Raw genomic sequence first — 70,365 nt, 5'->3', positions numbered from 1 at the left:
CTCAGAGGTCATGCTCCCTACTGAGTTACAACATCAGAGTACACGAGTACAGAAGTACTCCTACGAGGATCAGGAGGAACAGCGAAACGTCGACGTGAACCTACTCGAGGAACATCGAGAACGGGTCGCCGTCAGAGCAGCTAGCTACGAACAGGCCCTTTGCCGATATCACGAGAAGCGCATTCGAGCACGCATACTTCCGATCGGCGACTACGTCCTCCGACGAGTTCAAAGCCAAGCAGGGCGAAACAAACTCTCGCCCAAATGGAAAGAACCGTACACAATCACACAAGTCTTGCGGCCAGGCGCATTCAAGATTGCAGACGGCGATGGTTGCGAGTTAGCAAATTCTTGGAACATTGACCAATTGCGTAAATTCTATGTATAAGTCAATAGTGTCCATACTTGTAATACATCTTACAACTTCAATAAAGTCTGTTTTAAGGTACAGATTTCAACCACAGTGTCCCTTCCCGATGATCCCTTACCCAGACGACACCTAGCATTGAAACCTATCCTCATGTCCCTTTACGCCGTCTTGAAAAGGCCTCCGAGGAACCTAAGGGAACTTCGGCTGAGGACGCCCAAAGCTGATAAGGCCTTGTCGGATCCTTGAAAGACGAAAGACCATGTAAGATCTGGTCGTGTAAGAGTACTCGCTATGCATATTAACCAAGCCGTGTAATCGGAAATGGATTTTTCCAACTTCACAACTGGGGGCTAGGATCAGTGCTTATTCAACTAAGACAAGTCGAAGGTCCAAGAGCCTTATCTTCCGAGAAGAGTTCTCCGACAACAAGGCTGGGGGCTAGGGAGAGTGTATAACTCAAGTGACTGATCGAAGTCGCGAAGTGAGAAGACACTCGTGCACACCGTATCCAGAGTAAGAAAGCTTAGTTAGATAGATTTCCTTTCTATTTCACAAGTATTTCTTACAGATCGCATAGAATTCCAAAATATGTTACATTTTTCTTAAGATGTTTGTCACAGATATACAAGCACTACCAGGAAGGCCAACGCCAATCCATTGATTGGAAGATTTTCTCCGCTAGTGGAGCCATCGACTTCGCTAGGTTGTCTATCTCCGCGGGACTCCTCCGGGAACGTGAAAATCCTTCGTGGAGGAACTCGAGGTGCAACTGCGGACGATGATCTCGTATACACGCCAGCACGTGCCTTCCGGCGTATCGGCTCGATCGACGACACTCCTGCTTCAGGGCCTCGTCGATACGCCTGCCGATGCCTTCAAGCTGAGCACAAGCCCTGTTCAGCCACGAGATGTAGCCAGCCGCTGACTCCTCAGGATCCCCACGAGGTACTCGGAGCTCCCTGCAGACAACGGCCATGGTTGTGCAACAACTCCTGAGGTACGAGTTGAACCAAACCTCATGACCTCGGAGCGCCTCCACGGCCCGGTCCCTCTTCACTTCCAATATAGTCCTCTCAAGCTCGGCGACCTTGAACTTCGTCCTCCAGTACTGGATGTGACGGTCGCGATCAGCAAGCGCACTCTCGAGGTCTGCTCGACATGCAAACACCTAAGTCAAGCTAATCAAGACAGAAGAGACAAAGGAAATGGAAATGACAAGAACCAACCTAAAGGAGTCGTCACCACATCCGTCTCCTCGGGCAGATCCTGGTCTACGCCGTCCTGCGGCACATACGGCTCAAGCTCAAGTGCCGGAACAACTACAGGCAACTCAAGCTGCCCGCGCTGCTGGACATCCTCGACATCGACATCTCTACAAACAACAAACAAAGTACCCGGAATCAAAACGCCGAAGAAAACTAAGGTGATGATTGCATACACAAAGGTAGTCGGAACCAACGAAAGTTTTACAAAACACGATTGTTTAAGGGGTACAGACAAGCGGCGGCCCTACTCTTCAAAAAGTGGGAGAACGGACTCTCCCAGATCGCCAACTTCTTCCCTCACATCCTTACGCGCGTCGCTAGCCGCCCCCTGATCCAAGATCTTCTAGAGATCGAGTTCAGGGTGCGCCAACCTCACGCACGCAAGGACGTGGCACGCCCCGGTGTATATCCCGTTGGACGTCTCCTCTCCGATCCTGGCCGCATGCTTGGAGGGAATCGTCTCCATCGCCGTTGCCAGCTCCGCGAGCGAAGTCGTCAACGAGAACTCGTCGGGATTCGCCGGGATGGTGGTCGTGATACCGCACTCCCCGGCGAGCTGGTGAAGACCAGTGTAGGTGACCCGCAGCGAGCCACGGATTTCCGACAAGTTGTTCTCGAGCTCCGACATACGGTGCTCAAGCCCCTGCTGTTGTCGCTCGTTGCCGGCCACCAACTCCCTCATCTTTTCGAGGTCCTCGTGAACCTCCGCCAGATCTTGCGTCAGCCTGGCGGCGCGCTCATTCGCCGACGCCGCCGCCGCCGCCCTCGCCTCCGCGATCTCGCGACTAATGCCGCGAGCACCAGCCTCGAGGATGCACCCCATCTCGACCTGGAGCTCCTCCCAAGTGAGGACGGCAGCCGGCGGGCCTCGACCAGCCGCGAGATCATTGGCCAGGCCGCTGGGCGTCACCTCGCGGCTCCTAGGCACGACCACAACCTCGGTCGAGGACACTGCAGGAGATGTGCTGGAGTTTGCTCCAGACCCATCTTGCGCCGCCTTCGCCTGTGTCGCCCTACGAAAGACGGCCATGTCAGTCATCATAACAAGACGGCAAAATCCGATCAAGTCAAGATCCTCAAATTTCGTCCACTTACTTCTCGCCGAGTGTCACCAGCCTCTGCCGTCGTGGAGGCAGGGGAGATGCATCCGAGGCCTAAGTAAACCAAGTACGACATGAGGGCGACATTCTCCGACTATGTTAATCTATGACCAAGAAAGCTTACTGATGGAGTGGGCATCTTCCGGCGGTTACCGAGCACGGAGGAAAACTTCCTCCCCTTCTTCGGAACCTGGCCGCCGCTGGTCGTAGCAACGGCAGCGGCAATGGCCGCGTCGGACGCCTCCCGGGCAACGCCCTCCTGAAAGGAGGCCGCCATCTGGTGGTCCACAAGTGGCCCGATGACGTCAGTCAGGGGGAGAGCTTGCACAACATGAAGTCACGATGCGATCTATGAATTAAAAGGTAAAGGACCATCGACTACACTCACATTGATCGCGGCTTCACGCTTAGCCGCCTCAATCTCGCAAAGAGGGGTGGGGACGTTGCTCGCCATCGTGGGACCGCTAATCATCACCTGGGCAACACGGTGCTCCACAATTGCGCTGTTCAGACCTGCAGATCAAGAACCAAATTTTGACAAGCCAGGAGGAATGCGCATGAAAGGAGAGAAACCCAAAATACAAGAAAAATACCCCGAGTAGAAACCCGGGTCGCGTCCTCTGGCCCAGAGTAGTCAAAGGCTGGATGGGCTCGAGCTTGGAGCGGCTGGATCCGTCCACCAATGAAGTCGGCAGCGACTTCATACCCCGACAACCCTCATACTCGGAGGTCATCAATGATATCGATGAAAGATTGGAGGGATGGGGTCAAGGCGGGTTTGGCGGTCCAAGACGAAATCTTGTTTGGTTGCTCCTCAGGAACAATGAAGACTGGATCCGAATCTTCTATCTGAAGATAGAACCACCTCCCCCGCCATTTGCTACGAGATAAGGGGCACTGGAAAGGGATATATCACGACTTCAGGCCATCCCGAAGTCGGAAACCGACACACCCAGATACCTTTTTAGGTTCCATCCAGCGCAACTCGTAGTAAAAGCGGAAGAGGTCAAGAAACGGCTCTACCCCAATGTAGGCCTCACAGAGATGAGAAAAAATGCTAAGGAAGGCTATGGAGTTGGGGTTCGGATGAAGCAGAGAAAGACCGTAGAAGTTCAAGACGAGAAGGAAAAACTCGGAAGGCGGAGGAAAAAAACCATAGAGAATGTAGTCCTCAACCGCAACCATGCGGCATAGGACGGGTTCAGGTTCAGTACCTCCCGGTTCCCTCTCCATGGTCCCGCGACCGGGGAGAGCGCCCTCTTCTTGCAATTTCTTCAAGGACGCGCTGCTGGAGGTGGATTTGTCGAGGTCCATCGCCGTCGGAGATCGCCGGAGAAGAAGCTGAGGCGGGCGAACTTAGGGTTTGTGTGGAAGCGGAGAAGACGAAGAGCATTTGGAGGCAAGAAAGTTCTCGCAATAGCCGGACTCCAAAATGGATTCCCAAAACTCTCTTAAATATGCGCACTACCGACGATGCGAATTCCAAGGAAAGGAGAGAGATGGCCGCCGGAAATTTCTGGGTCCGTTGCGCGAGGCGGTTTCTTGGACTTCAATTTAAATTCACTCATAACCGTTGGACTTCGCATGGTGTTGTCGATCACTCTTTGTCTCTACGGTCCCCACACCGAGATCGATCAGTCGAGAACGACAACAACTCCGACATCAGAAGTCGCGATTGGTTACACGAGTTCATTTAAGTAGAAGTCGGGGGCTACTGTTAAGGTTACGGATAAGGTATACCCTCTACCCTTGGATGTATGCTATACTGCAATAAGGTATATCGGTGCATATACGGATATTCTCTGAGCATGCTAAGGAAATCCATCACGAAGTTTACCAATGGGAAGGTTCCTACCTGTATAGGACTGGGTCATTACTATATCGTGCAGGGTCCGATGTCTCCGAGTCCTACTTGGAGACCGCCTGACCTGCAATATAAAAGGGATCCCCCGGGGGACCTAAGACATCGAATCTCAGAGCCTACACAACGACCACAGCCTACGAAGCCGGAGACTACAGGAGCCAAGTCGCCGGGTGATCTAGTCGAATCAACTCGACTACGATCTCGTCGGTACCATCGAGTTCTACTATTCCCTTTATAATCTGTGGTTCTTTCCATATAATCTCACATCAACTGGATTAGGGCTATTACCTGCTAAGGGGCCTGAACCAGTATAATCTTTGTCTCTTGTTTCCTTGATGCCGTACTACGTAGATCCTCGTACCAGCGTACCCCAATACCCTCTATATCCGGTTTACGGGTACCCACCGTCGACAACACCGTTGACTTTTTGACTAATGACTTTTTGACCAATGTTTGATTATTCGTTTTATTAAAAAAATTATGTTATTATCGTTTATTTTGTTGTGACTTGATTTATCATCAAATATTCTTTAACCATGACATAAATATTTTTATATTTGCAAAAAATTGAATAAGACAGATAGTCAAACATTATTAAAAAAATAGAGTCATACATTAAAATATGGAGGGAGTAATCATTATATGGGTTTGTGCACAAACATTATTAAAAAAATAGAGACATACATTAAAATATGGAGGGAGTAATCATTATATGGGTTTGTGCACCTATTTACAACGATATAGTCATATCAATCCGTTGCAGTCGAGTATATACCTAATTGAATTTAAATTTTAGGTCTTCTAATCGGGGAGGCCTGAGAGGCAGTGGTTTATCCTGTGGCAGAAATTCAAATTTTACGGTTGTTTTTTTTACTACGAGCACGCCTTATAACATATAACCCCTAGTAGAGAAAATTGGATGGAGTAGCAGCATTTATTTATTTATTCTATATCAGATTCTACGTTCTAAATGAGCACGATATTAAGAGGTCAGTTTTTCAGTACATATCCACCTCCTCTCCAAGACTCCAACACACAGCACCGCTTCAGAAAGCAACAGCCTAATTTGCCAGTGATACCACGTGCTGCATAAGAATATGTTTAATTTTGCGTAAAAAAAGAATATGTTTAATTTTGACGCTGACAGGCAGTTGCGTGTCAGTATGCAGAAACGTGCCAAGTCAATTTCTGCCCTCTTGATCCTGCGTTAATTTGATCTATATCATTATAAAATATTATAACTTTTGAGGTTTTAAAATCTATTACGTGCAGTTTTGCACTATTCACGTTTAACGTTTGACCATTCGTCTTATTTAAAAAATTTTTATGATTAGTATTTTTATTGCTATTAGATGACAAAACACGAATAATACTTTATGTGTGACTAAATATTTTTAAATTTTTCACAAATTTTCCAAATAAGACGGATGGTCAAACGTTGGGCACGAATATCCACGGCTGCACTTATTTTGGGACGGATGAGTACTATTTATATAACTGAAACCATACCATCATAAGAAGCACAAAATTTGATCCATACCACACTGTATGCCTGAAACAAGTTTCAAATAATTTTTAGGCAATATTTTCGTATGTACTAAAATGTCCCTGCCCCCATCTCTGAGCTGTCCTCGCCATTACCAGTGTCCAAGCAAATCAAGTGAGTTGTCAGCCTTGGGACGAGGACATCACGAGGATGGTGGCAGCCAAATGCGATGCGAGAATGAAGACTGATTCTAGCAACGCAAGGAGAATGAGCAGAGGATGTCGGCTACGCGAGGGCAAGTGGAGGATGGTAAGACGCGATGCAAGGACGACGGCCAAACAACAGCAATGCCGCTAGGGCTCGAATCTTGTTCCGGCGCTAGGGTTCGGCCCTAGCAAATCCGGCGGCCCTCTCTCTCACTCTCTCTAAATCTGGGTGAAGCCACTCCAGTAGAAACGGCCTTGGTGTATCCACTCTAGTAGAAACGGCCTTGGTGTATCCCTGGCGGGCAGGCTTAGGCGTAGTTGTGCACAACTGGTGGTAGAGCTCTGTCACGGTTGACTCGACAGTTCTACGCTGATGGTTGAGGCAACAACTAGTCTTCGTTTGTTACGGCGCCGAAACTAGCGAAGCAGGAGGATCCGTGGGTGGTGATCGATGCAGCTATCCCGAAGGTGGTAGCGGCGACCGACAAGGAAAGGGCCACCATCCCTACCAATTCTGCGTTCTACCTTACCTTCGTTGACCCTTGGTTTGACTCCCTCCTCACCATGTGCATGTCTTGGTCCCCAGTCGCTGTCATCTTTCCGCCATCACCGCCGGTCAGTGTTTCCACTAGCGCTATCCATGTGGGTCATCCACTAAAGCAAAGAGATAGGGGCATTAGATTTGTTGTGATGGCATGATTTTAATTACATGAATAATAATAGTAGAATTTAAAATTGTGAAATTTACAGTGACATGAATTCAATTAACCCTTAATTCTTCCCATAGCAGCAACATTTGTTGTAGCCATCAAAGGAATAAGTTCACTTTAGGTCCCTCGTCTTGGTGGCGAGTTTGAATTACATCCTCGAATGACAATACTAGATATAACGCATCTCTCAACTTATAAAATTGATGTACTCGAGGTCCCAGGCAGTATAGTGCCTGATTTTGCCGCCCCACCCCACAATTTGAGCATCTCCTTCCCGTCCCCCAACATCCTCTTATCGGCGGCGAGGAAAGCCAAATCAAGATAGGGAGAACCAAGCAAATATTAGGTTTTTTTTTTCTCGTACCGCCCAGATCTCGTACCACAAAAATTGAACCTGCATAGGAGCAAGAAATCAAGAGAGGAAGATAGATCGGGGCGAGTAGGCCGCCCTATATAGCTCAAAGACATAGGATTTTACTCCCTCCATCCCTAAATGTTTGACGCCGTTGACTTTTTTAAACATATTTAGCCGTTCGTCTTATTCAAAAAAATTTAAGTAATTATTAAAAATTTTTTCTATCATTTGATTCATTGTTAAATATATTTTTATGTATACATATAGTTTTACATATTTCACAAAAGTTTTTGAATAAAATAAATGGTCAAACATGTTTAAAAAAGTTAACGGCGTCAAATATTTAGAGAAGGAGGGAGTATTTGTGCTTGCTTAGCGGCGAAGGATGTAGATGGGAAGCACATGGAAGAAGAGGTGGTCAACGACGAGGTAGGGGAGGAGAAGTGTCAGCTCTGGTGGGCAGCGCAAGTTATCCGAAACCACTGTCCAAATCATCTTGAGATCTTATTTGCACTTGTTCAAAGAGTTGAGAGAAACGCCATATCTAATGTTGCAATTCAGGGACGTATATCAGATTCGGCAACAAATTAAGGGACCTAAAGTGAACTTAATTCATGGCTTAACTCCATCCTGTGCAGTCACGCGCTCGCGTGTGCGGCATCAAGAAAGCCCATGCCGCCGCCTGCCTCTATGAAAACTCAAAAGCGCGGCGTTTTAGGCCTCCTCCTCGACTGCTGTGCTCGGCGAGAAACGAGCACTACCGGTGGTCGCCTGGTCGGTCGGTCGGTGGCGTTGCCTGCGCCGTTGACCGGTTGCTTCTGCCTGCCTGCGCGCTGGCGCCTGGACGCTGGCTGGAGCAGCGGCCACGACCGGACGAGACATGCGAAGCACGCCTTTTTCCCGGCGCCGATGTTTATCGAACGCAAAGGCCAGGGTCTCCACGCACTCAACGGTTGCGAAAGCTGGTGTTGTGTTTGTCTTCCTTCATTTCGTCGTCTTCTTGTCCCATATGCTGCTGTATTGTTGTACGTATGCGCGGTACAGTACGTGCTTGTCTTGTATCGTGTTTGTCTCTCTGTTTCTGACGGTGTCATGGTAGGCGCTAGGCAGACAGGACGACACCCAAGATACATGCAGGATCCCTCCCTCGTGTTCATGCTACTGAAATCTGTTTGTCACAATTATAGCTTCAGCTTCAGACTCTGGTTTCAGACTCTATCTAAAAATAAAACAGAGCAGACTAAAGTGCTATTAAAATAAACTGAATCAAGTGAGCGAGCTTGAGGCTGCTCCGCCACCCCCGTACCAGACATAAATCTTCAAGTTAAATTTAGAGTGGGCAGGGCCGGCCCTGGGGCGGTGCGGGCAGTACGATCGCACTGGGCCTTAAAAAAAGGGGCCTCCAAAATATATATACCCTGATAGACTACTTTGTGCATCAAGAAGATATAGATGAGATTATTATCGACACTATCATCACTAATTTTGAATCTAGAACTGTTAGAAGAAATTGTTTTAAATGATCTAGAGCAATTTCTTTTTGGTATTTTAAACTTATTAGTGTGAAATTCGTTAATGACAATGAGTTTTTAAATATTATCTTGTATTTTTATGGTGAATGGGGGCCTTCATTTTTTGTTCCGCAATGGGCCACCAAAAAGTCAGGGCCGGCCCTGAGAGTGTGTTTAGTTCACGCTAAAATTGGAAGTTTGGTTAAAATTGAAACGATGTGACGGAAAAGTTGGAAGTTTGTGTAGGAAAGTTTTGATGTGATGGAAAAGTTGGAAGTTTGAAGAAAAAGTTTGAAACTAAACTCGGCCTTAGAAGTTAGGCTGTGTTCTGCAGCCTGTATTGGGAAGACATTTTCTGCGCACGGAAAACGGAGCGGTTCATTAGCGTGTGATTAATTAAGTATTAGCTATTTTTTTCAAAAACAGATCAATATGATTTTTTAAGCAACTTTCGTATAGCAACCTTTTAAAAAAACACACCGTTTAGCAGATTAAAAAACGTGCGCACGGAACACGAGGAATGTGAGTTGGGAAAGTTAGAGAAATAACTCAGGTCTTGTTTGTTCCATAAGTCCTAGAGCTAAAAATTAGTTCCAGGGCTAAAACATAAGTCCTCTTTAGTTCTATCATGTTTGTTTGGAGGGACTAAAAGTGACTAAAACCTCATTAAATGACCTATTTAGTAGCACTTCATCCAACACCTACATGCTTCATCCATTCAATAGTAGGTGCGCTATAGGCCTTTAGTCCGAATTAGCACTCCCCAGGGACTTATGGACCTAGGTATTTTAGGGGCTAAAAGGGACTAAAGTGGAGGGACTTATGGATTAGCCCCTCCAAACAAACAGCCCCTTAGCCTTAGAACTCTACCGAACAGACCCTAAGCTATAGTCTAATGTCTATCATAGTGTTTTACCTAGATGTCATGTAGTATCCAATGCCCATGTGGAGGAGAGAGAAACTAAGGCTCCGTTCGTTTCCTCACTTTCCCAACCTCCCTCCCTCGTTTTCCGCGCGCACCCTTTTCAAACTGCTAAACGATACGTTTTTTTTAAATAATTTCTATATAAAAGTTGCTTAAAAATTTATATTAATCCATTTTTTTAAAAAAATTAGCAAATATTTAATTAATCACATAATAATAGATGCTTTGTTTTGCGTGCCGGGAGGAAGGGTTCCCAACCCCTCCTCCCGAACACACCTAATACTAGTAGCCAACTGCACACGAGCTCTAAGAAAGTGAGATCCAATAGTAACACATAGTAAGTCATGGGATTGAGTATTGTGTATGGAAAGAGAGATTTTGTTTAAAATGTATTAGTAAAATAAGTCTATTGCTTGTTGTGTTAATAGTTAACTATTATATGCTCTATTTTTATGTACATTTTTAAAATGATATGACACGATTTATAGTCAACAGTTGCTATGCTATTAAACTTTGACGGAGCTGCTCCAAATCTTAGAGAATCCGGGACGAGTTCCCAAACAAAAAAGGTACGCCGTCGTTCGCTGTGCTCGTCGCCTCGCGCTGGTCCAGTACATTGCGGCGCTGGGCTGGCCGGCGGCGGTAGCTCGTCCTTTGTATTTTTCCCGGTGTCTCCACTCTCCGGCCATCTTCTTCTCCGTCTACTTCCTGTTCTTGTCTCGACTTAATTTGGGTAAACCTGATAATAAAGTACCCTTCGCTCTGTTTCTAGCTAGTCAAATTCGAATGAACGCTTTCAGATAGAGAATTTGCAACGGTCAGCTCCGATCCATGACAAACGAATTTCAGCTCTGTTCAATATATATTTCGCTTCCAATGATCCGATTTATTAGTCAAACTTTTTATAACTTTAACCATCAATTTTATATTGAAACGAGTTTACAAAATCTACTCCCTTTGTTAAAAATATAACCATTTCTATGATTTTTAGCAAAAACTAAGATAGAGAAAAAATGTTATCTTTTAATCGACTTAGTGGTCAAATTGAATTGTTTAAATTACCTTCCTAAGCATATCATTTTAGCTGAAAATATATAGATTCTCGTGTATTAGAATCGGTGCCTAAAAATACTTATGTACTAATATAACTTTTTAATTTATATTTTGAAATGGATGAAGCAATAAATTTATGTCATTATGTTAGTATTTTCTTAAGGCAAATCTATACATACATCTTTTTTTATGAATTAAACTAAGTATTTGGGAAATTCTTAATGGGTCAAAGATTTAAAAGTTTTACCAAATCTTATAGTAACGTCAAATATTTATGAGCGTATAGAGCTTGACACAATGCTGATTTGATTTAACACCAAAACATATGTTGCTAAAATATACTCCATCATTTTATATTATAAGATGTTTTATTAATTTTAAGTCAAACTTCTTTGACTAAATTCATAAAAAGTATATATAGCAATATCTATAACACTAAATTAGTTTTATTAAATCCACCATTTAATATATTTTATAGTATATTTGTTTTGTTTAGAAATGCTGCTAAAAGAATTATAAGCCTGATCAAACTTAAAATTTCTGACTTGAGACAAACCCAAAACATCTAGTAATAAAATACGGAACAGTGAACACTTTGTAATTTCAATAGTACCTCTAGTATTGACTTAATATAGTTGAGGAAACCTTAAAAAAATTGGCAGTGCCAAAATTTATTATAGCATAAATTGACATGTCAATAATATTTTAAAATTACTACCATATTGCGCATGTGTTGCAACAGGTCATTAATCCGTTATTAGTATCATTTTATCATTTTCTGTATATGTATATATCATCTCTTAGTTCCGACATTATTTGTTACTGATATATGAGCCATCTAATTTCAGACAATCATTTTTCCTTTCCACAAAAGTAAATAATTTGTCGTGCAATGACATGTGAGCCCTCTAGCTTCATTTTTTTCCCCTTTTCACAAAAATAAGGAATTGGCGATGAGAGTGGTGATAGATTCGCCACTCATTACCACGATTATTTACTTTTAAAAGAGTACAGACAACATATGAGATCAATTTTCAACTGGATTGTTGAACTTGCACCTACAAATTTTGGAGAAATCGACAAGATTTTACATGGAAATTAAATCTCCTATTCCGCCATAATTGACAAGAGTTCCAGTCCTGCAAAAATCTTTGTTTTGGGTTTTGAAATGTTAACAATATATACTCCGGGCCCTTGGACAGAAAATTTGCTCGATGAGTTAATAAACCACCGACCATTGCATTATTTTCAGATGAAATGGTACGGTTTGAGTCATTTTTGGCGACAAGGCCATTACTTGTACTACTATTCATTCATTCATATTCATGTGTTCCAAACATGCATGCTTTCCGTGCTCCCCAAACATCATTTTAAGATCACATACAGGCACAGTACTCTATTTCTTCGTGACCCCATTAATTCATTAAATATGTCGTGCCAGGGTCTAGAGATTAGATGACCACATAGCTAATTTGATTTCATTTTAAATTCTGTACCGGCCTGCGGTTGATTAGTAGCGTTATGGGCATGTTTAACGCAGCTCCAGCTCCAACTCTTTTAAAGCTGGAACACAATCAATAAGTTTTAACTCCATCTAAAATTAGAGTAGAGCTGAATGAAGCACTCTCGAAAAGTAAACCAGAGAGGTGGGGCTAGGTTAGACCGCTCTATAACTTTACTTCAGACCCAATTACTAGAGTTAAATTTAGAGTTAAATTTAAAAGTTGGAGTACTGCCAAACTATCGCCAAGGTTTGCTATCAGATCATCAATTGCATGTGGTGCCCATGTTCCAACAACGAACAATCATGCCAACGATTTTAATTTGCCCCCAATCAGATTAATTAACTCCTCCGTACGTATCTAGGAGTAGCTACCTATATATCTCCATCGATATATGATGTCTAGTTTATATATAGTACGTGTACACTGCATTTCGAGTTGAGAACTTACACATTAATGTGTGCTTAGACCCTGTCTAGATCCCACGCCAAAATTTTACACCCTATCACATCGAACGTTTGAACATATGCATAAAGTATTAAATATAGGCTAAAAAATAACTAATTGCATAGATTGCGACTAATTTACGAGACGAATCTTTTGAGCCTAATTGCTTCATGATTTGATAATGTGGTGCTACAGAGTAAACATTTGCTAATGACTGATTAATTAGGCTTAATAAATTCGTCTCGCGGTTTACTAATGGATTCTATAATTAGTTTTTATTAGTGCCCAAACACTCCATGCGACACCTTATATAATATCCGATGTGACACGCTAAAACTTTATACCCCTAAATCTAAACACCCCCTTACAGAAATCTGAATGATTCTACCATGCAATTATGCTTTAATTTGTTTATTTTATGGAGATATTAGAATGATTCAACGCTTTTAATTATTTTGAATGATTCTATCAGCTGCTAAGAATGATCTGTGCTGAGTTGTATCAATCTGTGCAAGGTTTAGTGCATTCTAAGCTATAGCATTGTAATGGATGAGCTTGTCTGCACTTGCTGGACAGGGTCAAGATAAGCTTGCCAATTGTATTTCGGAGGCCGGTTTTGCTCTCGAAACAGCTCTATATATTAGGCTTGGAGATATACATTAAGATTTGAGAAATCCAATCCCAAGCAAGAAAACACACACACACACAAAAAAGGCAATTAGCCTCAAACTCGGGGCTGCTGGTTAAACCGTATTGGTCAACTGCAGTAGCTAGGCAACTGGTCAGATCACAAGGTGTCCAGTACTCAGACCGTGGTATGAATTTGCGACCTTTGCGAAAAGGCTCTGACCCTTTCTAAATTTGTACCAAATCTAACAGTCAATAGTAGTCATATTTTTAAAGAACATAGCAGTAATATACTACTTTATATCAACGTAAATTTGCTCTTTACCATTACAAATTTGCTATATTGAATACCATTACTATTCAAATATTTATAGCCATGCCATTATAATACCATTTGTACGTATCATATGTTTTGAATCATTTTTTCTATTGTATTTTTGTATGGATCAAAATACCTGATTTGTACATGCATAGGATCTATGCATTAGTTCCATCTTCTTCCTCCACCCTCCTTTCTCTTCTCCCTTCCCACCTATCTCTACCTTTGACCTCTCTCCTCCTCTCCTCCACTCGTACACAGCCAAAATCACCGAGAGGGCGGATTTATCCATGGCTTCAAAGAGGAAGCCAGTGAAGATGCCGCGGTAGTCAACCTTGTCCTTGCTGCGGATGACAAGGTGCTACTTCAGGAGATTGCCATATTGAGTTTTAACAATTAAATTTTGGTTGCGCCTAATAAGCTAAGAAACAAAAACTTAAATAGTTGAATGATAAGGTAGAAAACTACTGCGTTGCCCATCCATAAATATGTTATTTTTATTTGTAATTTGCTCATATTCTAGTTAAAATAAAAATAGAAGCGTTCATCTTTCGAAGCGCGTTATATATTATACTACCTATATTTTTTAATATATAATGATGGTTAGTTCAATACAAGAAAAGAGCAGAGGGAGTATTATTTTATACTGCGTTAAACAATCGTGATAGCATGCAAATAATCTAGTGTTTTTTTCTTTTTGGATTTTTCAAGTACACATCTGGATGTAGAGGCCTGAATGTTTCTATTATAAAAAAGTGTTGATTTATTTTATTGCAAGTCAAAATATATTTTGAGACAATATAGATATAATTAACAAGTTGATATCATATTGTACTTCTACCACTACCAAGAAGTACAGCTACTGAAGTACTGTTAGTTAAGAATTAACGGCGTAGAATTCTAACACAATGCAAAAGAAATCTCAGCAACATTTTGTTGCCCTAAGAACTGGTACTACCAAGGTGCCCTCGTTCACTAGCTTTCTTAATTAGGAGTAGTAGTACCACCTAACTATATTCAGACCAAGATCTATCAGAAAACTTATTAATGAGCTTCCACTGGACCAGTTCTTGATTATCTTTTTTTTGAGTGATTTAGCAGCTGCAGCCTGAGGCCATCAATGCCTAGACGCCTTCATGATGAGGGAAATGGAGCAGAATTAAAAGATCGAGACGTGATATTGAAGAACTCATGAACTCTATCAGGGTGAGTGACAACTCAAAAATACTGCTATAATTTTGTCTCTACTCGATCTCTAGTAGCTAGCCTTTTCCTTCAACCTCCATCATATTTTCAGGTCAAGGGTAGAGCTAATGATGAATAATGTGCAAACAGTTGATCATGCTGTTTTGGTGCATGACATCTTGCATAAATTTCATAGAAAGGGAAGTGTCGGCTCTCAATTTCAAAGAAAACGTGGACCATTTCCTGCATGGAGTTACAAAATTTCAATAAATCGTTTGTTACTCAATCATTTCCCACTTTTTGAGAGACCACATGTAGGTACTATGACCATATATGATTCTTAAAATTCTCTCCCAAATATAAGCCCGGTTTAGTTTCAAACTTTGAACCCTCAAAATGTCACATCGAACTTTTCTACACACATAAACATTCAATTTTTCTGTCACATCATTCCAATTTCAATCAAACTTCCAATTTTAGCGTAGAACTAAACATACCCATAGTTGCATTGAACCAACTGTCTTATGCAACCACCCCTGCAGCATTACCTTGACCGACTCTAGGCCCAACAGAAGCAAGACCTACGACCGATCAGTAGCAATAACGGTCACAAATAAATAAGGATTTAAAATGTATGTAGCAAACACAACTATATAGTTCACACGTACTCCCTCTGTCCTAAACTTTCTTTGACAGAGGAAGTATGTAACTTCTTAAGCAGTGAGAAGCTTGACGATGAAAAGATTTAGTTGCCTTGGGTAGGGGCGGGCAGCATTAGACTGAACCGAAAAGACCGAGACCGAGAAATTCAGTTAGTAGTTCGGTCCCAGCCATCAAAAGACCAAATTTAACCGAGAAAACCGAATTGTGGCCAAATAGGCCTAGGAGGACCAATAAGCCCAGTAAAACGCTAAACCCTAGAAATCAGCCACCCCATCTCCCGCATCCTTATCCCGTCTTTAGCACCGCATCCATCCATCGTGCATTTGCGCTCAGCCTTCGTCTCCATCGCGCCGCTTCCAGGCTCCACCGTGTCGGCGCCGCCTCCGCCCTCCGCCTCCTCACGATGCGGCGCCAGCAGCAACGACCTTCATTGCGCTGAGCCGCCCTTTCGCCTGGCGTGGCGGAAGAGATCGTGCTCCTTCCGGTGACCCTGCTGTAACTCGACGCTCATGGCTAGCCGCACCACGGTGGCGAAAGAGGCTGTGCCGGAGACCTCGATGACGGAGGCCAGTCGAGGATGAAAGCGGCAGGATCCAAGTCATGGCAATATCGATTTGCTTTGATTTGCTTCCTTTTTTTTGAATCATGCTCTTGGCATCATGTACTTTTTATGCGAGTTGCTTTGATGCATTGATCTTGTATGGAGTATTTATTTTTTTGCTTTTCAAACTTTTGTTATAGTTAGTTCGGTCTATGACCGAGAACGAATTGAACTAACCGAAGACCAAAGTGCTCGTTTTTGAGTTTTCTTGAAGACCGATCGGTCTTGTGATTCTGAAGACCGAATTTTCCAAAAGATCAAGGAACTGAACCGAATTTCTCGGTTAGACGGAATGCCCACCCCTAGCCTTGGACTAGTGGTAAGAACGCATTGAGCAGCTCAATAGTGATTGCAACGAAGGGTGATGGAAATGACGAGGGTGACCTTGTGATCTTTAAGCTTTCCCCCTCCAGTCACAAATATGTGACGATTTGGAATGTGTGCGGTAAACACGGTTAAATTTTAATCATTATTCTCTTTAAATGTTTCGATCTAACTTTTGAAAGTGATATGGTTAGATTTATCTTAAAAATAATTTGAAAATATTATAACTTTCCCATAGTAGCTCTTATAAAATACTACTCCGTATATTGGTAACCATATCATGATCCACACTGTCTCATACATTTGTGTCTGGAAGGAGTAATTGTTCAGTGCAAATAGACCACACTATCTCACATTATACTTTGAGTGTTGTGGATATATATATATTTATATCTATTATAGGTGTAGGAGTAACCGCACCATTCAAATAAAGAGATAAATAAACTCAAAATTTATACAACCAATTAATCAAACAAAATCTTCTACCAGAAATATCTTCTAAGGCTGAGCTCTTTTCTCCACTTTTTCAACTCATTTATCTAGTTTTCCACGCACGCTTTTCAAACTGCTAAACAGTGTATTTTTTGAAAAAAAAATTATACAAAAGTTATTTTAAACAATCATATTAGTCCTATTTTTTTACAAAATAAATAATATTTAATTAATTACTCTCTCCATCTACTTTTTGATAGTCATATTTCTAAATCTAAAAAATTTATTTTTGATAGGCATATTTCAATCCAACAACCTATCATCTTAATGACTTTCTTGGATTTAATACGTGACTCTTTATTTTTCCACACAAGATTGGCTACATGGGCATCGAGAAATATAAATATTAATGAATCGCTTGTTTACGAGGAATGACTAGTAGCATGTTTAAATGGATAATAAGTAGAATTACTTATCGTTGGTCTATATGCTAAGATAAAATATAACTATCAAAAGTAGATGGAGAAAGTATATGTTAATGCATACATTGTTTTGCGTGTGGGAGAGAGACCTCCCAAACACTCAACCTAACCTTCGCATGGGAGTCCCCTAACCCTAAACAGTAGCCCAGGCTCAAAATCTAATACAACAACCAAAAATATATTTTACATCCTCCAGTCTAACCAAACTCAGCCCGAATTGACCGAATATTGCATACCAGCTAGAAACTGGTTGGAAATAGGGAAGAAACCATCAGTTTATACTTTAAAAAAATTTATGACAGTTGGCACATAGCTAACCACCTTCTTTAAACAAAACATCTGCTTAAGCTTGCCGTAAAAAACAATCTTTGGGCCAAGTTTAAAAAAAATTTAAACGCCTAGTCTGTGGTTTGACACATACATTGGTGTGCACTGCAAGTCTTGACTCCTGCAGCTAAGCTAAGCACCATCACTGTAAAAACAAAAAAAAAAGAAAAGAAAAAGAAAAAGTCAACATCTCCCAAGGTAAAACGCCATTAGAAAGGTTGTTGTTAAAAGAAAGGTCGCTTTATCGGTTTATCCATAAATCCAAAGAAAAACGTCGCTTTATTACCGATCTCTAAAGTCTAAAACAGGAGGTTTACATTTTTCAAGAAAAAAAAACACGAAAAAGGATTAGGGAGAGGTTGCTTATAACGATTAATAAACTGACCTCTCTTGACTGGGTCTCCGTGCTGCGCTGCCACTGCGCGTTCTTCCGTAATTCCTCCGTATTTTTTTCTTTCTCCCTCTCTCTCTCTCTTTTGTTCTCGTCTCTTCCTCCCTACGCGAGCGAGGTGGTATTATTCCTCGGCTCGAGCGGTGGTGGGGTGGTGGTGGCGCTGTAAGTTCGAGGAGTGGGAGGCCATGGCGGGGGCGGTGGTGGAGGAGGGGAGAATGCTACCCCGGTCGTAGCGTCTCCGTCCTCTCAGTCTCGGGAGGAGGAGGAGGAGGTTAGAGCGGAAGGTGAGGAGGAGAAGAAGCAGCGGCGAGGTCGAGTTCTTGGAGTTCTTGGATGCAGGTAAGCGTGGGGGAGTTGAGCTTTGCTGTTTGCTGCATCTCTCTTTTGCGGGGGACGAAGCTGGTTTTGCTCGTTTGCTGCTAATTCGTAGCGCTGCCATAAATTTGGGTAGATTTCGTGGGTGTTTTTTTTAAAAGGTGGGTAGTGAGGCTGTGATTCGCAAATTCCTCGGTTCTTGTGCCATTTCTGTTTGTATTTCGTGATTTGGTAAGGCGAGGAATCATGGATTCATGGGGGATCTTTGCGCTAGAGATGGTGAACCCTGCATGAAGTGAGCAAATTTATGGTGGTGGTAGTACGTTTTGCCACTTTGGTTAGATGGAACGGAGAAACGGTGTTGATTTCCAGGTAGAATGTGCAATCAAGCTGTTCTTGATGTACTTTTCCCCCCTTTTGTTATTGGTGTCCTCTATTCAATTTTCCTGGTGATTTTTCACTGTGCAGTAGATAAGATGCTAGTAGTTCTTGGAACAAAGTGTTAAAAATTAGGAATTGGGGGAGGTCAATTTGCTTGTGTAGAACTCAACCCCTTGGGTCAACCTCAGATTGATTGCAGCCAAGGGAGCCTGTATTATTTCTTTATAATTGCACTGTATGAATTTTGGACTGTAGTTGTCATCACAACAGAACAGTCTGTGTGCTATCTGTGTTTTTGGATGCTTTTGCTTGGGTGCCTGATTGACATGTACTCTTGTTCAGCGAAGTGGAGCGCAGGCGAGGAAGGCGTCACTCGTTGAGTCCATAGAGGCCGCGATCTCTGAGCTCATGCCGCCAGAGGCGGCAGCCGATGCCGAGCATGAGAACTTCATGGATGTAGGCAGCCACCTCTACCATGCGCCCCTGGCCACGATGGAGCTGCAGAGAGCGCAGAATTCGACGGTTAATGTGATGCACGTCATGGAGTATCTGGCTGCCAATGTCGACCTCGCTAAGGACCTCGTCATGAGGTGCAGTGCCGTTGCGCAGGAGCTCAAGAACGATGACCTCCTGGGCATGACCGAGGACCTTGACAGTGTCATCAAGAACATTGGGCATGAGCTCAGCAGGATACCTGCTTCAACATTTGGTAGCAGCAGGTTTCCAGATGGCAGAGCAGATGCAAACCTTCAGGTTGCAGGACATCGGCCGCGTTATTGTGACCAGAATTCCCGCGATGGTTACTCTGAGGCCGATATGTCGATAATCCCGGCGAACAGCAGGCCCAGGAGAAGAACATTACACAATAGTGACATGCCAAGGCTGGTGGACTTCCTGCAGGGAATGTACCATGAATCACATGATATTGGTGCACATTCATTCAATTCTCTCCCTGAAGTTGCAGAATATGTCGAGCCATTATATGATTCGTTCTTCTGTCCATTGACAAACAAGGTCATGGTTGATCCAGTGACAACAGAAAGTGGTGTGACATATGATAGGAAAGCCATTGAGGAGTACTTTGAGAAATTTGCTGATGGTTCTGAACCTGTGGTATGCCCTGTGACAAAGATGTCGATGCAAAGCAAGGCACTGAGGAGCAATGTTCCACTGAAGAGCACAATTGCAGAATGGATTATGAGAAATGAAGCCACAAGGGTCAGGATTGCACGAACCGCGCTTTCCATGGCTTCCACGGAAGCAATGTTGCTTGAGGCCATACAAGAGCTGAAGCTGCTGGCCAAGATAAGGAGAAAGAACAGGGAACAGATGCACAAAATTGGGATAACTAAGTTCCTCCCTCGTTTGTTGGAGCACAAGGATGGTCTGATACGCTGTGATTCGCTGGATCTCCTTTGCTTATTGGCTGAGGATGAAACAGGAAAGGTAAGGAAGCCTGAAACGTTTTGACCCTTATCATGTTCAATGTTTTCGCTGGTCTGGTTGTGTGAAACTTATTTAAATGCTGAAAGAATTACCCTGCGTGTTTGTTCAAAACTGAAATTCTTCTTCATGCCTTCATGACATACAGGAAGTCATAGCAAATACCAGAGCCATTACAAGGACAATAAAGCTGCTTTCTAGTAATAGTTCTGATGAAAGACATGCAGCCATCTCCTTCTTGCTAGAGCTTTCAAAATCGGAGTTATTGTTGGAAAACATCGGATCAACTGCTGGAAGCATACTGATGCTTACCACAATGAAATTCAATGATTCAGATGATCCGGTTGCTGCAGAGAAGGCTGGGGAGGTTCTCAAGAACCTGGAGAACTGCCCAAAGAACATTAAGTACATGGCTGAAAGTGGTTACCTGGACCCTCTCCAAAGACATTTAGTGGAAGGTAAAAATTTTGCCTATGCAGAAAGATACATGACTTTCTTTGATGCGTTAATTATCATATATAATATCAAATAAGGAAGTTTATATTGCCAAAAGTCAACATCGTGGACTATTAATAGATAACTTATTTATTTGCGTAAATAGTGTGCTTAACATTTGATCAATCATTTTCTGAATACATGTACTTCAGTACAGGGTGAACATTAAAAAAAAAAACAAGCAGCTATAACTAGATATAGTAATATTGCTCTGATGACTAATATGAAATACACTACTGTGAACTTAAACACCATGACGCTACCATTTGTCCATTATTACCTGACATGAAACACCATGTAAAACAGGGTCTGAAGATGTTCAAATGGAGATGGTGAGCTACCTCGGCGAGCTGGTCCAGAAGCAGGAAATGACCATCAACATTGCTGGGAGTGCTTCAGAGATCCTCATCAAGATGGTGCATAGCGGCAACACTGTGATCCGCAAGGCGGCCCTTGATGTCCTTGTCCAGATCTCCTCAGATGGCCCCAACAGCAAGACTCTCGTCGATGCCGGTGCTGTTCCGGTCATGGTGGAGGAGCTCTTCATCCGCAAGATCGACGACGAGCCTATGGGGTCCAAGACAGAGGCTGCTGCAGTGCTCGCCAACATCGTCGAGTCCGGTCTCGATCCTGACACCATCGTCGTCAACAAGGAAGGCCATGTCATCACTTCAAAGTATTCGGTGTACAACTTCACCCACATGCTCAAGTGCTCCATGCCTGATGATCTCAACCTGAGCATCATACGTGTGCTGCTCGCGCTCACTGCGCTCCCAAAGCCGCTCATGACGGTGGTGTCCGTCATGAAGGAGCAGGACAGCAGCCTGACCGTGATCGAGTTCATGGGCTCGAAGACGGAGGCGTTAGGCATCAGCGCGACGATGCTGCTCATTGCATTGTCTCCTCAGATGGGGCACACCATTGCCGAGAAGCTCTGCAAGGCGCCAGGGCAGCCGGGAAGGCTGGTGAAGAGCATCGGCCAGCCCGGGCGTGTCACCGAACGGCACGCCGTGGCGGCGACGCTGCTGGCGAGGCTGCCGTACCAGAACATCACGCTCAACCTGGCGCTGCTGGAGCAGGGAGCAGTGCCGACGTTGCTGGCCAAGATAGAGGAGATGCAGCGCGGCGAAATGCGAGTGAGCCGCCATGCCAAGACGTACATGGAGGGCCTCGTCGGCGCGCTCGTCCGGATGACGACGACGCTGTACGACCCCGACGTGCTCCTGGCGGCCATGGATCAGAACTTCACGGCGGTGCTCACCGATCTGCTCGTGCGGTCGGCGGGCAGCGACGAGGTGCAGCGGCTCGCGGCGGTCGGCCTCGAGAACCTTAGCCACCAGTCGGTGAACCTCTCGCAGCCGCCATCAGAGGAGCAGCGGCGCCCCAAGAAGAAGAACATCCTCCGGCGCCTGCGCGACGCGCACACCGGGCGGGTGCACGACAACAACCGGAAACCGCCGCCGGCGGCGCAGCAGGGACGCCTCTGCCTGGTGCACCGCGGCGTGTGCTCCCCAGCCACCACGTTCTGCCTGGTGGAGGCCGGCGCGGTGGAGGCCCTCGTCGGCGTCCTCGAGAGCAACGAGAACGGCCGCGTGGTCGACGCCGTGCTGGGCGCGCTCTGCACGCTCATGGACGACGCCGTCGACGTGGAACGCGGCGTGGCCGCGCTCGCCGAGCACGACGCGGCGCGCCACGTCCTGCACGCGCTACGGCAGCACCGCGACGTCTCCGCCGTCGGCGGTGGCGGCGGGGACACCGGCGGCGCGGTGTCGCGGCGCTGCTTCTGGGCCGTGGAGAGGTTCCTGGCGCACGGCGGCGAGCGGTGCGTGCGCGACGTGACGGCGGACCGCGCGCTGCCGAGCGCGCTCGTGAGCGCGTTCCACAAGGGTGACGCCGCGACGAAGCAGGTCGCCGAGAGCGTGCTCCGGAGCCTGCACCGGATGCCGGACTACTCCGCCACCTACGTCTCCGTCGAGTTGTAGCATATCATCTTCATCTTCATCTCCATAGTTTCTTGCCATGTTCTTGGCTGTAACTACTAGAACTACATCATATGGGCTTGGTGTATTTGGTTTGGTCTTGTAACTATACTGAACAAGTTCACAGGGGAAAGAGAAGAAGAAAAGAAAGAACACTGCAGATGCAATGTAACTAGTACATGTTGTTATAGCAGGGGAAGATTATATGCTGTCTTTGACATAGGTAGTAGTTTCTTTTTCTTCATGTATGTATAATTTGTTTCAGAAAGTGTCTTTTGTGGATTGGTGTTTTTGCTTGGAGAAAGAAATATTTGCATATAGATGCAGCGACCTCAGATTGCTTCAGAAACGTGCCATGTCATGTTTTATCAGATTCAGTGAAACAATGAGCAAGAGTTTCATGAGATTAATTTCCTTGGCTGCTTTTGCCATGACCATCAGCTTCAGATCAGATGATTATCGCTTCACAAGGTCACCAATACCAGTGTGTAGTGAATTATGTCTTAACAAGGACACAAGGTCACCAGTAACACTAGATCACAGTTCTCTTTTCTTCTCTTTCAGAATTCACAGCTTTGCTGGAATAAAAACATCTGTGCCAATATGCACCCGTTGCAAAATTCAAATGCTTGCTACATCAGGCCAAGCCCATTTATTTTTTTTTCAACAAATACAAAATCAGTGACTGCATTTCTGCCTATGTTGCTTGTCAGATGGAACATGGGCTAAGCAAGTACAACAAAGAACAATTTCTGTAGCCTCACAATGCTAGCTAGTGTATGTAATAATCCTGGGGTTGACGAGACCACAGAAAAATCACCTTCTTGCAAAATGAAGCTTCTCGCCATTTCAAGACTGTAGACTACTTCAGTGGAGAACAAATTGCTTGAGATCTCCATGTGAACATCCTTTTTTTTTATCTCCCAACTTTCTATAACAGCAAATGGAACATCCAAAGAGAGGCTTCCACAGGAGGTCAATTGCTGCTATGAACATGAGAAGAATAGCACTAACTAAGCATTTTGGATGCTTATACTTCAGTGATCAGCTGTGAGCTAGTACCATGATATCAACATGCTCATATATCACAGTTTTGCTGAAAGCCCATGGCACATATTGATCTCTTGCTTCAGTTGTGGAATCAATCTCAGGGTTGATCATTTGATCCATGATGGTCATGAGTAAAAGGCATCTCGATGACGTCCTGGAACTCTCCATTCAAATTGTTGGGCATCTGTCCAATGCACAAGTAATAAGAGGATTGCAAAATACTAAAACAGTGCTTTGGTACTCCGCTTTCCAAAAAAATGTTTATGAATATGAAAGCATATGTTTTAGATAACTGTGAAGGCAAATATGTAGTGATGAAGATACAATTAGATATATAACAAGCTGCATTTGTACATTTTTAGTTGGTTTACTAGTGAAATGGTTAGTGCTACTGAGGTTACAATGTCAGTTAGGTTAACATCAACAATGCTCTCTCCACTAAAATCAGGTTGAAGAGGGTTAATGAGTCAGAAGCTAAAGAGACTGATTGATGGACTAGGTTCAAACAGCTTGCATGGCCAAAAGAATCAGGCACGATCTGGCTAGTTATGAAAAACAGATAGTAGGAATTTTGTTTGTTGTCTAAAATGTCTCAGTTTAGTTATGTTATCTAGTTTGCTTTGCTTTTAAGACCCACGAACTTTTTGGAAAGATGGGTAGTGAAGCAAGACCCAGCAAAAGGATATAAAGGGGACTAGCTTTTCTTGGTTTAAAATATTATGTGGACATTCTTTTCAACGACTATCTGTGGAGCAGTATTCTCGAAACACCAAGCCATATAACACTAAATTAGGTCTTGGAACATCTTGCAGAAACTTGTCCTATTTTTCATGAACACAGTATTTGGTATAAAGAGCATGAAATGAAAATGGCCATTTAGCCAAATGCAAGTGATGGTACAAACCTGATGTTTAGGTTCTTTGAATGCACTGTTAGTTCCTAATGGAGCATGGATTACTCTTCCAAATGCATCAGTGGGGTTCACAATGCTGGGCATCCCAACTTGTGTATATTTTGGTGGGTGTAATCGGGGATGAACAATGTCTGGGAAGAAGCCAAAGGCAGATGATGCAGTAGTGCCTCGACATTGAAAAATCTGTGTGGATGAAACAATCATCATGAGAAAGACAAATCTAAAGGGTCAAAATCTATAAAGACCAGGTGAGAAGTATCTTACATCTTTAGATAAAATGCGTTCTATGTTGAAGTCCAGTGTTGGATTGACACTTGCTAGCTTCATCGACAAAAACTGCCCAACATGCACACATTGGGTATACCAGATTACATCGCAGCAGGACTATGCAAGTAAAACTGAAAATGGCCCTACAAGTTTTACAAACATCATACCTCAACCTGCCTCTGTAATGATTGAACATAGTTAATTATCTCATCCAGCATAACAGCCTTACCAGTTACCTAGATTACATTTCACAAGTGATGTCATAACAGTCATTCAGTATGGAGGCAGGGGACAGTTAGGAAGCACTTACTTTACTACAACCAGGAACAAGATCCTGAAGATATTTCATCCTTTCACTGATCTTCTCCCTCCTAACCTGCATCCCGAACAATAACAGTCAAACCAGATGGCTAGATACACCATTTTATGAAGAGATCATTTGAGAGAAGAAAAAAAGGACCTACCCTTTCGGCAAGACTATGGCTGTTTGTAGCCTGACCGCGCCGTGCTCTTACATGTATATAGTCTTCCTTTGGTGAACCTGCATTATCCTTTATTTGTTTCCCACTGGATTTCCCGGACGCCACAGAAGACCTCTTTGGTTCACCCTTTTCATCATCCTCATTCTTCTGCGCTGAACCGACAGTTGCTAATTGCTCACCACCTTCTGCATGCTTCACCCCACCATCCTTCAAGAATCAAGAAAATTTCATATTCTTAGCTCCACCTAAATATGCGGAGATTCAGCTCTGTAAATATGTGTACATCAAGCAAATACCTGTCCTGATCTTTTCCTCTTCTTGGAACAAGACACCCTAGTCCCCTCATCATGGCCAGCGCCACCATTGCGTCCTGGCATGCTTAGCTCCTTGGAGGAGGAATCGACGGCATGCGTCGTCTCACCATCCCCTTGCTGCTTCTCACCAGTTTGTGACACATTCTTGGATCCTTCAATCTCAATATCCTCAATCTCCCTACATGGCTCGACGCCGTTTTGGAAATCACCCAAAGGCTGGTGTATACCAGGGAAAGGGTGATTGATCATGGCTCCAAGATTGCCTCCATTGTAGCAAGGAAACCCCGCCGTGGAATCTACAAACCCGGGAGTAGCCACAAACGGTGGCGGCGCGCCGGCCGACAGCATCCCCAACAAGGATGAAAAACTGGTTTCGCCTAAACCCATGTTGTGTGAAGGTGGATTCCACAACCCAGGAGGGATAGGGAAAGGATTCGCCATGGAGGTCAATGCATTATTTGCAGCTGCAGGAGAAGCAATCTGAGCCTCTTGCAAGAACATGGCACCACCATGGAAACTCAGAGCTTGGCAGTGCTCACTGGCCTCACTCCTCTCCTCCAAATCAGTGGCGTCCTTCTCATTCATCTCCTTTTCACTCCCTGAAGACCAAAATCTGGGTGGTGAACAAAAGCTTCTAGGGTGAGAAAGTAGCACGGATGAGCACCAAATCCACCTAACTCCACAAAAGATGGTTCTTTTGAGGGAATCCTACTAATTTATTCGACCTAATCTCACTTAAACAAATGTAAGTACAGTCAGTCAGTGAAAGCAACAAGGCTGAGCTGAGCTGACTAACACAGATACACATAAACCTAATCCACTGACACCATTAAATAACAAAGGGAAGGAAAATAAAAATCCTCGGAAGGCGCACACAAAGAACAAGAAGATGACGGACACGCGTACTAGCATCCAAGAACCAAGAACTACTAGGCTAGAAAAACACAAGAAGGATTGTAAACCTTTTTTCTGGGAACCTCACCTCCGATCACACGGCGAAATCAACGGCCTCCCGCAAGAACAACCTCCCCCCAAAACCCGCACCTTTTCTTTCCCCCTCAATGGCCTGATCCAGAGACCAACCTAGAAGAAAAATGGCGAGAGAGAGAGAGAGAGAGAGAGAGAGAGAGAGAGATGCAATAAAGGAAAAAAAAAGGATCAGAGAGGACGCCGCTCTCCAATTCGTCGTCGTGTCCTTCCCCTTGCACAGTAGCAGTAGTAGGAGGAGGAGTATTAGTATTTCTCTTGTCGCTGCAAGAAACGGAGGAAAAGAAAGGGGAAATTTTTTGAGGGTAGGAGGGGGTCTCTGAAGTTGAAGACACAAGTAAAGCAAGCAAGGGCTCTGTTTGACTGTAGTCTGAAGTGTGTGATCTGATCAGTTTGGCACCGCACCGTTACTCTGATCGAAGTATTCAGAGGTCCCCCAGGGAGGGTATAGGGTGTACCCCCACTGCTACTGTTCTGTAACTTCTGTTCATATATCATGGGGGGCCAAGAGAGATATGACGGGGGGTTGCTTTGGCTGCATTAATGTTTTGTTAGTGTCCATACGCCGCTATATCACACAACTAGTGAGATTTATTATGGGGAATTATCCATTTTACTCTCTTGAAATCGTATGGTGGTCTAAAATATACTTAGAAATTATAAAACCAGATATGATACGCCAACTATTAGTATCAGATGATTTACCACCTTCGAGCTATTTTACGGTGATTGTACTACACGTGGATGCCACCTATTGACCTATACAATATATCCACATTGGTTGCATAAGAGAGAGGGTCCACCTGTTATTGCTACTTACATCTTCTTTCTGTTTTGTGTCCCCTCTTTCCCTCTTCCCCATGGTGTGGCCTCCGTCGCTGAGCCGAAGCCGATAGAGGTGAAGCTTTAGATCGGCATTGGTAAGAGAGCTCGATGAGGCTTCAATGGCGGTGTTGGTGAGAGGCGGGCCTTGGCAAGGCTTCAAAGACGGCGCCAACAAGAGGCAAAGCTCCATAAGGCTTCAAGGGTAACGGATCTCATCAGAACTCAACGGGTTCGCTCTCCATGGGATCTCGTCAGACTGCCACCAAGCTCCGCCTTCCTCGCGAGCCCCGAGCTTTGTTGCCTCGACATCTAGGAGCTCTGCCTAGGCTATGTCGAAGCCAATGAGATCTAAATAAGATGGAGGTTGGTGGCAGAAGAGGTGGTCTATTCGGAGGCAAAGGAGGCGGTCAACGTCGACTGAGCGGTAGTGAGAAGGGTTGGGGGCAAGGAGGAGCTGAGCATCGATAAAGTGAGAGAGGTTTCACCTACCGAGGCTAGTTGCACGTGGAGGAGCTTGAGCCCTGCGTCCGCTGCGAGCACCTTGCTCCTTCTCCAATCCATGTCAAGGGAGCGGAGGGAGGGAGGGAGCTGGGGATGGAGGGACAGAAAGTAGTAGTGGTCGGGGAAGGAGGGATATAACTCACAGGCTGCAACTTCGGCTCCTTTGTTCATCGAGAAGGGAAGGACAGAGAGAGGAGGAGGAGGAGGAAGAAGAAGAGGAGGAAGAGAAAAAGGAGCTCCTTCACCGGCGTACGGTGTGGCTGCTCACCCTTGCACCTTCCCGCACCATCACAGGGGGTCGATCTATGGAGAGTCCATCTGCCATCACTCGGAGCTCCTCACCACCCTGACCGTGTCGAGTTCGTGTATTACAGCGAATGTTTCATAATAAGTTCATATATAGAATTATACCCACCTAATTAAATTTGTGTACAACAAATGTAATATACTCTTTATTCCTTCCATTTTATATTATAAGACGATTTAACTTTAATTTAAGTCACTTCGTGAAGTTGACAAAGTTTATAAACAAACATTATAATATTTTAAACATAAAATAATCATACTATCAAAATCTATTTAATGTTAAATTTAATTAAACTAATTTGATATTAAGATGTTAATTTTTTACAAAGATCAAACTTAAAAAGGTTTGAAAAAAATCAAAGCGTTTTATAATACAAAACGGAGTGTTAGTTTTGTTGTATAGATCTTTTGAAACAACGCCTCAGGATAGGCCGGACGCAGATTAGCCCATTGACCCTACCCATGCCTGCTACTGCTAGACGAGATAAACAAGCCTCGCATCAAGCTTTGCCGCGGCGTTCGCACGGTGTATGGTATGTGGGCCCTTGGCAACAACGCCACCACGCCATTCCCAGCCATCGCTGGCTTCCAGCTCTCGCCGACTTTTCACGAAGGAAACAACTCGGTAATCTCCTCCGTTAACCTTATTCAAAACATTTGATCATTTATTTTATTAAAAAATATAAATATCATTTATTTTGTCATGATTTGTTTTATCAATAAAAAACTATTTATACTTTTATATATTTATATAAGATGAATGGGCCAAAGTTATACGAAAAGTCAACGGTGTCATGCATTTTAGATGGTGATTGTATTTTCGAAAAGTAACACATAAGAACACAACAACTGATCCAGAACCAGAAAAATCTTTTGAAGTTGAACTGGCGACAGGTGCAGCAGTTACAGAATTCAGGGAAAATCAACGAATCGAATCGAGGGGGCCAACGAATGGCAGGAAAGTTTTCCTTACGGCGCTAATCACCGTCAGAGTTCTCGGTCCCCCTCACCAATAACGAAAGAATCAACCAAGACAACAAAAGAATCAACGGCTGATCTTCTTCTTCTTCTTCTTCTTCAGTGGGCGAGCTTCTTTGCTCTCCCGGTGGAAGGCTGGGCGTCGTCCTTGGCACCGGGCCCCTCGGGCTTGCGAGCCCACGCCGGGGCCCGGTCGGGCTCGTAGCGGTAGTCGTAGAACAGCTCCTCGCCCGCGCTGATCCGCTCTTTGGCGAAGATCCCCACCCTGTGATCGCCTGCTACCATGATGACCTTGGCGTAGCAGTTTGGATCAGGGGAATGGTTGGCGAACTTCAGCTTGTCGCCCATTCTGTAGGCATCAAGAACGTACTGCATTCATCGAGAGGGTAAAGTGAGTGAGTGAGCATCCGGTACTGGCGAAAACAGCGAAAACACTGCAGCGGATCATAAATCGCGCGATATTGAACAACAGTGGGTTGGGGATGTAAACAACTCGGTTCACGCAAAAGGATGACATTAGGCTAGTCAAATCAGTACAGTATGCAATCCTGAATGCTTGCAGACTGTAATTTGCAGGGTGTCTTTGCACTCACCTCATTGTTCAAGTTGAAAAGGAACGATGAATTCTCACGGTCATATATCTTTCCACGCTTGTCAGCTTCTTTATGGGAGATAAGCTCCCCAGTGTACTCGCCAAGATACTCGTGCTTCCCAACACTATTCTGAAGATTTAGGAAAAGGACTAGTTAGATGAGGGTACGTCCTATGAGGGAGGAAAAGGGTCAATAGAGAAATCTTACCTTGAGGAAAGCTCCCCAGCCAGAAACATCAGATCTCCCAAGTAAGACCTGAAGAGTGCACATAGCAAGTCAATACTATTTACAGATATTTAGAGATGGAATAGGACCTGTAATAGAAAATGAAGTAACACCCCCTGGTGTTTCATAAATTCACCAACATAATCGATAGATACTTTATGCAATTATTTTCCTGCTAATGGGAAGTTTTTTGGTTCATAGTTCATTGCCTGTTTTGGAATATAGTTACTTAACTAGTTTCTTTGGTATTAAACTTAAGATCTTTTGTATTTAGACAATTGGAATTTGAACTCACGTGAAAAATATTAAAAAAAAAGAATAAAACTATTGAGAAGTACTGCTGGGTAATTAATTTAGACCTCTAGCCTCCTCACACAAAAATATCAAAGCATCGAATAAAGGCAAATGGAAGGGCCAAGCAGGCATAAAAAATCGATAGGCTTGACGAAATTATAACCAAGGTGCAATAGCATGAATAAATCAAAGTGCAAAAGGTTTACCCTTTGTTGCTGTTTAAGCAGCAGTTTCATGTTCCGGCATTCATAATTATCACCTCTTTGGTTAGGGACTCCCAATGTACCATCACCGCACCTGCACAATAGAAAGTACAGGTAGAAAAATAGCAGTTCAATGTACTGGCGCTTTGTTCTAGAAAAATTAGGGATGAAGAAACAGTAATTGAAATTGAATAACAGACTATTTCAACAATGAATAACAGAAAGCATATTTAAGGTTCCATGGAGTGAAAAAGGATCATGATTGGATTTACACACTGGCCGGATAATATACTCATCTTTGGTGTTTGCCTAACAACTTGCAGTATCTAAAATTTCATTTCCTACCATTAGAAGCCCGTTCATAACAAATTCAAATTAAACTCCCCCATCATTGATACATTTTTCATGGATTAACTCCTGGTAAACACTCCTATAAAACTCAGATATTGTTATAAATAATTTAGATATAGAATATCAATTGTCAATGTGCTGGCACACACTATCAAGTATGCTAGCAAATGGTATGAGAAGGAAATGTCAAATTATTATTATTGCACCATTTTTTTAATTGTGGAATGTAGCTATTGCCTATTGGGACTGTTGGGCAAGCAATTGATATGATTATATTAATTAAATTCAATTCTACCATTAAGATATTTTACTGCAGAACTCCGTATCTTCAGATACTGGAATATACATATGCAAGATTCTTCCTGCACTTAAGGATAAATCCATCATCCATCAAAATTCCATCCTTCAAGTGCAGGCATAGGTGGTAATTTCTCAACTTTCAAGGTAGATGTAAGGTTGGAGAAGTGCAAAGAATGAAAAGCACATTATAGTTGGTGCCTTTCTCTAAGATATACAAATGTGCATTAACTAGCAAAATCATTCAAAGGGTCATCAGAATTTAAAATACATACCCTACCCAGCAGTTTCTACACACATCAGGATCACATTCCCTGTCAGCAGCAAAGCATGGACACTGCCGGCTGCGACACTGACTCTTTGCGCAATGGCAACCTCGGAAGCGATTCTTGCACATTTTCGGGCACCTGCAACGCAGAAAGGATTACTTCAACTTGCATCAGCAGGATGCGGACAGCAAACATTTGCACTCCATGTGTTTGCATCATTTATTCCAATTAAAATTATAAATTATCAAAATAAGTAATAGCTAATAGCCAAAAGAGCACACAGAACAAAAGAGAAGCATGTGTTTGATTCACCATTTGGGTGAGAAATGCGGAGTTTACACCCTCACTCTCCCACCATCAAGGTTCAAGTCCTCTTCAACTAGAAATTTGGTGCCTGTTTTCCTCTTAATTGAAAGGGTGCCTAGTTGTTCCTAGGTTTTATTTTCCTTTCCTTTTCAGTAAGCAGCAATGATTGCAAAACTAAGATGTGATCATACGACATAATTGGTCAGCACTAACCAAACAATATTGAATTTGTATACATCTACACAGTTTTGTTTTCATAAGCAACATTATTAATATCTAGAAGAAAAAATGTTCTCGGAGTCTGCAATATGAATAATTGAAGTAGCTCACCCACAGTATTTCTCACAGCAGGTACCATTTGTGAGACATGGACATTGCTTCCCACATGCAGACTGGCAACCACAAGGAGTGTATTGTCGACAAGGCTGATCCTTCCTTTCTGTAATCCTTTTCCTTATAAAATGGTAGCCTGCAGTTTTCCAGGTGTACTTCAAACGGCGGACCCTTCCTCGCCTTCTCACAAATCTTGATCTTGTCCGTAATTCATTACCCTGGGAGTTCAAGCATTAAAGTAAGATGAAACCTTGGGAAAATACAAGTAAATGAGCTTTATGATGAATCCTACCTTCATATATCCTTTAACAAGAGAATCAACACCACTAAGAGCTCCAGATGCACTGCTGTTTTCAATGTAATTCATATACTGAAAAACATCTGTGCATGTTTTCATCCCACCCAGAAGGTTCCGAGCAATTAAACAACTTCAACATAGGAAAAACAAGGGCTCAGTATGACTATTCAAATTAGGGAAAACAAGGTATTCTACTCATTATAGAAAGGATAAAGAACATTTCCAATATGCTTGCAAGACATCCAAAGAAAACAGGAATGAGTTTTTAAGGCATTTGAAATGAACATACGTCAGAATTTCTTCTACATGAAACGCTATAATTAACACAACTAGATACTAAATGATGCAAACATTAGAAATTCCAGTTAATTCCGCATTCCAATACGTTATGCATGACAAATTGTAGATTGTATCTTCATGTTACAGCTTTTACTTGAAATGTAGTAGTATAAGAATATAGTTTCGGGGATGTCTAATTATGATGCAAGAGCATTTGCTTTAAATATAGACATTTGTGTTGAATACTTTTAGTAATACAGATATATTAAAAGAAAGCATAGTCAGTTTCTTGTGCTGAACTGAAAGGTTAATCCCTCCACCCCAAAATATAAGGTGTGCACGCATTTTAAAATTCAAATTTTACAAATCTTGACTCACAACTAGTCTGACAATATATAGGTTTAGTGATATAAAAATGGTATTGTCAGATTCATATTTGAATGTACTTTCATATGATGTTGGTTCCACTATAGAGTATAGACAGTATACTTGTGAGAAATTGACAATTAAAAGTCAAAGCACGCCTTATATTTTGGGACGGAGGGATTAGACACATTAACGTTTACTCTGTCCTGAACAGATACAGCAGTTAGTTGTGCAATAGTATACAAATATTAAGATGAAGTAGAAGGTAGTGAAATAATTCATATGAAGCTGATCATTTCAAGGGACCAACCTGTTCTTTCCAAAAATCTCTAATCCTTTCAATAGAAGCCCTTGCTCAATCACCTTCCAGGACCTGCCATGAGCTTCTTGCCTGCATATACTCTCATCAACACATTCCTCTTTCCTTGAACTATCACAACCATCTGTTGCTGAATGTTCATTATTTGTATCCTCCATTGAATCACTCTGAGCATCCACAAAAGATGAGTTATTCTCCATTTGAAGTGTGCCCTTCTTTCTAAAACTCCTTGTGCTTGGAGAATTACACTGTGAGGATGCAACAGAATCCTTAATTCCACTCCTAGTATCAGATCTAAGCTTCATATCCCTAGGCCAAAGGCATCCATTAACAATAGAATTAGAGTCCGGTGACATTTCCTGTTGCCCCTTTTTCACACTCATTAGAATTCTCTCAGCAATTCTTCTGTTAGTACTTTTCTTGATTCCACCTTTTGCGCCAAGCTTATTTTTTGAGAGGCCAGGAGAGTGTTGCGGGGATTTATTGCTTAACAGTTGTACTTCAGACTCACTGCTTTCTGAGGAAACCCTTGCAGTTGAAGAACTTTCACTTTGTTGAGATTTTGTTTTCTGCCCACTAGAACCAAGCTTTTTCTTATTTGACCCTATCTGATCCTTTGCATTGTCCGATGTTGGCTCCTCAACATCAACAAGCAAGTGAGAATCAATCTCCATGATAGCATCTGGTTTAGAGACCTGACAAAAAGATTATAAATGAGGTAAAGATCAGCAAAACGGCATATGCTTATGTTTCGGATATCTAAATCATCATAAAAGAAGAGCTGCTTTTCCACAAGTCATATGCCTATAAAATACAGACCAGTTTGTAACAGTGAATACCACATGGTGTACCCTCATCCGAGCTGCACAATGGTGCCTGCTTTTCAGTCTATACGAAAAGGACACTAATTAGAACAACACACAAGTTTAGGAAATAACTCATTGGTTTGAAAATTACCGGAAATACTAAATCTTGAGAACACCCATGTAGCTTGCAATCAAAAACCTTCCAACATCAAAATGAGCAGAATGTTTCATCAGTAAACCAGAGATATTATGTAAAACACACATGACAATTAACAGAAAACGTACCAAACATCGGCGACAAAAGAGATTGTCAAAGGAATCCAATGCTGCATCCAGATCTTTATCACCGTACACGTCTTCCATTTTGACATTAAGTTCAGACACTTTCTTGGAAGAACCCTCAGGTTTCTCCCCTTGTAGGATCTCATACCTGGCCTGGAAAATAGACACGTAATTTAATTTTTCAGAAATGAAACAATAAGTTGGAAGAGGAAAATCCCAAATGGATCAAATGCAAATGTGACGTGAGATTGAATAAATGTTGTATGAACCTTTATATCATCAGGAGCCCTTTCGATATCTCGAGCTAGAGTTTCAAGCACAGCATCAGACATGCCACATTCTTGAATGGTCATCCTGGCAATCATTGCACAAAATCACCCTTAAGTGGAAAAATTCCATACAGGAGAAACCAAATTATTGTGATCTATGGTGTTTAAGGTCTAAATTAATCCACAAACAACTCAGATTAATGCTGTAACCATACTTTTCTTGCTTGTGCAAGGGTTGCACAAAACAAAACCAGGTCAAATATGCAGTGTGACCAGCTCAAGGTTTTCCCCTGGAACAATGTAGATAAAACTGGTAATGACCATTTCATTTAATGATATAAGACATATGCCCCAAAACCAAACCCTTTTTCTTACAAGTTTTTAATAATGTAGTTTTACTAAATAATCTCTTGGGAATATTTCATACCAAATGTTACTTGATCAGTATATTTAATATCATTTCTCTATTGCTTCTGTACTATGTTATATTGTGACTTCAAAAAGAGAATATTACTATTTTTTATTCTTTAATGAAATTACACTACTAGGCAAAGTCCTGGTAGTTTTCCCAGTCAAAAGAAAAACAGAGAATATGACAAAATGCTTACAGAAGAAAGCATTTCTCCATGAAACTATTACTACAGAGTCATCAGATCTGTTATCCTATGGACTGAGCCCAAGCTCCAGGTGCTATGGTAACTGCACCTGTATCTTGGTCCCATGAGCCTGTAACGGTCAAACAAGTTGAGCATCCTTAGTGAATGTTCAAGGCAAAAGAAAACAAATGCATGTCCAAAGCATATTTACCGAATTATGCAATCTTCAGAATCCTTGAACTCCTTTTTCTCTTCCTCGTCCTCAACAGCTTCATCTTCACTATCACTGCAAATTAAAGCTTCGCCACAGTTTGTATCATAGTAAATCCTTCGACGACCAAGTACAGATTGGTCTTCTTGCATCCGCTGGTTCCTGCACGAAAGATTGTAAAATCTTATATTTCAACAAACCTTAAGATGCCCTACCTCTCCAAACTAAAAGTATGCTGGATTGTAACTGTGACCATGCATGTTTTGCATTACTTATTTAGAAAAATAGAAGTTTGTCATATGAGATATACTGTTAAATTCATATCAACAAACAATTCATCAAAAACATGTTTCAGTCTGATTTTTTGCTTGCTGCTCCACAAAATCGCGCAATAGCAAAGAGAACACCAAGAAGCATAAAGCGGATGAAACAGCAAAAGCAAAAGAAACACTGCAGCAGGCAAAGCCAATGGTTCTGGCACAATAGCTTTGCTACCAAAGCCAAGAAGATGAATCCAAGGCAGTCAATGTGGCATTTGCTGCTCTTGTTTTAACACACACTCCCAGCCTGCAAGTCTGCAACTGCATGTGATTAAGAGAGAGGTGGGGCATGCAGCAAGGGGCCGCATAAGGACTTGTTCCATTTTTATACTATACCATTTCCCAAGCTTATAGTAAGAACGAAAGGCAATATCTCCATTACACATTTACACATGAAGAGAAAAAAAATCACCAGAGACATAAAGCATTAGGTCGGAAAAACTATGTTTGACTGAATAGATTGTTGCACAAAAAACTAAAGACCACAAATGAGCGTGTGTTTACTGTTTAGCAAGAGAAATGAAATAGTATTGCTATGTTGTTGCTAATGGATAATAAAGTGTATATGCTATAACTTTCCATGATAACTATGTAATTTAAGCAGGGATCTTAGGGATGTCAAGAAAATGCACCTGTCCAAAAATATCCAAGTTGTATATGGAGGGAGTGTTGCCACTTCTGGTAGTCTAATCGGACGGACAGAATTCCTCGCGGATAGATTTCCACCCACAATAACAGTCGATGAACACTCATCTTGGCAATTGGCACCTTCACTTTCATCAGGAGATGACTCACGACTATTCACAGCACACAGGGCATCTTCTTTCCTCTTTGTGAGCAAATTCGAGACTAAATCTATACTGTTGGATGTACTAGTTTGCCTATTTTTTGACAAATTGTGAGAGTGCAGTGTAATCGGGCTAAGCTTAATGCTATTCTCCTCTACCCTTTTCTGGAAAAAAAAGATCACGGGGAACAAAACTAATCAGCTGGTAAATAAAGAAAATACAAGAAAATGACCGAGATTTGCAGCTCCAAACAATCAAATCAAATCAAATCACCTGGATGTAAACAAAGCGGTCCGATGTGATTTTCTTCTTCAGCGAATCAATAACACATAGAACATAGCCCGATTCACTGCTCCCTTCCTCGCAAAACATCGGCTGCGGGGACAGAACAAGCTAAATTTCATCACAACCACAAGCATACACAGATTCAAATTTCATCCGAGCAGTAAAAAAAGGCAAAGGAGAAAGAACCCGCCTCATTTCGGGAATCGCCAGCCATCAGGGGCGGGAGAAGGCGGCGGCCGCCGCGGCCGCGACGCCGCTTCGGGAGGCGGTCGGCGTGCTCTCGGAGGAGAGACGCGCCGCGCGGAGAAAGAGTCAGAAATGGCGGCGGCGGCGGCCGGGGGAGAGTCGGGGGAATGCAGGAATCGGGGAGCCGAGATAGCGGGCGGTGCGGGGAGGAGGGCGGAAGGCCGGAGCCCCGTCACGGCGGGCGGCGCCGGCGAGGCCGCGGCGGCGACTCGTCGTCGCGGCGTGGGTGGAGGAAAGGGAAGGGGGGGATGGGGACTGGAGACGAAGGGGTTATATATGGCTGGAACGTGTTCACACTGTACCCGGCCCATTCCCGAGGTACCAAAATATGGGCCTAAGTTTGGGTTTTCTGGGCCAAAATATGAGACATACCAATTGATTGGAATAAGTTCATTTGACGTCCTTAACTTTACACCGAATCCGATTTTTGTCCTTAACCAAAAAGATACAACCGGTCCTGAACTGTCAAAACCGGTGCAAACGAGGCCCCTCGGCGGGTTGGAAGGTAGTTTTGATTGACGTGGCGCCACGTGGCAGGTTGGTCGTCATCCCACGTGGCGTTTACATGACAATTTGATCCCAGAAAAATAATAAAAATCATAGCCCCACATGTCAGTTAAAACATAATTAAAAATGATGAGGCACACATGGACCCCACATGTCAACCTCACCTCCCTTCTTCCCTCTCCCTTCTCTCTCTGCTTCTTCATCCTCACTTCTCTCTTCTACCCTCCCCCCTCTCTTCATCTTCTCTTCCCGCAGGTGAGCGAGGTGGGCAGTAGGAGGCAACCTTGCGCGCCACCACCGCACTCCACCTTCGAGCCGCTGCCTTCCTCTCCCCGCCCTCGCCGACCCACCTCCTGCATCCTCGTCCCCCTGCGCCGCCTCTGCTCCTCCTCCGTCCCACCCCAGCAGTGGCGGGGACGACATGATGCGCGGCGCGACGACAATCCACCGTGAGGTCCAGCAGCGGCGGCTCGTTCGGGTTCCACACGGCGGTGGACACGGCGCAGCATGCCATCGCCACCGGGCACGTGGAGACCGAGGGCGCAGTGAACGGCGTCGGCCTCACCAAGCTCATGGGCCGGAGAGCCGGCCACATTGCACTCCACGCCACGCTCATCAGCCGCGACATCGATTGTTGGTGGCGGATGCAGCGCCCGGCCACCATGGGCAATTGCCCGGGCTCCATGCGTACAACACCACAATGCTCCAATGCATATGCAGCGTATTACTCGTTAATCATATAGTTAATCACTTTGTCTCGTAGGTTATAATGGAGATTAATTAGATGAATAAATAGAAAACGAGGAAGCAACGACCAAACCATCAAACTGTAGCTATAAAGACCAAACAATACAACTTACTCACACCTATGTTCAAGATAATCCTAGGGGACCTGTTTGGCACAGCTCCAGCTTCAGCTACAGGAGGGGTGGAACTGGAGCTCAGCTAAACAGTTTCAGCTCCACCAAAACTGGGAGTGGAGTTGGGTGGAGTTCTCTCACAAAATGTATTAGAGTTGTGGAGCTGGGATTTGGCAGCTCCACAACTCCACTCTATACTCAACTTCTGGAGTTATATTTAGGAGTTGGAGCTGTACCAAACAGGCCCTAGCTTTAAAATCAAAATTATTAGCGATAATATTATTCTTGCTCAGACTCAAAAAAAAATTCTAGATCCGCCGCCTCATCCCGGTGGAGGACTTCTACCTCCACGTCGCTGGCGGCCTATTCGACTTCCTCTACCACCACATCAAGAAGAACGGCCATGCCCGTCCGCCGTCGGGAAGAAGATGAAGAGAGGGGAGAGAGAAAAAGAGAGTGAGGATGAGGAAGGAGAGAGAGGTGGGAGTGGGAAGAGGGGAGGTGAGGCTGATATGTGGGGCCCATGTGGGCCCCACCATTTTTAATTATTTTTTTGTGTGTAGCTGACATGTGGGGCCATGGTTTTTATTATTTTTCCGGGATCGAATTGCCATGTAAGCGCCACTTCAAATGTCACATGGGATGACGACCAAGTCAAACCAGCCACGTTGGCACCACGTCAACCAAAACCGTCATTCAAACCATCGAGGGACCTCTTTTGCACCAATTTTGACAGCTCAAGGACCGGTTGTATCGGGTTTTTGGGTTCAAAGACGAAAATCGGATTCGGTGTAAAGTTAAGCTCAAATGAACTTTTTCCCGATTGATTCACAACTTTAATGGTAGTAGAGCTTGGATTAAGCTAACTTGTGGTCAAACCAATGGTACCTAACCAAATGTGTTGATAGTGCTAATACTTTAGATTGAAAATAAAGTACTTGGTAGTGGTGGAGCCAGGATTTTGATATGAAAGGGGCCTGAGAGTTTTAGAGGTTATTTGCCTAATTAATTTAGTGGTTATGGGTGAAAAAAGTTGTGGGAGGGGGCTAGGCCACTCGCCACCCGCCCCTGTATCTATTGTTGGTGCTTGGTTCAATGCCAGATGATTTCTGAGCTGGATGGATTGGTGTTACCAAAATATTGATAAGAATCTTGAAAGGGTGTTTACTTTTGCTACCTTATGAATGTCTTGGCATTACCATTTTGGTATGTTAGCAATCTGAACCAACCATTCATACTGTAAGGGTTCTTGCGAAATAAATTTATGAATTTTGTAAAATATATGGTATGAAAAGGTTTATGTGTGAAGTACCATGGTCGCAAAGTTTCACCTCGTTATCGCCTCCTCCAAGGAGTATAGTATCCTTCCCTAACTCTTCATGTGTAAAGAAGTTTTGCCCGCTAACCAGGGACGGATCCAGAATAAGATTTAAGGGGGGATTCATCTCCTTCTTCCTTCTGTAGTTCCCATACTCTTCATTTTCTTCTTATTCTTCCCCTTTCATCTCCTCTTCTATCAATGGTGATCTAGCGGGGTAGGGGGACTCGAGTCCACTTTGACTCCCTTAACTAGTGACCGAAACTGATTTGTATTCCTGAACCACAATATCAGATATCTCGATCCTCGAACTATTGAAACCGGTGCAATTTAACTCCCTTAGTGGTTTTGGACGATGGTTTTGCTGAAGTAATTTTTTTGTGTGTGAATGACAAATGGGTCCCGTCACATCAACACCACATGGGATGAAGACCAGGTCAACATAAAAAAATTGTGTCCCATAATTATAATTCTAATGCTACATAAGTGCCACGTGGGATGAAAACTAGGTCAACACCGCCACATCTTCCACACAATTTTTTTTGTGGGAATGACAAATGGGTCCCATAATTCTAATGCCACATAAGCGTTACGTCAATGCCACGTGGGATGAAGACATGGTCAACACCGACACATCAGCAAAACCGTCATGAGAGTCAAATTGCACTGGTTTTAATAGTTCGAGGATCGAGATATCCAGTATTATGGTTGAGAGATACGAATAAGATTCGGCCACTGGTTAAGGGAGTCAAAGTGGACTTACTAAAGAAAGACTAGCCACGTGCAACCAAAACCAAACCAAAAGGAATAAGTTTATTTTATCTCCATCATCTTTTCCCTTGGTCGAATCGCATCCCTCAACCGAAAAACTAGTATAATGTATCCGCCAGCTAGTTCGCTTGAGGACATATTATGAAGACTCCCGTGTCGCTTGGGAGGTGACCGTTGCCGAGGCCCGCTCCCCCTACGCGCACACCACCTCTCCATCGCTGGCGGTGCCGACGGCGGCGCCTCCCTCCCATCACGACCTCCCTCCATCCTCACCTTCTTCCTTTCTCTCTTTTCCTTTTCCAGTTCCAAAACTCTTTTTCTCGGCAACTCGTCTCTCGACCCTGTTGCAGCCAACGGCAACGACAATCGGCCGTGGTGGTGGGCGGCCGATAGATCTGCCTCCTACCACGCCCCTCCTCCCCTTTGGTCCCGTCGAAGTTGGAGCCTATCAATAGTTTGTTGCTTTCGCCCTATATCAGATACAACAGGTTCCTCAACTGACAAAATCGGTGCTAATAAGGTCCCAAGGTGGTTTCGGTCGATATGACATCTACATGGCTAGTTTGACTTGATCCTTGTCATACGTGGCGACGACATGGCACTGGAAGCAAAATGTAAAAATTAAAAATTAAAACAAAAATTGTGGAACCCACATGTCATCGAGTGTTTGGTTAAAAATAAAATAATTACAATGGGACCCATGGCCACCCCTCTCTTTCCCCTCTTCTCTCCCCTCTTTCTCTCTCCCCCTTTCCTCGTCTTCGTCACCGTAGAGCTAGGACAGCGCCTGCGGCTGCCACTGCGAGCGAGGAGAGAACGTTGACGGCGAGAAGTAAGCTCGCGGCGCCGGAGACTCGGTCGCAGGGCTAGTCGAAGGGAGCGGCGAGGAAGGCGACGCTAAGGCCCGCTCGTCATGGTCGGCAAGCCGCAAGCACGGCATGCGGGCGACAGACCAAGGACGGCAATGCTGAGAGGAGGTGGACCACGAACTGGCACAACGAGCGGCGGTGGTGGAGCCGGTCAAGGTGAAAAAAAGACGACGAACTTATTGCTATAGAAAAAAATGGAAAAAGACGACCCATCTGCATCCAAAACGAAAGTAGGAAAAATAAAAATATCAGAGCCAGGTTTCGATCCTGGGACCTGTGGGTTATGGCCCCACCACGCTTCCGCTGCACCACTCTGATGGCTGTGTTGTTTTTTCAATTCTTAGTATTAAGTATATGACCAGCACGCGTCCAGTAAAAGAAGTTGCTTCAACCTATCAAATAAATACATTTTTAAAATTTATAATAATTAAATTTAATTAATTATGTGCTAATAGCATTGTTTTTGTTTTCCATATTCTACCTTTATGTTCAATTCATTGGAAAAGAACGTCACCATTTTTTCTCCAGGATAAACACTCCAACAGAACTAGGAATTTTTTAGTAAACTTATGCAATACACTTTCATAATATGAAATTAGTGTTTATAAGTATTTTTGTAAAATATATACTCCCTCCCTGATAAGTTCTAAATAAAAAAAATCATACACATAAAACACACACACAAATCACAAATCGACTATATAGGACTTCCTCCGTTTCATACTATAAGACGTTTTGACTTTTTTTCCTAGTCAAACTTATTTAAGTTTGACTAAATTTATAGTAAAATCTAGTAGCATTTTTAACACAAAACAAACTTATTATCAAACTATATTCAATGCTAGACTTAGTTTAACTAATTTGATAATTGAGATGTTGCTAATTTTTGAGTAAATTGCATTGCCGATACACGAACTTGTTAGGTGGGTGCAATCTAGTACACGAACTTATAAAACGCTCGTTTTGGTGCATAAACTTATCTGGTGCGTGCGGAGGAAGGCGAAAAGGAAACAACATGGCTAATCTTACTAACTTAGGGGCTCATCAGAATACTATGTAAACATATATCTAATAAGGTTGCTATTAGATAAACACATCTTCAATAAAAATAGAATGGGATATGGTGATCGTAGAAAATGATAAAAGAAACCGAGCAATGATATAAGGGTTATAAATATATGAAATTCATCACTTCCGTGATGAAGGATAAAGTATAGATCAAATTTATAAATATTACATGTCTTATGCATACTCATTACACGTATGCACATCATATCCTAATCAACACCAGCTTTGCAAAATTAACATTGCGAAGCTATTTTAGTCCTCATTCGCACAAACTAGACAAGTTCGTGTACCAAAACGAGTATTTTACAAGTTTATGTACTAAATTGTACCCACCTAATAAGTCTGTGTACTACCAATGCAATTTACTCCTAATTTTTTCTATAAACTTAGTCAAACTTTACTATAGTTGCAATAAAAGAATTATCTCCTTTATTATATTGTGTTCGTAGTTTATATACTAGTTCACTAGTTATGTGTTCCAGAAATAGATTATACTTCATTAATACAAATTCACTTGATTAGACTAGTTGATTTACGTTACGATAACGATCTAATGATCTTAATGGGCTGCACTAGTTCTAACTTGTTCATCCGAAGGATTTCAAAGGGGAATTAATGATATTATTTATTAACATAAGTATGATGCTTAGGTTAGTTAAATGTAGTTAGATGCGGGTATGTCCCACAGAAAATGAGATAGGCGGTAGGTGGTGATAGCCTCGTCTGTCCTTTATACTCCTCCAAGTCTGGTATGATGAAAGAGTTCGTAAAATGTCATAATCATACTGGCAGACCAACAGGGAGTGGTCTCTCGGTAGTATCTGGGTACATAGAACTAAGTCCTAGCATTGTAAGCATGTATGTGCTAAGTGTACAGTAAACATTAGCAATATAGAAGAACATATGAATCTTAGCTTTCTATAATTCTTCTCCACTGCCTAGTGTATCATTATTAGATGAATCTTCGTCGTCTTCCCTATAGAAATATAAATACGATACATTTGGAATACTCCTGAATGAAATGTTACAGCAGTATTCATGCGCTTACGAATTTATATGTGACTATAAGAAATACCAACATTAAGTTTGCCAATGAAAGGAAAGGGCAATGAGATTGGAGCAGTGATAGGAAGGGCCCCCACTCCACCACTGCCACCATTGTGGGTCCTGAGCTCCACCTCTGTCGGCACCGAGCTATGCTGTCGTCCAACTTATCTTTCTCTAGGAGAGAGGGGAGAGAGAAGAAGATGATCGGACGGGCAAAAGAGATATTTCAAATTGTTACAGTGGAAAAAAAATTAAATACATCTGTTAAATTTGAGGCTCATGGAATTAGGTTTAGGGGTTAGAGCTCTAGGAAACATGTCAAAAAGAACATAAAATTTCCCTAGTACTTTGCATTTCAGGACGTAGCCGCATTCCTCGTAAGGGTGAAAATGGTCACGAAATTTTCCCGTGGATCGAGAGTCATTTCTATATAAAAGTTATCATTTCCATCTCTCATCATTTCTATATAAAGTGGTCACGGAGTATAAATTTAATTTTTTTATTTTTGTTTCTGCTTAGTATTGGTATCTTTTGATACCGATGAGAACTCCCTCCGTCCCATAAAATTATAAAATTAGATATACCTCCATCTAAATTCATTGTATTAGAATATATCGTATCTACTTTTAAATATTTTTTAATGACGGAGTGATCCCGACGTTTTCGACCGTTTTTCACCCCTAGCGGGCGGCGTCCATAACGATGTGAAATATCGCCGCCGATCCGACGCGTGGTGCGGCAATGCGGTCGAATTGCGGCCGGCGGACAGTCCGCTCGCCGGCGGCTTGGTGTTCGAGGTGGCTCACGCGCGTCTCCGCTCTCCGCCGCGCCGCTCCTCGATCGCTTCTTCGTCCGCGCCGGAGAAGAGGTACGCCGCAGCGCCCCCCCCCCCCCCCCCCCAACCCGGCCCGCGCCTTTTACATCGTTGGTTCCGACCGAGGAAAAGAACGAACATCTCGCCATCTCGCGTTTCCGCTCTCCCTAGGTTTTAGGTTTCCGCCGCTACATTTTTGTTGCGTAAGGGTTAGGTTCAAATTCAAGGTGGAGTGGAGAATCTCTTTTTTTAATCTTTATTATGTACAGTAAGGGCGCCCCAATTTAGAACATCGTGGAAAATTTGGTTAGGAAACCCGTATGGAAAGAGCGAGTAGTATTTCTTTTGCTGAAAAATTCACGCGTTTCGAACAAGTGTAAGGAGAACACCTGAAATTAGTGTGTGTTCTAGTATTTGAATATGGGGGGACTGGATTGGGATTTAGACATTTAGTTACTACTCTGTTCCTTGCTGAATCCAATCCCCTTTACCAAACAAACAAGTGTCTCCACCGGTCGAATCCTCATTTCTCATCCTCGCAAAAGAAAAGAAAACCTTCATTTTCTTATCCAAATATCTACCGAGATACTGTGTCCTTGTTCATTTGATCCTATCAATTTGGGCATGTTGTGGTACGGATAGCAATGGACAACTGGGCATGGGCAAAGGTTAAGTACAAACGCCGTGACTTGATTCTTTCCCCTCCCCCAGAAAATGCAATGGTATTATGGGTTGTAGATTGTAGAATTGAAGAGGAAATTATCCGATTCACCTCTAGGACAATGGTGTTTACTGTTTTACCATTTCCCTCCTTTATCTAGTATTGCTCAAGATTTACCCCTAAAGCCTTTATGTGATCTTTTATGGATAATATAAGCCTAAATTTATTAATTCTTCGATTCCTCGAAAAAAAAACTATTATTCTTCTAAATCATTTCATCTGCCTAATTAAAAGGCGAGCGGCGGCTGCAATGCCTGTCTTGTGGTTGCCTTTGGATGTTTGCTGCTTCAGCGTTTCTCTTCTCACCCCCTGATGCCAATCCTCAATGGAGGGGTCGTTTTCAGATAAAGATTTTGTGCACTTTGGCGGGTCCTATGGAGAATTGGCGCCCTTGAGCTAAATCTAAGTATCTAACCTGAACTGATGTCAATACCTTTTAAGCCAAAGCAATCGCGCTTTTGCGCAAAAAAGCTTTGCATTTTAGTGATGAGTACACTGATTCTCTTTTGTCGTAATCATGTTCCATTTTAACTTAGGACTGTCCCTAAAGAGATTTTACAGGGATCAATAGAATCCTCCCATATGCATTCCTAGGATTGTCCCTAAACAATTCAATGGACATCTCTTAGATGGAACTAAGCCCAAAGGGGGAGAATTGGAAGCCACTGTGATGATGTACAAATAAAGGGAAAAACAAAAAAGAGCAGAGGAAAGATGCTGCCTCTCTCTCTTTATGCACATTCTTTTGCAAAAGAGAAAGGGAGGGTTGGGTTCTCTGGGATTCCAAAGCATGCGGTTTTGTGCCAGTCATTGGCACTCCCCCTTAGCCGTTCCGCCTTTACGAACCTCCGGTGTGAGGTAGCCAGTGCAGATACATGAGAAAAGTTCCAAAGCGGCCTGCCATGTCACTAGATAGTTTCTTTGCCGGCCTCCCTCATCCAAAAAAATCTATTCTAGTGGAGAAGTCAAATTATTACCAATGTGTTTTTTTTCTTCTGTTATATGATTTCTCAACTGCTGAAGGAACTATTATTTCCTTGCATACCTTTTTTTTGTTTGTTTGCAAGGCCTATCTATATATGACATGGGTCCTTTATGGGTTATTTGTTGCTTATCATTTTCTTTGAGCCATCTGTTTCTTATTATACCCCTTGCTATAACGTTAAATATGCCTCTCCATAGAGAATCTACTTTTTTTTTGCAATAAATTTGTAAGGAGAACAGTCCACCTCTGTTCTTCTTTGCTTTTGTTGTTATCTAGTATTTTGGTAGAATCTAGCTACATGGTTTGATATATGTCTTGTTAGTACCTAGTTCAATGCAACCATATATCTATCGTGTTGATGAATTGAGTTTGTTATGCTGTGGTTGAATTAAGTGTTATGAAAAACATAGGAGTAACTAACAAAAAGAAGTGGTGCTATTAGGGCAATTCTCCTTTAACACTATGCCATGCTACACAAATTTTATCAACAAACTTGTACTACACTAAACAAACTTCCTTGGTAAGTTGGCATATTGACATCATTTGTTTTTACTGTATGTTCAAAATTGATCTTCTTACCCACAAGTGGTTCTTTATTTACTAGTGAAAGCAAAAGAAATATTTTTCTCCTGCAGTCCTCTTTATTCCATTTGATGAGTGCGTATATATACAGCAGTTCCGTAGAGGCAGTGACTGGTGAGCTTATGGCAGCCTATGTGACTGAAGAGTGGGCCCCACGGCCCAGGAATTGTTGAAGATGGTGACAACTAAAGTTAACTCGTCAGGTAAGGACTGTGACTGAGATGCCATATTTGGCTTTCACACCTGGCATATACATCTTTCAGAATTATTGGCTTTTACTATATTCTAAAGGAAGAAATGCCCTTGTTTCTTCAAACAGTTCGATGGACACGTGGAGTTAAATGCACAAAATGTCTTCGTTGGAAGCTGACCTAACAACAAGAGGCTTTGCAGTACCACGAGCCAAAATGTAAGTTCTTAGTTCGAAATTGTGAGGCGCAGAGTATGGTACAACGTTTTGAAATGCTGCAGTGTGCTCCACCCCAACCGTCGTCGGCGCCCAGCCAATGGCACCCACTCTCCTCCGCCACCCACAGCCCTAGGCGCCTCCCTCCGCTGCTTCCGGCCACCGACCGCCTCCCCATCAGCCAACACGGTGAACCCAAGCCACAGTAAGTTTTGGGAGGACTCGCCGCCTCCTCCACCACCTAGATTTGGAGCGCCCCGACCGATGGCTAGTGTCACCCACGTCTCTGTGACCCCGAAGCCACCGCTGCCACGACCCCGTTTGTCGCTTGCGAGGCTCCCCCGTCGCCGATTTCAATTCAAAAATTGCTCAACCACCGCTGCTCCCAAAATTGAAGTATGCAATTACCATGCCGTCGCCATGACGCGACGCCTACCGGCACGCCTATGAGCCGAGAGCAAGGGGATGGATAACGTCTCCCCTAGGCGTACGATGCCACATCGTGCCTTCAAGCTGCCTGAGCCAGGTTATCTAGCCGCGTCGACTCCATCGCCCTTGCCACTAACACACCGCCAACAAGGGCCTGAGTCCCTTCCGCCTCTGCCATAGGCCACGGGCATTATGGCGCAACTTGGAGATCTGAAAACAAGGCCAGTGGAGGGCGTCATCTTCATCTCGACGTCACACATCATTGATGGGGAGCTACGTGAAACGGAAAACACAGTTGTTGTCACCTGGGCGATGCGCGCCCCGCCGTCGGTCACGGCAAAGGACGTCGAGTGTGCTATCGCCTATGAGTTCGGTCTACGCATCGGCGAGCTGACGGTGTCGCTGCACTTCCCGGAGGCTTTCCTCCTCAAGTTCAAGCACCGCCGCCATTGTGAGGAGACGGTGAAGCAGGGCTTCGCTAAAGGCCATGGGATCGAGGTCCACTTCATCCAATGGTGTAGCTTGAAAAACGCCACCAGCTCGGCCCTCATGTACAGAGTCAAGCTCTGTCTCGACGGCGTGCCGATGCACCTATGGGCACTGGACATCAACATTCAAGAGAGTAATTGGATACGGGACATTGACATTCTCCGAATCACAACGGCGGAACATATCCAACAATTTGTGCATTTATGGTCAATGATCAGAAGAATGAACCCGTTGAATGATGAACAAGACGGCGTATGGTTGAACCTAACAGCAAACAGGCAATACTCGGCAAGATTGGCCTACAGACTCCAATTCCTCGGGGCGGCAAGATCCGCTTTCAATCAATTGATCTAGAAAGAGTGGGCGCTGCCGAAATGCAAATTCTTCTCTTGGCTTATTTCCCAGAATAGAGTTTGGACAGCGAATAGATTGGAGCAAAGAGGATGGCAAAACCAGAAGATCTGCTGTCATGAGGGGACTTAGGTACGAAAGACGGTGCAACAGGCCACGGCAGCAACAACCTTAAGAGGAATAGTAATATAGTTGGTTTTGATTTAGAATTTGTTATTAGATCTTATCTCTTTGAGTTTGTTAGGATTACATCTCTGTAAGAGCTACTTAAGCAGATTAGCGGCAAAGCAATAGAATCATGCAATTGAGATCAATCTAGTCTATTTTCCCCTGCCGCGTTGGTGCGTTGCCTATCACAGCTCCGCCGCGCCGACGAGGTCCAGGGCCGCGTCCTGCCACCGCCTTCAAATATAATCTTCGACGTATTCCTCCTTCCAATTCTCTAGTTTGTGACATCTGCCCGCTATGCTATGTACAAGATGAGACAGTGGTCCACCTATTGGCGAAATGTAGAGTCACAAAGAGGATATGGGCCGAGATCCAGAGATGGACCAGCAGTGACTTACAAATGAACAAATGGGACGACTGCCACTCTACTGAGCTTTGGTGGAATCTCGTGCTTGAAGCCCCCAATAACCCCCATCGACCACTCCAAAAGATGGTGATCCTAGTTTCATGGGAAATATCATGGGAAATATGATGCGAGTGTAACGTAAGAATCTTCCGCAATACCGTCTCAACGATAGCATCAATCTTAGCTAAGATTAAGAAGGAAGCAAGAGCATGGGTAAGAGCAGGAGCAATAAAGCTCTAAGAGTTTGGAATTTTGGGAGATATCACCTAGTTTTGTTCTCTTCCAAGTGTGTCGTTGTTGACTAGCCCTGTACATATTGTTGTATAATTTTCTCCTTCTCTATCTCTACTATCTATCTATTATATTATTAAAAGAATAGAAAAAGGAGCCTCCACGTTCGCTCTCATGGCCTAGAAATTCTCACATTAATCGAAGAAAAAGAAAAGGCAGAGTCCATATAGAAATACAATTTAGAAATAGTTGAAATTCGGAATTAAAAAATAAGGAATATTAGAAGAGGAGACTAGAGTCCATATAGAAATACAATTAGGAAATAACTGAAATTCGGAATTAAAAATAAGGAATATTAGAAGTAGAGTATGGAGTCCATATAGAAATACAATTAGAAAATAACTGAAATTCGCAATTAAAAATAAGGAATATTAGAAGTAGAGTATAGAGTCCATATAGAAATACAATTAGGAAATAACTAGAAATTTTATCAATACGAAACAAAGTCTACTCAATACATGATAGGAAAGTTACCCCTAATCTTTCACGTACATAATGAGCATACATTTATGTTGGATTTCTAATAGTACTCTTTGGTCAAGGATGTTTTCCGATTGGGTGTGGAATAAAAGGAAAAAAAAGACAGATGCACAGTCCATGGAAGAGTCCATCTGGACTCAAGTTCACTTAGCCCAAATAATCTTGCCGTCCCGCTAAAGCCACGTGCATTAATTCATCTTGATATCAACACCTACACGACATATTACTGGGAAAAAAATAATGGGAGAAAAAGAAAGGGAGAGTCCAAGTAGAAATACAATTTAAAAATAACTGAAATTCGAAATTAAAAAATAGCACTATTGAAAGAAGAGTCCTTATAAGAACCTAATACGAGATTAATTAATATTCAGAATAATAAAATAAAATCCGAAATTAGCAAAAAAAGGAAAAAGAAGAGTTCGAGTAGAAATACAATTTAAAAATAACTAAAATTCGGAATTAAAATTAAGAAATATTGAAAGAAGAGTCCATATAAAACCCAATACAAGATTATTAAAATTCGGAATAAAAAATAAAACAAATCAAAATTAGGAAAAAACAGAAAAGAAGAGTTCAAGTAATAATACAATTTAAAATTAACTGAAATTCGGAATTAAGTACAAGCAATATTGAAATAAAAATACATATAAGAACCCAATACGAGATTAATTAAAATTCAGAATAAAATAAAATCTAAAATTAGACAAATTAAAAAGAGAGTTCAAGTAGGAATACAATTTTGAAAAACTGAAATTGAAAACAAAAATAAAAAATTAAAAGAACCCAAACGATAGTAGTTAAAATTCAAAAAATAAGTAAATAAAATCTGAAATTAGAAAAAGAAAAATAAGATTTCAACTAGGAATACAATTTATATATAACTAAAATTGGTGTAAAAAATAAAGACTTGAAAGAAAAGACCATCTAAAACACATGACGAGATTAATTAAGTAACAGGCTTATAAAGGAGTAGAGTGGTGGCGGTTGATGGGACATCTAAATACTATTAATAAAACACCAAATAGAATCCTAAATACGATTAAAAGGAAGGACGACGGGCAGGTTGTGAAACAATCGGTCAAGGCGGTTGCCGGGACTTTTAGAAAGTAAAAGAAAAACCAATTATAATCATATTCGATTTTGAAAATCTCAATGACAATAAAAATTAGAGGCAACGGGCGAATCGCATAGGAGTACAATGGCAGCGCCGTCGATGGTTGGTGGGACTTCTAGAAAGTAAAAAATGAATTCCAACAATAGTTATGTTCGACTTTGACAATCCTAATGACAATAAAGAGTAGGCGGCGGATGGGTCATAGAGGAGTATAGTGGCAGCGTTTGACGGGATTTCTCAAATTATATAAAATGAAACCCAACGAGACAATAAACTCTAAAAACTATAATGTCCAATTTTTAAAGGTTCGAGCTTCTAAAAAGTGAAAAGATAAACACCAACGATAATCATTTTTATTTTAAAATCTCAATGATAATAACAAAGGGAGGCAGCAGGCGAGCCGTAGAGGAGTACAGTGACAAAGTCGCTGATGTTTTAGCGGAACTTCTAAAAAGTAAAAAAAAAATAAACCTAAACGATAATTATGTTCGATTTTTAAAATATCAATGAAAAGAGAAGAGGCAGTGGACGACCATAGAGGAGTATAATGGTAGTATTTGACGGGACTTCTAGAAATTATAAAAACGAAACCAAACAGCACAATAAACTCTAAAAACTATAAGATCAAAATTTTAAAGGTTCCAAGAAGAATGAATAGAAACAGTAGTAGACCGAGCAAGCAAATAAATAAGGATATGACAGAAGTAAGGGGTAGTAGCTGGTGTAACTTTTTAAAACTATAAAATTAGAATTACAAGGATGGTAAAGTTTGGTCTTTCAAAGTCTTAAGATAACGAGATAACTATTTAATAAATTTTAAGTAAAATCATATTAAAAAAATATATAATTTTGTATGGGTGCTAGCCGTGCAATTGCACGGGCCACCCAGCTAGTTATAAAAATTGAAGATGTTTTTGCCGGTATTTTGATACGTCATCAGTATTTAAGTCGGTTTTTAAGCTCGTTCGTTTTTGGAAATACAAATCCATGTTTGAGTCAGATTTTAAGTTCGTTTGCTTTTGGAAATATAAAAAGGAGTCGCATAAGAAATTTCTTTAAAAAAACTCGCATGCTAACTTGAGATGAAAGTCGGACTCCTAATTATAGCTCATGATTTTATAAAAAAATATTCAAGCGAATTCCCACAGCGAATTTCATCCTAGCGAATCCACATAACAATAATAAGATTAAAATAACATTCACCCATTGCAGCGCACGGGTATTTTTTCTAGTTAATATACAAGGCAAAGCTTTTGCGCTCCTTTTTTAAAAAAAACTATAAGTTCTTAAGCTGCAATTTCTGGGTCCGTGACTCAGTGTTGAAGGTCTGAATTTCTCTGCCAAAGACAGCACCAGGAACGTCCAGAAACGATTAATAAAATGCATGGGAGAAGAATAATTTGATGCACCTGATCTTCTCTGAACATTTTTCCAAGATTGGTGAACCTGAAGCCACCAAACACTGCTATTACTGCAGAGAGAGAGAGAGAGAGCCTTTGACCCATTAGTTTCCACATCATAATACTCTTTACTTTCTGCTTGCTTACTCTACCAACCACATCAGAGTTAGTTCATCTCCTCCTTGACCGCGTTTCCATCACTGATCACCATGGAGGCCTCGCCTCACTTTGCTATAAAGCCCATGCAGAGTGTGAGAATCTACCCACAACAACATCTGGATCATCCAAAGAAAGGAACAGCTGCAACTTTTTGGTCAGAAAATGGCTACAGGTGTTCTGTGCTCCAGGGAATTTGCTCTCTGCTTGGCTTGTGTGCTCCTGGCCGTGCCATTGCTAGTGGCTCAGGACCCTTCAAGCCTGAGCTTGGAGCACTACTCAAAGACCTGCCCGAATTATGAGCATGTCGTCCGGACTGAGATGGAATGTGCTGTGCGTGCGGATTCCCGCAATGCAGCTCTGATGCTTCGTCTTCATTTCCATGACTGTTTCGTTCAGGTTAGCATTCAATCCATTTTCTCTCTTTTACTTTGCACAGATGCTAATCTTGTTCATCTGAACTTCAATGTGCGTAGTGGGAGTTGCAGAGTTTTCTCTGAAAAAATGTGAATATATCTGTTGCAGGGTTGCGATGGATCAGTGCTGCTTGACGACACTGCGACCCTGATTGGAGAGAAGAAGGCAGAACAGAATGTCAACTCGCTGAAGGGGTTCGAGCTGGTTGACAAGATCAAGCAGAAGCTGGAAGCTGAGTGCCCTGGAACAGTTTCCTGTGCAGACTTGCTTGCCATTGCAGCGAGGGACGCAGTTGTGCTGGTAAACCTAACGATACCTATGTTCAGAATTGTGATTCATAAGCAGTAACTTATGTCAGACAGAGTTTGTCATGTGTTGTGCAACACATTAGCTCATTTTCGCTACTATCAGGTTCATATTAGACATTCTATTCAAGAAAACATAAACAGGCAGACATACATTTCAGGAATAACTCAATACACCATCGAGAAATTCAAGCACCCGTTTCACAATAACTATCTATTACCTCATAAAATCATTGTCTCCATTAGCATATTGTTTTGCCTGCAATCATGCCAGCATGTAGAACTTGCAAGCAATCAAAGAACGGTGCATATTCCACATCAATGTTATTACAGAATGGAAATTTGTGTTGCAGGTTGGTGGGCCTTACTGGGATGTCCCAGTTGGAAGATTGGACTCCAAGAAGGCAAGCCTGGACCTAGCAAACAGGGACATTCCCACTGCTCAACAGGGCCTTGTCACCCTCATTGCCAAGTTCTGGGAGAAGGGCCTCGATGCCACTGACATGGTAGCCCTTGTCGGTATGTTCTTCTTCTCTCTTCAATGCTACAATTCTATCATTAGTTCAATTCAAATTAGCACCTGCCAGTGGCCTTATACATGAAAAATACTTTCCAAAAGTTGACATTATATCCAGGGTTTTTTTTTTAAAGGAGGGCAAAAGCTTTGCCTCGTATATTAATAGAGAGGAAACAAAGTACACAGCTGTATATACAGGGCTAGTCTAAAAAAACGACATGCCCGTAACAGAAAAGCGCTAAGTGATATCCAGGGTGAAATTTGATCATATACCCTCCTATCCCCTCCTTTTAGATTGAAATGGAGAATTCACCCTCCTGACTTACATGCCAGTGAAATTAGATGACCCCCAAGTATGAATCAAATCCTCAAATTGTGAACTGAAACCTTGTTGAATTTGTGAATTTGATCGAAGGATCCCACACAATCGGATTCGCCCGGTGCGCCAACTTCCGGGACAGGATCTACGGCGACTACGAGATGACGACCAAGTACAGCCCGATCTCCCAGCCCTACCTGAGCAAGCTCAAGGACATCTGCCCCCTGGACGGCGGCGACGACAACATCAGCGCCATGGACAGCCACACCGCCGCCGCCTTCGACAACGCCTACTTTGGGACCCTCGTCAACGGCGAGGGCCTCCTCAACTCCGACCAGGAGATGTGGTCCAGCGTCCTCGGCTACTCCACGGCCGACACCGTCAGCAAGTACTGGGCCGACGCCGACGCCTTCTTCAAGCAGTTCTCCGACTCCATGGTCAAGATGGGCAACATCACCAACCCTGCAGGTGGTGAGGTCAGGAAGAACTGCAGATTTGTCAACACATGATCATATGCATGCTCAATCAAAAGGACTGCACATTTGTTCTTTTTAATTTGATGGCTGGCTTGTCCTAGAAATAAGAAATGCTTTGATGATGAGGCCCTTGTACTGGTACATATAATACGCGTTGTTGTCATTTTGTCATCACTCTACAAGTATGTTACATGGAGATACACATGATAAGGTACTCCTGGGTTTTGCACAAACTTTTTATTTATATACATGATGAGGAATGGATTATGAATTGTGATGAGGTTTTAGCAACATCTTTGGTTGGTGCACCAACTATTGTGTACGTTGACAAGAAAAAAAAAACACTAATCTTCAAGCAAGCTGGATAGTACTATATATTACTCCTAGATGGTTAAGGTTGTCATCTCTTCTATTGTTTAATATAAACTTGTCATGTTTTAGAAAAGAGTGAAATATATGGTGAGTCCCATATCTTGTGTGGTAGTGTCACTTAGGTTTATGAACTTAAAAATTGCACGTTTAGATCCGTAAACTTGGTTTAATGTATCACCCTAGTCTACTTTGACTATGTTTGACCGCCAATATGGCATGCCACATAGGCAACATTTTTGCTCTCAGCCCCCTCGACATCACAACATATCGCATATATCTCCTTGTAGCTATATAATGACACCAGAATCCCAAAAAAAATCCTCAAATCGTTCTTCACTCTCATTCTTCTCCTTGCATGTATGGAAAAATGTGGTCCCGATTAGAAATTGACATTGCTCTGCACTCCAAAATGATCTTATCCTTGCGCAACGGGCACTTAATCAACAACACCTTCTTTCGGTGACTTCAAGACGAGGACGAGCTTGGAGAATCCATGGGGATGCCTAGCGTGCAAGCCGTGTTGCGTTGCCTCCCGCCGCAAATCCGGCCGCACTGTGCCACCGCTAACCCCGCTACACTGCGTTGCTTCCTACCGCTAATCTCACCGTCGAGGCCACCACAGCCATGTGCGAAGGTATATGTGGAGGAGGCTAAGCACAAAAGTGTTGCCTACGTGGCATGCCGCGTTGGCGGTCAAACGTGATCGAAGGACAATTGGACTGTGGGTGGTACATTAAACCAAGTTCACGGATCTAAACGTGTAATTTTTAAGTTCATAGACCTAAGTGACACCACCTCACAAGTTTAAGGACTGTCCATGTATTTCGCTCTTTAGAAAAATAAAAAGGACTACTAGAGTATGGAATGCCATCCGGACGAGACACTTAATGAATCTAATTCCCACCTCCCATCTCCGCACATTCGAGCTCCCATGCATGTGGAAGTAGCAGCAATTCCTTAGCTCCTTGTGCTCGTTGGTTACAGCAGCAAGAAGAGGAGGCACCGGCGGTACGTGGCTCCTTGGTCGGCCAAACAACAACAACGTGGTCCCTTCCTCTGTGCCTTGATCTAGTACTTGATAGTTTATATCTGCATGTACCAGACCAGGTACTTAATGCTAGACATCTCATACTCACAAGTATTAGAGCTCCCCCTCCCCATGCCTTGACCCGGTAACTAATATCAGGCATTAATTTGATACTCACAAGTACTTATTATCTTATATTCGATACCTATGGGTATCGGCCGGTACCATTGTACCAAGCCTGGTACCTATGTAACATACTCTAAGCTGATACCTATTAGTTATGACATACATGCATACAACACTAGCGAGCATAGCGATGGGCTAGCAAGGAGCATGACAGCTTTCAGCGTCACCGGTGTGATAATCTCAAGGTTTGCACAAAGAACTCGACGACTCTCCTATCCACTTCGTCAACTCCGAGCCCTCCATGCCAAGACCAGCCGCCTCCACCTTCTCGTTGGTGCCCCGGACCTTGTCCCCCTCCGCTTCGCCACCTCCCTTTTCCTTCCTCCTCGCACATGACAACACCGATCTCACCACCATAGTTGACTCCTTCCTTGCCGACCCAATGATTCTGATGATCCCCGATGCCCTCGCCAGTCTCCACTCTCTCTTATGCCCTTAAATTTGGGTTACTATGGGAGAAAGATGATAGGGGATGCCATCGATGTTGGGGAGATGGTTGAGGAGTCGAGAGAGGGAGGAGGAAGACGCCGGTTGGTCCTCTAGTGATTAGGGAGGAGGATGATGGAGTGGATGGTTGGCTTGGTGGTGAACATGAAGGGAATCGGTGGGAGAGAAACAGATCTAGAAATAAACAGATCCAAGTCACTTAAATAGTGTTCACCCCTTAATTTATCATGTGCCTCCGAGGGGATCCTGTCTTCTAGATTTTCTATATAAAAGGAAGATTGAAGAAGAATTCAGTAATACAAACCTGCAGGAGAAAAAACCTCAAAAGCTTCAAGAGGTGGAAGCTTGTTACTGCATCTCACTTACAATCAGTCATATATATTGTTTCAACTAATAACTAAACCTACAATAATAACACTCTACTATTATTAACATCAAGTATATATGGAGACACGGAAAAGTACAAGTCCTTGTCCTCTCCTCTTGTGTTTGTACAGTTCATCTAAGATGATATAAATATATACGCATCACTAATTAGTAATTACCTTAGTAAAATATAATTATTACTACCTCCGTTTCAGGTTATAAAACTTTCTAGCATTGCCCACATTTATTCATATAGATGTTAATAAATCTAGGCATACATATATATTTAGATTCATTAACATATATATGTGAATGTATGGGTAATGCTAGAAAGTTTTATAGTATGAAACAGGGAAGTATTTCCCAACCTAGCTAGCTACATTAATATTCAGACAGAAAGACAGAGCTCCATGCAAGCATGCTGTACAAGAAGAGCCACACACCACAGCTACTCGATCATGGTGGTGTTATCTGGGGCCGGAGAGCTCGACGGCCTGGACGAGGAGGGAGGAGTCGTCGGTGAGGTCGGAGAAGCAGCGGCCGAAGGCGGTGGCGAAGTCGGCGGCGGGCGGCGCCGGGTCTGAGGTGCGGTGGGAGTGGGAGAGGGAGTCGGCGGCGGCGGTGGAGTGGCCGGAGGCCTTCTCCCAGCGGTCGGCGAGGCCGTCGCCCTCGAGCATGCGGACGACGTCGGACATGCGGGGGCGGTGGGCGGGGAGGTACTGGGTGCAGAGGAGCGCCACCTGCACCATCTCCTCCACCTCTACCCGGTCGTACCCTCCGCCTAACCCCTTGTCCACCAGCACCTCCACCTTCTTCTCCGACTGCATCTTCTTCACCTGCATTTTTTTTTTCTTTGCATCATCGTCACAGTTTCTCTACATTATGCCCTCAACAACACACAATCACATTTGGTGGTGTTCGGATTAAGATGCAGATTTTACTTTCATTTTTGTTAGCATATTTTTAAAACTGTTAAATGGTAGGTTTCATGTGAAAATTATATATATATATATAAGTTATTTTAAAATATCAAATAAATCTATTTTTTAAGTTTGTAATAACTGAAACTTAATTAATCATGCGTAAATGGTTTTTTATTTCGTGTACCGTAACTTCATCTTTTATCTTCGATAGAAAAGCACACCGCCAATCTTAGTTTTGTGATTGATCGGTTTACATGGGGATTATTTGAATAGTTATGAAAAATTTCAGTGAATATTATTTTTACAAATTTCCCTATAAAAATGAGTAAAACAATCTAAAAAAATTAAGTACATATATTGTGGTGCTGAACTTCACTCTAAAAAATGTATTGAAAATGCTAGGCTAAAATTCATTCTGAGAGAAAAAAACAAAATCAAGTTGCGAATAGTTCCGCGTTTTTCCTAGCCGAGATTTTATTTTTCTCCATGCCTAGATTGAATTTAATGTTGCAGCCTCTAGAATAAAATAAGGTATAATACTTGAATAGTTACATTTGAAAGTTTTTTAACAAAAAGAACTTGTGACAATCTTTTAGCAATTTCCTAATATATCACACATTCTCAATTATTTTAAAAAATTTTGGAAAGTATTAGTGTCATCTTCTAACTCTTAATTACTTCATCCGTTTTGTATTATAAGTCGCTTTAACTCTTTTTCTAGTCAAATTTTGTTAAGTTTGATTAAATTAATAGAAAAAATTAGCAACATCTAAAATACCAAATCAATTTTATTAAATCTAACATTAAATACAATTTGACAAATATATTTGTGCAGTGTTCAAAATGCTACTTTGTTTTTACATAAACTTGATCAAATTGAAGTTCGACTTAAAAAAGATCAAAGCGATTCATAATATGAAATGGAGGGAGTAATCTTAAGGTGTTTCTACCGATTAGAATTATACTTCTCCAGATTGCACAAGCTAATCGATCAAACGAATTAACGGAACGAATTGAAATCAGTAGCGCATATATTTACCCAGTCCAGCATGGCGCCCTTAAATTTGAAGGTGTTTCTACCGATTAGAATTATACTACTCCCTCCGTCACATAATACAAGGGATTTTGAGTTTTTGATTGCATTGTTTGACCACTCTTCTTATTCAAAAAATTTATGCAAATATAAAAAGAGAAAGGTTATGCTTAAAGTACTTGGGATAATAAAGTAAGTAAAAATAATAATTCCAAAATTTGTTGAATAAGATGAGTGGTCAAATAATGCAAGTAAAAAATCAAAATACTTTATATTATGGGACGGAGGGAGTACTCAAGATTGCACAAGCTAATCAATCAATCAATCAAACGAATTGACGAATGAATTAATAATAGTATAAAATAATACTTGCCCAGTCCAGCATGGCGCCCTTGTGGTTGGACGACTTGCCGAACTCGAGCGCCGTCTGGCCGGTGACGAGCTCCAGCAGCAGGATGCCGAAGCCGAAGACGTCGGTCCGGTCCGACGACTGCCCCGTGGACAGGTACTCCGGCGCGATGTGGCCGACGGTGCCCCGCACCGCCGTGGTGACGTGCGACTCCCGGTGGTCCAGCAGCTTGGCCAGCCCGAAGTCGCCGACGACGGCCTCGCACGCCTCGTCCAGCAGCACGTTGGCGGCCTTGACGTCGCGGTGGATGATCTTGGGGTCGCACTGCTCGTGCAGGTACACCAGGCCCCTCGCCGCCCCCACCGCGATCCTCCTCCTCGTCCCCCACTCCAACGCCGGCTTCGCTGCATGCGATTTTATAGTAGCATGTTTCATTAATCTGCCCAGGTTAGTTTTTGGAACCGCGTCGTCAGTTCATCATCGTCATCATTCATCATTTGGTCAGAGTTTCAGAGTTTCAGAGTGAGTGAGGGAGTGAAAGGTATAAGGTAAAGATTTTTTGTGTTGGTTTGTGTCTAATTGGGTATCACACTCTACTTCAGGGATTGAAACCGGCGGTTTTTCGGGCTCCGTCGTGGTAGCTTAGGTTAGGTTAGCTGTTGGTGTGGTGTTGTAGCTGTGGTTTTCGCTCAGTTTTTCCTAATTAACTGAGCATTGTAAGGTTTGATCCCGTTTTCTCCTTAAAATGGGATATTTTCTTCTTAATATAAAACGTCGGCAACGGTCCGACCGTTCGAAAAAAAAAAAAGAAACCAGCAGTTTCGCTGTTCAGGCGCCGATCACCATCATTTGGTCAGAGAAATTCAGAGTTTCAGATTGAGTGAGTGATTCGGACAGAAAGGTATAAAGGAAAGAACTTTTTTGTGTTTGTTTGTGTCTGACTGAGAATCACATTCTACTTCAGGGATTGAAACCGGCGGCTTCGCTGTTCATGCACCGATCACCGTCATTTGGTCAGAGAATTCAGAGTTTCAGAGTTCGGACAGGAAGGAATAAAGCAAAGATTTTTCTTTTTTTTTGGTTGTATCTAATTGAGAATCACATCCTAGCTCCCTCAGCGAACGGAAGCACATCAATGGCGTCTGTCGTCGTCACAATTTGTTTGCAAGTTAATTTTGAAAGGAAACCACATCAATTCATCATCATCATTTGGTCAGAGATTCAAAGTGGGTGAGTGCAGTCGGAAAGGAAGGAATAAAGCTGGAGTTTTTTTTGTGTCTGATTGGGAATCACATTCTCCTCTTCTTCTCTTCTCGTCGTGATAGATAAATTTAGTCTCCTTTTTTTAATTATCTTTCAGGGCAATGGAATCCAATTCCGAGCTCTTATCATGCTCCACTTGTTTCTTTGCCGGCCTGAACTGAAAGCTTCAGTCTTTCGATTCTGCACCTCTCTTTTAGGTCCGGTATGGTATGAAAAATCCAGCAAAGAACATATGCTGCTGCTGCTGTTCCACTCAGATTTCTGCTGTCATATCGAGTAAAGAACATTCGAGCTGCAGCAGATTGGAGGAATTCTACTGGACTTTCTCCGTGGTCATTGTCTGAATCTTGTACTACCTCTCTCTCAAAATGAGTGATTTTACTGTTCTTAATGAGATATTGAGATGTACTATATTTTTCAGTGTATGTAAAATTTGGTATATATACCTAGGAGTTACGGAAATTTGCAATAAATTTTGGTACATTTTCATACCTCTCAAAAATAGTAAAATTTATCTCTTAAAATATAGAATTATAGTACTAGATGTGATATATCATAATACTTCAAATCTGAACATAATGCTTGTTTCAATTCATAGTATTATAATGTATCACATCTCGTACTATTTTACTTTGTTTTAAAATAGAGAGAGTAAAATATAGCAACCTAGTACTGAGATGAGACATATCCTAATATTACGAACCCGAACAGAAAATCTGTTTGAATTCATATTGTTATGATGTATCTCATCTCGTACTAGATTGTTATATATTTTAGGATAAAAAAAAAGAGCAATTCATAATCTTGAGAAGAAAGGAAAAATAGATACAGTACTAGAATTAATAATTTGTACGAATTTGGTTTGGTTACCTTTGAGGCGGGAGGCGACGCTGCCGTTGGACATGAAGGGGTAGACGAGGAGGCGCTCGGTGGCGGTCATGCAGAAGCCGTAGAGGCGGAGGAGGTTGCGGTGGAGGGCGAGGCTGATCATCTCCACCTCCGTCTGGAACTGGGCCTCGCCGCCGGCCGCGTTGCCGTCCTTGAGCCGCTTCACCGCCACCAGCGTCCCGTCGGGGAGCTGCCCCCTGTACACGTTCCCGAACCCTCCTTTCCCCAGGATGTTCTTCCCGCTGAACCCCTCCGTCGCCGCCTGCAGCTCCCTGAAGCTGAACCTCTTCACGTTCCCCAGGTTCACGTTCTCAATCTGCTGCTCTGCAATTTTTTATTTTTTTTCCCAACCAAAACCAACAACACTAGTCTATTAACATTAATACTCAAATTTATTAGAGATGTAATACCCCTTGTCTGAATTCAAAATTGGAGTGATTTAATTTACGGTCCTTTGGAAGGTACCACTAGCGTGAATGTTGGTGGGTTTGTATTATTCAGATGTCATGAGATATCAAATTTTATACTAAAATGTTGTGTACACCCTATTTGAAATACGATTTTTGCGTGAATTATTGAGGCAGATTTTTTATACTTATTTAACACAATAAATCAATATTTTGAGAAATAAACTCAGGTGAATATGACAGCAGAAGTTTTTTTTAAAAAAAAAAATCTAAGAAGCATGGAGCGAATAATCCGTACCAAAAATCTTAGACAAAAGCTGACAATAATTTCTCTTGGAATTAATGACGAAATGCAGGTTGTTTTGGAAAAAGATTGAGGTTACCATCGACTTCGAAGTATGGATGAAAACGGAGCGGATACGGACGGATAATGCTCATACCATATTTGTTTTTATATTTTTTACCGGATACGAAAACGAATACGGATAGCTCGAATACGGAAACAAATACGGATTATCTCGAATACGAATAAGAATCGAATATGATCGGACACGAATACGGAAACAAATTTTTCTCGGAACACGAAAACCAACTCAACTTCTAATAGAAATAAATATCAACATATATAATTAGCTCATTTTATATAAAATGAGGTATAATTTATAAATATTTTTTACAATTTAAATAATATTAATAGTATGGACTAGTGTTAAGAGATAAACTACTATTAAAATCTATAAAGGTATATTGAAGGTTATAGAGTTAGAAAGAAATGGGGTATGTCTCATGGGTCCTGCGGATATCCGAATAGCACTGTTCACCGGATATTCGAATTATTATCCGTATCCGACGGAAACCCTGATACCATATTCGTATTCGTATCCGGGAGAAAATACCCGTATTCGTATCCGTATTCGAAATATCCGAGAATTATCCGATCCGAAAGGTATCCGTATCCGTTTTTGTCCGGAGCGGACAGAAACTATCCGCTCCGTTTTCATCCTTAGTTCGAAGAAGGCACTAGCGTAAAATTAAGGTATTACAAGGTACCAAAAAGCTTAGAATAAATAGTCTTTTTTTTTTACGAAAAATCGTTTTTTTAAAGAAGCGTGGAGCAAATAATCCACAATAAAACTCTAGACAAAGGCCTGAAAATAATTTCTCTAAGAATTATGGATGATGAAATGCAGGTAGGTTAGCTGCGAGAAAAGACTGAGGTTTACCGTCGACGTCGAAGAGGATCTGCCGGTTGCGGCGGTGGCGCCACCAGAAGAGGAAACCGGCGGCGAGGAGGAGGAGGCCCATGCAGCCGGCGGTGGAGCCGAACGCGACGGCGAACTTGTGCCCCCTGTCCCTCGCCGCCGGCGGCAGCGCGCCGCCCCGCGAGCCGTTCAGGCTGTAGCTCATCGGCATCGGCGCCGTCCCGTAGCAATCCTGCTCCCTGTTGGCGTCGCAGATGAGGGGATTCCCCACTATGCTGCAAGAAAAAAAAAACCATGCAATTGTTGATGAACCAAAAAAAATTGGAAGATTTTTTTTCTTCTTGTTGGAAGAATTGATGAACTTGAAACTGCAGCCTTACTTGTAAGTTCTTGCCAATGATCCTGGAATCGGGCCACTCAGGTTGTTATATGACAAATCTCTGAAGAAGAACACGAGTGTATGCAGAGTGATGAGACAAACCAAACTGAATAGTACACTTAAAAGAATAAGTTAATATAGCTCAAGAAAGAGCAGGGCAAGACAAAGCATCTCTGAATAAATGACACAAGTAAGCAGGTTGAGACAAAATCGAACTGTTTAATTGCAACAACCCAAAACTGAGATGAATTTACTCACAGGAAAACAAGGTGTGACAGGTTAGCTGATGCAGAAGGGAATGGACCAGACAGGGTGTTGTTGTTGAGCCTCCTGATCAAATTTCACAGCAACAGAGTTAACTCAAACTTAATTAACATGGCAACAAAAAAACGGAGAACAACCACAATAACTATGTGTAGATATGATATGATACTGCTACATATCTAGATATCATAATCAAGAACAGTGTGCTTATAATTATCTTTACTACAAAATAAATGGAACAGTATTCAGAGGCTTTGAACAGTGGAGCTCTCGACTCACAAGTACTGGAGGCTCTCGAGGTGGCCCACAGAGCTGGGGATTTCGCCATAGAAGCTGTTGCTGGAGAGATCAAGCGTCTTGAGGTTCTCCAGCCTGCCAATCTCTGCTGGGATTGGCCCGGTTATGTTGTTGTTCTGCAGGAGACTGCACCCACCAGCACATCAAAGAAAAGAGACACTCTGTTTAAGTACAAGAACTGACCATGATAAGGCTATGGATTGATGTGAAGTAGAAGAAGAAGAAAGAACACTACTGACACAGTCTCAAGATTGGTCAGGTTGCCGATGCTTGGTGAGAGCAGGCCAGAGAGATGCTGGCTTGGAGCTTCCCTGAAAAAACATTCAGAGTATTCAGACAAGCAGCAGAGAAGAGAAGAGAGGTGAGATTGAGATTGATACTGTGAAGCAATGGAAGGTGAGAGCTAACATACAGGCCAGTGACGAGGAAATCCGGGGAGCAGGTGATCATGGCCCAGCTGCAGGGGTCGACGGAGTTCTGGTCCCAGCTCTTGAGCACGCCATGGGGGTCCTTGAGCAGGTTCTTGATCACAATCAGAGCTTGCACTGCCAATCAACCAGCCAATCAATCAATCAGCACACGCCCAAATGCAAGAAACGATCAGAGGAAACAAGAGAGAGGAAGGGATGAACTGAACTGAACCTTACCTTCGTTGTTGACGCCCTTGGCGGAGAGGAGGGCGGCGGAAGGGGAGGAGGAGGAGACCACGAGCAGCAGCAGGAGGAGGAAGAAGAAGGGCGGCTCCATTGCTGAGCTCAGGTAGGAGGAGACGACGAAGCTAGCAAGCAAACCAGCAACTACAACCTCAGGTGGTCAGGTCAGGTGAGCTCTTTCCTGGGAGAAGAGGAGGAAGAAGAAGCAGTGGCTGCGTCTGCGCGTGCAATGTGTAATTGTGTGTGCGCTCGAACTAACATGGAACAAGCGTGAGGCCAAGGAAAGCAAAGCAGCATGCAGCTTGGCATTGGCATTAGCAGTGGCAGGTTGCCTCTCACTTTCTCTCTCTAGAGACTAGAGTCTAGTCTCTCTCTCTCTCTCTGTGTCTTGGCCGCGCGCGCGCGCAGTCACACCACACGCGGGGGCAAAGCCAAAATGGCAGAGGGCCGGGGGGATGGGGCCGTGTCAGAGGGGGGGCAAATGACACAAAAGGCAGAGAAGGGGAGAGAGATGCTGATGCTCGCTTCGCTCGCGCGCGAAATGGAGGGATGGAACAAACATGCCTCCTGCGATGCGATGCCATGCCACCCGAGCTGAGCGAGACCTGACTGCTGTAGCCTACTGGAGTAGCAGCAAACGGGATCAGTAAACCATGGGTGTTTTTCTTCTACTCTTCTTTTTTTTCTCTCTGTCTCTCTCTATCCTCTTTTCTATCCTGGGAGCTTGGCCGTTTGTGTGAAGAAGTCACAAGGTCTGTTAGATTTTTTGTACGCGATATTATTTTTTCTTTTGCGATTATACAATAGACATGCATACATCACTACACTTGTAATACCACTTATACACTCGTGAATGTGCCTTCGCTCAAAGAGGCGAAAACCATTGGATTTTTGTGCTGACATCTTTTTTTTCAAAAAAATCTTTTTTTAAAAGCAATAGACGGTAGGAGATCTACCGGATATATTAGAAGAAGAGAGTTGACCCTGTTTATAAGGAAAACCGGGCCTAAAAATCATACAACTGCACAGTTTGCTAAAGGGAAACCGGCAAAACCTTACACAGAAGACACGAAAAGCCTGCGACAAAACTACGAACCACAGAAGTGACCGAAAGAAGAGCAAGACCTTCAAAGCGAAGCCTCCAAGGAGGTGAACAACGATAGAAGCCGTTGCCGACGCCCGCCCAAAGGATTGGGCTTTTCACCCGAAGGGGGAGAGAGTCCACAATGCAACACCTCCAAGAAGGAAACAGCGCCCGCAAGCCTCGATGTTGCCGATCCTGGAAGACCAGACAAGGCTTTCGCCTAAGACTCCCTCAAAGGGGTAGAACCTCTTAGAAACCAGAGCCAGAGTGATAAGTGTTATCGTTTCCCGGCTCATCGGCTGGACCCAATGCAGCAGGTCTGACTCCGCCTTAACACAAAAACTCTAGCAACATAGAGGGCAAGCACCCTGCTCAAAACTCGGCACTACGACAGGTTCACACAGACACAGGACACTTGAAGCACCGGCGAGACCCAAGAGCCCTAACAACAGACAGACTGAACCATGAGCACGGCCGAACACTTCTCCTCAACTACCGAAAGGCTCCACGGCTGGGTGGAGGCGGCCAAAAGAAGGGAAGAGCCCAAAGGAGTGAAAGGAGCCGTGGCTGCCATGAGGAGGACGTGAGAGCTGAAGTCAGGGGCAACAAGGACCACGTTGTCTTCCATGATTCCTGCGAGGAACTCCGGCTATTGCAGGACATTTCTTACGACTGCAGCAACCACCACCAACTTTACCACCAGTGCAGAGAGGGGGACACTGGGGTGAGCAGAAGAGCAACTAAGGAGCGTTGGCGAGAGGAAGGGAGGAAGGGATGTGGGGAGGGGGAGGAAGGAAATGGGGGAGCGGGATTCAACAGCTACCGGCGAAGGGTGGCCGGAGGAAGAGAGACAGCACAGAGAGGAACAGATAAAAGAGGAGGGCACCAAGGAAGAAGAAAAGGGTGGTTGTAGGGGCGGCCTCCGCAGATGCTGGCGACGGGGAGAGGTGGCCGGAGGCCAGACTCGCCGACTCCCAGCGAGAGCCCCGGAGGACCGACCACCAAAGCCGACTGGCGCCGCTACGCCGCCACGCGGACATCGGCAATCCGCCGCCCACGCACCGGCGCCCGCACCACCGCGCGTGTCTGCCGCCTTGCACAGCTGCGCAAGCCGCCTTTGTGACGGCCCCGCCGCCTCACAAGCCGCCAGACGCCGCAGCGGTCGCCTCCAGCCGCGCCTCCTCCGCTTCACGCCGCCCCACGACACCGCCGCCGCAGGCGCACCGCCCAGATCCGATGACGGCGGTGCCAGATCTGCCGCCGCCTGGCCGGGATCCCTCGCCGTCGCCACTCCTGGCCACCGGCGAAAATCTCCACCTCCCCCACGCCTGAGAGGGGGGCACCACCGCGGAGAAAGCCCCGCCGCCGCCTTCCTAGCTCGCCAGCCAGCTTTGCCGGCGGTGAGGTGAGGGGAGACGAGGGGGGTCGGTGCCGGCGGTGGGGTTCGCCCCCTATGTCGCCTGCGTGTGGGCGACGCGGGGGTTTGCACACCTTAGTCAACTAGATTTTGATCCAATGGCCGGATTGTCGTTTTCTACTTCCAGCTAGGTGAAGGCAAAGAGATGGTGAGGAGGACTCACCAGCGATATTGACAGCAACTTCCTCGGCAAGCCCTATGCAGAGACGTCTTTCACAGTAATGGCGACATGTTGTATCTCTGTCAAGGACCGCCAGATTAGGTTTTCGGGTTTAGGAGGAGGTAGGAGGGGGTAGGGGATGGTGAGGGAGGGTTTAGAGGGAAGGCCAGGGTAGTAGTGGGAAGCGGAGATGGGAGGGCGGAGAGGCAGCAACGTATGAGCTGTGCGGATGGACGACACTGGGTGGGGTCGATAGTATGGGCGAGAGAGTACATGTGGTTAGAAGGTAGGGGCAGTCGTTGAAGATGACGAAGTAAATGTGGAGCAGGGGAAACACACACAGGAGCTAATAAAGACGGAGCAATGGCTTCGACGCAAAGGAGGAAAGGCAGAGGAAGGGCAAGGCCAATGGGCATCATTGGTGCTGGCAACGCGGAGACAATGCACGGAGGGTCAGGGAGTGGAGTACATGCGGTGTTTCGTAGTCGCAAACTCATGACGCAGCTAGGGGATTTGTTTAGGGTGAAAGAAGATGTGAGCATTATGGTTATGCGCTAGCATGAATTGTGAAGTAATGCAAGCCGTCTAAAATATGCAGATAGTTAGCCAAAAATAAGGTGATTGATTGATAGACAATCCCTTGTATATATAATTTTAGGTTGTTTATTCCTTTTTTACTATCTATTGATCGTTTTGAAGATTCTATATATCGCTTTTAGATTCGTGCAGCTTTTCAAAACTCTACTTTGTCCCATACTCTCTCCCCGGCGCAGTTTTCCTCCTAGCTGGTACGGCCACTCGTCAAACCTTGTATTCTACCTTTTGCCACCCATGAACCCCTGTCAATCTAGTTGTGAAGCCAGGATTTAAGTATGAGGGGCAATTTTGTAAGTGATTCTGATTAAAAAATGCCGTAAAAAGTATATGTGAATTCAAGGTTCCCAATAGGTAATATATCATATCAACGGAAAAAACACATGGTAATTTAAAAGATCAACCGGTATATTTATTCACTTTAATTTACCCTTATGAGCAAACGGATAATAAGCAGCGATAATACCATTCAAGGTAAAAGCAGACAAACCACAAAATACACAAAAAGCTAGATTACGGCAAAATGAGCAACAAACTATCTATCTTTTGCAAGTATTAACTAGTATTTTAGATATTCAAATTTTTAAATTGAAATGTTAACCACCTAATGATGTATAAAAATTAAATACACATGATTATCAAATAAAACTCAGTATTCTATAAGGAAAAGAAAAGTGTAGTTGATATGGGCTTATGGCTACGGTAACAACCCTTTGCTGCTTTTGATCAGGGATTAGTTGCCATATTCTTGCTAAACATATGTTCATGTCATCTGAAACTAACCTAGCTTAACCAACTAATCAATTGGCAGAATTTTTTTTCGCATGATCAGTACCACATTTGTTAGTTTAACTTTGGTGAAACCAAATTATAAGGATTTGTCCTTCTAATCATATTACTCCCATGTTAATTTTTTCACACGAAACGAGAACGAAAGTGTAAATGGGTCCACCCATCGAATAGGCCGGGTTGTGCAGTTTGGGAGGACGTGTTGTTACACTCAGCCCCTTCTTCTTTTCATTTACCTCCATGGTGACATCTCCGTAATTCATCTCCACTGGTGATAGATGCCTGATCCACTGGCCGCCACCTGACCACATAGTCCTCTACATTCTTGCCTACGGCTTCACATGTTGCCCTCATCTAGATATACGGCTTCACATGTTGCCCTCGTCTTGTTATCCATCCCCTTTCCTTCTACCGAAAGCATCAACAAATAAAAAAAATATCCACTTTAACAAATTTGACTATAAAGGATTTTTTTTAGATAATGGACTACAATGGAATTACGTATGTGATCCTCTCTCTTATTAAGACAAGACAGGTAGTTACATAAATTAAATTATACGACGAAGTGATTAGATCCCAAGAGACAAAGTGTTTGTGGTGGTGGTTCGAACGACGACCGACTCACTTAACTCTGTTTTAATTGTAGGTTTTCATTAAGAGATTTGTAAATCACTTATATATATGGAGCATCCTATAATAACTCACCTTGTCTATGAGATCGAACTACCAAATCTGCTGTGCAAGATCAAACTGATCTACCATATAGTGGTATCTTTAGTCACGACCGAGATGAAAAGTTGGCGGACCATATCATTTCTCGTTAATTTGGCCAAAAGTAATTAACACGAGTTGACCGCACGCATAAAGACCTTATTTGGTAGCCCAGGATGGCAATATAATTTTCCCCCGTATTAAAATCAAAACCACCATTTGCCCCCATAAAAAAACAAAATTTGCTAGAAGACGTCTAAAATTTGTGCAGTTTGCTGCTGGACACCTTGAAAATTGATAATTTATTGGAGGACACTTTCGGGCGAATTAAAATGAGAAAAGTTTCAAATATATGAGAATACCCTGGGGCCACGTGCTTCTAACATGGTGTTGTAGAAACTATACAATTATAAAATCTACCATTACCTAAAGTACATCACTAACATGCATCATATTCCATGTTCTCCTCAGCCTTAAGTTAAAAGATATTTTGGCCCTAAGGATATTCTCATCTTTTCTTTTAAGAATTTTTCTTTTTAATCAGGCTAAAATATATACTCTAGCAAATTATCAGTTTTTTAACATATTATTCAACTATAACACGTTTTTACGATGTCCACCGGTAAATTATTCAAAATTCTCTAAAGTGTCTTGTAGCAAAACTTATCAAAAAGAAAAAAGGCACAACTTTATTGGATTGTGCATGTAGCCATGCCCACGTACCGTTTGAAGCCCTATAATTGAGGGTTCTCTTTGCAACAAAAGGATCGCCAAAGGTGAGTCGCTGTTGAGACACTTGCCTCGAGAAAAAGCTTGACACAAACTCGATCACAGTTTCTACGGAAATGGAGGGGGCCAGGAAGAAAAGCCATCATCCATCATCAAAGGGTGAAGCGAAAAGCGTCTTTTTAGAGGGCCGGCCGGCATGGATGATGACTGCCGCTGGCCCCGGCGGCCTCACCCTGAGA

The 70,365-nt window shown here is 43.2% G+C and overlaps 5 protein-coding genes across 9 annotated transcripts; 2 read left to right on the top strand and 3 right to left on the bottom strand.

Annotated features, from left to right (window-relative positions):
• The first annotated feature begins 18,190 nt into the window (after positions 1-18,190).
• LOC127776172 (putative U-box domain-containing protein 42) lies at positions 18,191-22,981 on the top strand. Of its 2 annotated transcripts, none has more exons than XM_052302518.1 (4): positions 18,191-18,487; positions 19,192-20,290; positions 20,436-20,745; positions 21,089-22,981. In XM_052302518.1, exons 2-4 carry the CDS (start codon positions 19,253-19,255, stop codon positions 22,762-22,764), a joined length of 3,024 nt encoding a protein of 1,007 aa, XP_052158478.1. In that variant the 5' UTR covers positions 18,191-18,487; positions 19,192-19,252; the 3' UTR covers positions 22,765-22,981. The 2 variants fall into 2 exon arrangements, with proteins under 2 accessions (XP_052158478.1, XP_052158477.1); XM_052302517.1 differs by having other exon boundaries at positions 19,187-20,290.
• A 301-nt stretch (positions 22,982-23,282) lies between these two features.
• LOC127776173 (transcription factor bHLH49-like) lies at positions 23,283-27,225 on the bottom strand. Of its 3 annotated transcripts, XM_052302522.1 has the most exons (8): positions 26,770-27,219; positions 25,770-26,400; positions 25,456-25,680; positions 25,302-25,367; positions 25,159-25,227; positions 24,989-25,060; positions 24,716-24,907; positions 23,283-23,995 (listed from the first exon to the last, which is right to left on the bottom strand). In XM_052302522.1, exons 2-8 carry the CDS (start codon positions 26,370-26,372, stop codon positions 23,909-23,911), a joined length of 1,314 nt encoding a protein of 437 aa, XP_052158482.1. In that variant the 5' UTR covers positions 26,373-26,400; positions 26,770-27,219; the 3' UTR covers positions 23,283-23,908. The 3 variants fall into 3 exon arrangements, with proteins under 3 accessions (XP_052158482.1, XP_052158479.1, XP_052158480.1); XM_052302519.1 differs by lacking the exon at positions 23,283-23,995 and having other exon boundaries at positions 24,019-24,907; positions 26,770-27,225; XM_052302520.1 differs by lacking the exon at positions 23,283-23,995 and having other exon boundaries at positions 24,019-24,907; positions 25,770-26,386; positions 26,770-27,225.
• Positions 27,226-29,263: 2,038 nt separating this feature from the next.
• LOC127776745 (histone-lysine N-methyltransferase CLF) lies at positions 29,264-37,551 on the bottom strand. The gene is made up of 16 exons (XM_052303276.1): positions 37,265-37,551; positions 37,063-37,164; positions 36,634-36,953; positions 35,682-35,843; positions 34,875-34,959; positions 34,609-34,758; positions 34,475-34,522; positions 34,337-34,405; positions 33,509-34,212; positions 32,548-32,683; positions 32,253-32,473; positions 31,623-31,754; positions 30,703-30,793; positions 30,185-30,232; positions 29,978-30,106; positions 29,264-29,753 (listed from the first exon to the last, which is right to left on the bottom strand). The coding sequence occupies exons 1-16, from the start codon at positions 37,286-37,288 to the stop codon at positions 29,484-29,486; spliced, it is 2,691 nt and encodes an 896-aa protein (XP_052159236.1). The 5' UTR covers positions 37,289-37,551; the 3' UTR covers positions 29,264-29,483.
• Positions 37,552-46,950: 9,399 nt separating this feature from the next.
• Positions 46,951-54,863, top strand: LOC127775370 (peroxidase 11). Its single transcript, XM_052301595.1, has 6 exons — positions 46,951-47,065; positions 47,182-47,271; positions 52,636-52,951; positions 53,078-53,269; positions 53,628-53,793; positions 54,207-54,863. The coding sequence occupies exons 3-6, from the start codon at positions 52,718-52,720 to the stop codon at positions 54,617-54,619; spliced, it is 1,005 nt and encodes a 334-aa protein (XP_052157555.1). The 5' UTR covers positions 46,951-47,065; positions 47,182-47,271; positions 52,636-52,717; the 3' UTR covers positions 54,620-54,863.
• Positions 54,864-56,867: 2,004 nt separating this feature from the next.
• LOC127776561 (LRR receptor kinase SERL2) lies at positions 56,868-65,074 on the bottom strand. 2 transcript variants are annotated; one of them, XM_052302976.1, is made up of 10 exons: positions 64,637-65,074; positions 64,402-64,534; positions 64,229-64,300; positions 63,972-64,115; positions 63,687-63,758; positions 63,430-63,489; positions 63,071-63,324; positions 61,423-61,764; positions 59,310-59,693; positions 56,868-57,820 (listed from the first exon to the last, which is right to left on the bottom strand). In XM_052302976.1, the coding sequence occupies exons 1-10, from the start codon at positions 64,734-64,736 to the stop codon at positions 57,441-57,443; spliced, it is 1,941 nt and encodes a 646-aa protein (XP_052158936.1). In that variant the 5' UTR covers positions 64,737-65,074; the 3' UTR covers positions 56,868-57,440. The 2 variants fall into 2 exon arrangements, with proteins under 2 accessions (XP_052158936.1, XP_052158937.1); XM_052302977.1 differs by having other exon boundaries at positions 56,872-57,820; positions 59,314-59,693; positions 64,637-65,073.
• Positions 65,075-70,365: the final 5,291 nt, after the last annotated feature.

The sequence above is a fragment of the Oryza glaberrima genome, chromosome 6 (genome assembly GCF_000147395.1).
Source record: "Oryza glaberrima chromosome 6, OglaRS2, whole genome shotgun sequence".
In the NCBI taxonomy this organism is placed as follows: Eukaryota; Viridiplantae; Streptophyta; class Magnoliopsida; order Poales; family Poaceae; genus Oryza; species Oryza glaberrima.
The sequence above is the reverse complement of the archived record's forward strand: the minus strand, read 5'-3'. Positions and strand labels throughout refer to the sequence as shown.

Excerpts from the sequence above, each read along its gene's own strand:
- LOC127776561 (XM_052302976.1), bottom strand. The coding sequence starts at position 64,736 with ATGGAGCCGCCCTTCTTCTTCCTCCTCCTGCTGCTGCTCGTGGTCTCC. Across the intron at positions 63,759-63,971 it reads CTCGAGAGCCTCCAGTACTT|GAGGCTCAACAACAACACCC; the intron begins GTGAGTCGAGAG and ends AAATTTGATCAG. Across the intron at positions 57,821-59,309 it reads CGCCATGCTGGACTGGGCAA|GTGAAGAAGATGCAGTCGGA; the intron begins GTATTATTTTAT and ends AAAAAAATGCAG.
- LOC127776173 (XM_052302519.1), bottom strand. The coding sequence starts at position 26,372 with ATGAATGAGAAGGACGCCACTGATTTGGAGGAGAGGAGTGAGGCCAGT. Across the intron at positions 25,368-25,455 it reads GCCATAGTCTTGCCGAAAGG|GTTAGGAGGGAGAAGATCAG; the intron begins GTAGGTCCTTTT and ends TTCGGGATGCAG. Across the intron at positions 25,228-25,301 it reads TTGTTCCTGGTTGTAGTAAA|GTAACTGGTAAGGCTGTTAT; the intron begins GTAAGTGCTTCC and ends AATGTAATCTAG.
- LOC127776745 (XM_052303276.1), bottom strand. The coding sequence starts at position 37,288 with ATGGCTGGCGATTCCCGAAATGAG. Across the intron at positions 34,523-34,608 it reads TCTTTTGTCGCCGATGTTTG|GTTTTTGATTGCAAGCTACA; the intron begins GTACGTTTTCTG and ends TGATGTTGGAAG. Across the intron at positions 30,107-30,184 it reads GCTGGGGAGCTTTCCTCAAG|AATAGTGTTGGGAAGCACGA; the intron begins GTAAGATTTCTC and ends CTAAATCTTCAG.
- LOC127776172 (XM_052302517.1), top strand. Across the intron at positions 20,291-20,435 it reads CTGAGGATGAAACAGGAAAG|GAAGTCATAGCAAATACCAG; the intron begins GTAAGGAAGCCT and ends CATGACATACAG. Across the intron at positions 20,746-21,088 it reads CCAAAGACATTTAGTGGAAG|GGTCTGAAGATGTTCAAATG; the intron begins GTAAAAATTTTG and ends CATGTAAAACAG.
- LOC127775370 (XM_052301595.1), top strand. The coding sequence starts at position 52,718 with ATGGCTACAGGTGTTCTGTGCTCCAGGGAATTTGCTCTCTGCTTGGCT. Across the intron at positions 53,270-53,627 it reads CGAGGGACGCAGTTGTGCTG|GTTGGTGGGCCTTACTGGGA; the intron begins GTAAACCTAACG and ends TTTGTGTTGCAG. Across the intron at positions 53,794-54,206 it reads TGACATGGTAGCCCTTGTCG|GATCCCACACAATCGGATTC; the intron begins GTATGTTCTTCT and ends ATTTGATCGAAG.